This window comes from Ammospiza caudacuta, chromosome 1 (assembly GCF_027887145.1).
Source record: "Ammospiza caudacuta isolate bAmmCau1 chromosome 1, bAmmCau1.pri, whole genome shotgun sequence".
NCBI lineage: Eukaryota > Metazoa > Chordata > Aves > Passeriformes > Passerellidae > Ammospiza > Ammospiza caudacuta.
Genome location: NC_080593.1, coordinates 68,821,852 through 68,875,587, shown reverse-complemented (window position 1 = coordinate 68,875,587; position 53,736 = coordinate 68,821,852). Strand labels below are relative to the sequence as shown.

At 42.5% G+C, this 53,736-nt stretch overlaps 1 protein-coding gene across 3 annotated transcripts; it reads left to right on the top strand.

The window, feature by feature from the left end:
- Positions 1–14,371: 14,371 nt before the first annotated feature.
- On the top strand, positions 14,372–53,510 carry DSP (desmoplakin). Of its 3 annotated transcripts, none has more exons than XM_058820754.1 (24): positions 14,372–14,841; positions 23,757–23,859; positions 25,530–25,678; positions 26,025–26,199; positions 28,812–28,940; positions 30,002–30,052; positions 31,120–31,281; positions 32,222–32,326; positions 33,506–33,601; positions 33,823–33,948; positions 34,729–34,881; positions 35,921–36,075; positions 36,469–36,595; positions 37,104–37,308; positions 37,818–38,035; positions 38,778–38,944; positions 39,289–39,427; positions 41,243–41,436; positions 42,296–42,458; positions 43,064–43,147; positions 44,061–44,168; positions 44,806–44,904; positions 45,749–46,246; positions 49,617–53,510. In XM_058820754.1, exons 1-24 carry the CDS (start codon positions 14,639–14,641, stop codon positions 52,812–52,814), a joined length of 6,807 nt encoding a protein of 2,268 aa, XP_058676737.1. In that variant the 5' UTR covers positions 14,372–14,638; the 3' UTR covers positions 52,815–53,510. The 3 variants fall into 3 exon arrangements, with proteins under 3 accessions (XP_058676737.1, XP_058676722.1, XP_058676730.1); XM_058820739.1 differs by having other exon boundaries at positions 45,749–48,040; XM_058820747.1 differs by having other exon boundaries at positions 14,405–14,841; positions 45,749–46,714.
- The last annotated feature ends 226 nt before the right edge of the window (positions 53,511–53,736 follow it).

Here is a 53,736-nt window from a genome sequence, read left to right as displayed (position 1 = left end):
GCTTATACAAACTGAGTTTATTTGCCAGACACTAAAATTAGTCTGCAGTTCTTTTGGATCTCAGCAGACCTTGGTTCTACTGTGCATAAGTGGAAGAACTAAAAATTCTGCCTGCAATGTGGATGGACGCTTACATTTCTTAGTCAAAGCCAAGAGATTTAGATATAAGAATACCTAGCTGGTGTGAGGCAACACCTGATCTTCTGCTAAGTTCTGCAAGTTTCCATAAGCATGGAGTGCCACTTGACAGGATGAAATTAATTTCCTTTTCTTGTACCCATACTGCTTGTTTTAGTCAGAGCTCCTGGAGGCAAAGGGATCACGCTGTAAGAGGACCAATGTGAGGGCTTCTTGGTTTTGGCCATGCCACTCTTACCCCTGCTCTTTTCAGGAGGTAAGTTTGGCAGGAGCCATTTTTCCATTGTGCCAGGCTTCCCTCGGGATATGCTGCCTGGCAGGGCTGTGAGGGGAGGGGAAAGGCACAGCAGCTCTCTGTTGAGGCAGTGCCACTTGAATGAAGCATGCCTGAAAAATTCCTAACCACAGACCTGCTGTCAGCTGCAGCAAGATAAAAGGCATATTTTATGAAAGTAACACATTCCAGTGTTGCACGTGTGAGTCAGGAGATGAACAGCAAGCACATGAGTGCTTGCTCTGAGTCCATCATTTTGCATCTATAGGATCAAATGTTTGTTAATTTCTGCTTAATAACATATCTTGAGACCATCCCACTTGCTGTGAGCCACACAATGGGGGTGTAATGTGCTTTGTTATTTTACTGTGGTTTTCTCTTTTGTTGAAAGACATTTTTTTGAGTATGCTGTTTTCTGAGGTCAAATGCAAGGTGCAAGATATGGTAGCTGGGACAATTTAAGGGTAAAAGAGAAAAAAGGTTGGTTTCTTTGTTTGACTAAAAATCTTTTGTCAGACCAAGTAATATGGTTGGTAAGATAGACAAGATTTCCACCTCAGTATCCCTTTGTCATGTCTCTTTTTTTCCCACCTAAACTTTCCTAGCTTGTTCCACACAAGCCAATTCTCCCATAACAGGGCAGGACTCAAGTGCTCTTGTGCTATTTCCTAATCCAGGGATAAGGGGAAATGAAGCTGCCAGCTTCATAGACCTGTGATCCAAAACGATCCTTTGAAGACAATTTTTGCCTCTTGAAGCCCTTAACCACCAAACATCCAGTCATCCGAAGTAAAAGTGGAATTGCCTATCTTTCCAAAAGTTATGCTTTAACTCAGCCACAAAATGTAGGTTATGGTAAAAGATTAGATTTACAAGGTGAGATAGCATAGTTTGCCCTATGCCAGGGACCAATTATATTATCAAACCAATTCCTTCTGGTTTAAAAATTTAATCTCTCTGAAAGGTAGCCCACTATTTTAAGCTATGGGTGCATGCAGGATTGAGCATACTTAAAAAATGGTCTCTGTTATATCTCTTTTAGCCATCTCGTGCTGGCATATCCACCTGTTTATTGTGTTTGCTGTTTTCCTGCAAGGTAGTGGTTTGCTGACCTTCTGACGGTGTCTGAGGTCATTCACGGGTGAGAAGAAGGTGTGGAAAAAATAGCCTTTACCTGAAGCAAACTGAGATTCCTGCTGTTGCAGGGCTGGCAGTCCACAGCTGGATGAATTTCCCCTCTCTCTTGTGCTGGAGGAACAAGCTGCATTTTTGCAGGCTGTGGGAGCCATGGGATCCTGGGTCTCTGTAAACTTGCTGGCTTTCAAGCAGCAATAAAGTCCACTTTGAGCCCTGTGCCTACCATGCTTGCATTGCTCCTGAATCTCCACATTGCCTTTCAAGGTTTTGCTGCCGAGGCTCACTCTGTACCACAATTTTACTGAAGTAAATCCTTAATACAGGGCCAAGCTGCCCTCTGCTAAAAAAAAAATATAACATTCATAGAAAACATGTATATTGTATGCAGAAATATGTTGTGTTGCTCTTTTCTGCAAGAAGTGACCAGCCTTCTTCTCGGAGTATTAAAGAGAAAGATAATGTCTACAGGTCTGGAGAGGTAAGACCTGCAATTCATACACAGAAATTTTTTCTTGAATCCCTTAAAAAAATGACAAAATGTATTCTTTCAACAGAAATCATTGGTATTTAAAAGTTGCAGGAAAAAACCAAAATGGTATTTTTGTAAGTCCTTGCTTCACATCATGTATTATCCTGAGTGCATCTATTGCTGAAGTCAACGTACCTTCCTCCCACGCTGCCCCCTCACACCCCCTCTCTCCAGGTTTTCCTGTCTCTCTGCACTGAGTTTGGAGCCTCTTGCTTTCCCAAGCGGTGCCCTTCCTGACCCCTGTCTCTGTATCTGCTCACACATTCCTCCCTTATCTTGCTCTCAGGCTGCTCCAGATTCCCTCCAGACCATAGCCCATACTCGACCACACGTGTTTACAGAGCCCAGCTTGGTGCCTTCTAACAGAACTGGCTTTCATCCTGACACAGAGTCATATGATCTTCCTCTCTTTTTTCCAAAACTATCTGTATATGCATGAACCCTTTAAACGGCAGCATCCGAAATGTTTCTCCATCCACCTCCACATTTGTAAGTCTGCATATATGATCAATGTTTATATTAGGTAGCTGTTATGCTGTTCTGAGTCTGCTCTAGCTGTATTTTACTTAGACTTTGCTGACCTCTGGGCAAAGGCTCTGCAGTATGAATGCTGGAACATTCTGTTTATAAATCATTAAATACGCCATTGGCGCTCAAAAAATAAGAGCATTATTCATCTTTGAAAGGACTTTGAAATTAATTTCATGTTTGAAGCAGCTTAAGAAAAATCTGTGGGGTGAGAATTTAGTCAATAAAGTCAATGGGAATTCTGCCACAGGGTGTTTTTGAGTACACAATAATTGTTGTCCTGTTGCAGGTTTAGGTTATTAGTTTGCTTTGACTTTATTTTTATATAGATAAATATGTCTACATTAAGGTCCCTTTTTCTCTTAAATGTCACAGATTCAAGTGTCTTCTGACTTTGTAAATTTGTAAAGTTGACTACATTTTGCTTGTTAAAATAATGTGACTTCAGTGAAGCATATTTTTTTCCCCAAATGGGTCACATGGGGCAACACCTCCTCTTTTAGGGCGATACCCAGCTCCAGGGACAGAAGGCTCTAACATACACCGAATGCATGTTGCTACAACATGCCTGTGCCTAAACATGTGGTGCTGTTACAAACTTCAGCCCTGTAGAAACCCTATTGTTTGTCATTGTGAGAGGCTCCACCCCAAACAGTAATCAGAGCGAAGCTCCCGTCATAAATCCGCTGGCATCCCAAGTGAAGCCAGTGTTCTCTGGAAACAAAGGTTATCTCCTCCTTTTGCTGCTGGTCCTTTGAACTTCCTGTGGTCAGGGAATCCTCCTGGTTTCAGCTAGAATAACAATGATGAAACTATCCCTGCTCTCCTGGCTGGGGTTCATGTCTCATTAACTTTAACAGGAGTCATAATTTTAAGAGCGATTTCTCAAAAGCATTATAACTCAAGACAATTAAGGCTTGAGAGAGAGCGCGCGAGACAGGGAAGGGAGGAAAACAGAGGCACTCCTTGGGGCAGGGCACTTCATGCGTATTAAAGAGATGTGACTCATTCCTGCCTCTAGTCCCAGCACAAGTAATACCTTCTGAATAAGTTCTGCGTGCTAGATAAAAACTTGTTTGCTGGTGCAAAAATCGTATCACGCGTGTCAGAACAAGCACCCCGATGGGCTATTCCCATCAAAAACAAGGGCACACAGCAGTGGATTTTTCAGTGTGTTGGTGTAAATTTTGCACAGCGTTTTCAGCTGTGGAAACTCATCAAAGTCTGCAGAAAAAAGGGATTAAGGGGAAGGAAATGCAGACCAATGAATGAATGAATGAATAATTGCAGTCGCTCTTCTGGAGCAGGATGTTTTTATTTGTTTTTATTCTTGTTATGTATGACATATGTGGTAGTGTATATAGAATACACCCATCAGTCAATTTGATAGGCAAAACTTGATTTTCTTGAGGACATGTGAAGCTAGAAGGGAGATGATAGCAATGTAGAACATGAAAATTCTTGGAAACCCCTAGGTCTGACTTTTTGTGTGTTTATTTAAAAGTAGCTCTGCATGCAATACTGTATATATAATAGGTATTATCTTAAGCCAGAGCATCCCACAGACCTCTCATAGACCTAGCAGGACAACATCTTCATGCATGAAGGATCCAGCCTTCAGCAAACATACAGGAAATCAGGTTTTGTGACAGAAATCTGAAATGCTTGTTTGAAATCTGAAACGGTTTTAAGGAAAACTCCTGCTGCTACTACAGGGGTGATTCCTCTCATTACTAGTAGCATGAGGATTCTAGATGAAACAGGGTGGTTTTTTACCACAAAATTGGCTCAGAGCAAGTTTAACTGAACAGAGCCAGCGCCAGCATACACAAAACCTGAACTGATGTTCCTGGGGATCTGTTGCTAAACCCACAGTGGACTATTTCACTGAAGGACTGTATCCACAGTTTCCCCTGGAGCAGCCTTCCAGTAGCCCTGCAGAAAGCTGCTCATCTGCTCCAGATGAGGCAACAGAGCAAAATGAGTGTCTCAGTGTGACAAGAGACTGCGAGCGAGCCTACACCACCCGTGGTCTGCTTGGGAAGCAAAGCCTGACAGCCTCGGGAGGAAAAGTCTGACCTAGGCAGTGGAGCATCTTGTGTCCTTGGAGCTGGGATATAGGAATTTTGTGCCCTCTGGGAGGGAGAAAATTGATTTTCTCAGTGTAGAAGCCTGGGGGCAAACCAACATATAAGTGGTGTGGACAATCAGGGGCCCAGGAGTGAAGGAGGGAGCAAACCGCAATGATAGTGGGGATGTCTAAGGATGATGTCTAATGGTTTTACAACATACTGTTGTGAGCAATGAACATTAATCTTCAACTGTAAATCAGCTTGTTTGCCATTTACTCATAAGAATTTTGCATTGTTTTCTGCTTGTTACATTTCTAATGTTAGCATAGCTGTTTTGTTGTCTCATCTCATTAGTTTTTTGGATCATTTGGCATCTCTCAGAGATGCAAAAATACAGGGGAGATTTTGGAAAGTACTTCCTCCCTATTGTTACTGGCAAAATTATGATCAGCTCTAATGCTTTAGCATGCTTGAATGTGAATATCACTAACACTTGGACATATCTATGTCCCTTATTCTACCATTATAACAACAATGCTGACAGTTCCACCTTCTCCTAATTGCTATCATCCAGCAACCAGAAATAAATTTAAAAAAACACGCCCTAGGAAAAGCCTTGTCTTTGTCCACCCAAAAAGCAGAAGTATCAGGGTCTCTACTGAGTTTGTCAGAATTTGTGTGTATGCTACTGAATAATAAAAAAGGTGATTTATGTCCTTTAGAATGAGGACATTCCAGGGTAGGTGTGGTGGGATCATGCAGCTAGCAAACCTTTTTGAGGGACAGTGGTAAATGTAAAAGCTTTGTTATGTGAATGAGAAGGTGTTGATTGGGAATAGTCAACATGGATTTACCAAGGCTGAATCATCAGATCACACAGGCTTTGCAGGACCTCTAGAGGTCTCCCATCCCACCCCTCCACAAAGTAGGTCCAGGTAGAGCAGGTTGCTCAGGGTCTTGCCCAGCTGGATTTTGAGTATCTCCAGGGTGGAGACTCCCTAGCCTCCCTGGGCACCTGCTCCAGTGTTTACCCTCATGGTAAACTTATTTTCCCTAATACTGACTGGGAATTTCCCCTGCTTGACAAAACTGATTGCTCTGTGTGATAAGGGAAGAAGAGTGGTTGTTATCTCCCCTGAGTTTAACTTAGTTAGATATGATTTCCTAGAGCACCTTTCTATCTAGTCAGGAACATTCTGGTTTGAACAGGTGGATTAGTAGGTGGTTGAAAAACTGCCTTGCTTTTTGAGCTTAAAGAGTTCATATTCTACCTGGAGGCTTTTATAAGCAGAATTCCTCTGGGATCCATTTGGGCAATTTAATATTTTTGTCAGTGATGTGAAAGCGGAGACAATGTGCACCCTCATCAGGCCTGCAGCTGTCACCAAACTCACCAAAGGAGAGCGACTGACACGTGTCAGGGCAGAACTGCAGAGCAGCTGGAGGAAGGGACCCACAGGTCTAAATGCCATGACATTTGACAAGGACAGCTCTGAGGTCCTGCAACTGAGGTGAAGCAGCTCCTTGCAGTAGCACAGGCTGCTGCTGAGCTCTGCAGGCAAAACCCCACAGCCAAATACGTCCAATACACATGAGAGTCCTGCCAGGAGACCTCCTCCTGCCCAGCACCTCTGCATAGGAGGTCTCCTTGGGCACAGTGTGTCTCTCATTTCCCATGTGCCACTTCCCATGTGCCCTTTGCCCAGCTCACAGAAAGATGGAGCAAGCCCCAAGTGCTCACACCCCTCTCCCAGAAGAGCCAGATTGTGCTTCCTCTTGTTCTTGTCTGCATCAACAAGGTGCATTAGCTACAAAAGCACAAGAAAGAGCAGTGCTCTACACAGCAGTCCAGTTCATAATCATTATTTTATTGTTTTCTTGAAGACAAGACTTTTTTCAAGGATGCGGCTAGAGTCTGTCCTGGAGGTGAGGCCATTCCAGTCATGCAACCAGCAGGACTGGACTTGTTCTTAATTTAAACTCATACTACACTTAGCAGAGTGGCATGGGCAAGTGAAATTTCTGCTTCTATTGAAGGAAATAATGTAAACAGTACATTACATACATACAACTTTCATATTGAGTGGTTCTACAGTATCTGTTCACAGATGTTTTAAACCCTACTTGAGCACACTTAGGTCACTCAGACCTATGCTCAAGGCATAGGAGACATTTGTACAGTGAGCTGATCTGGATTTCTACAATTCCATTTGGAGGTAATTTTCTAGGAATCCATGCAGAAAAAATAAAACTGTCGATCCCTCATTGCTAGCACAGGAGCTCAGAGCTATGCCAAGAAAGTTAACACAAAGTAATAATTTTTCTTCCTTGCTTCCCATCAAAGTAATTTTGTTTGTAGAGAGTTGACTCTGGCTGGATGCCAGGCACCCACCAAAGCCATTCTATCATTCCCCTCCACAAGTGGACAGGGGAGGGAAAACAGAACAAAGGGTTCTTGAGTTGAGATAAGGAACAGGATGACTCACCAAATACCATCACAGGCAAAACAGACTCAATTTGGGAATATTAATTTAATTTATTACGAATAAAATCAAAGTAGGATAATGAGAAGTAAAATAAATCTTTAAAACACAGGTGGGTCTGTGCATCCTGATTAACTCAGTCTTGGCCAATGATGGGTCTGTCCTGGAGCTGTCTGGCACTGGTTCTGGGGAAACTTCTGGCAGCTTCCCATAGAAGCCACCCTGCAGCCCCTCTGCTACCTCAGACCATGCAAACTCAACATTGACACCAGCCTTGCTGATTCTCATGCTGTTAATCATGCAAAAAATTAGCATTTTTATGGAAACAGCTGATGTTTCCTAAAGGGAGCTAAATCACCCTTGCAGAAAAGTGGATTTAAACAGAAAAAGAAGAAATAAAACAATAACTTTATTTCCTACATATCTTACTCAGACCTACTTACATAGAGAAGATATCGCAGATACCCACACATCCAAATCAGATGGAGAGCTGGGAAGAAAACACTGATGCAAAGTAGCTTCTTTAGCATCTCATCATATTAGGACTTTAATTCTCTGGTCTCTTTATCAGACTTTTGTAATTATATGGAGCAGAGAATGAGAAGGCAGGAAACTAAATGCAATTGATTCTGCTATTTGAACTACAAGGCTCATGTAGGTGTTTGGGGGCAAGAAGCAAAGCACAGCAGCTCCTGAATGCTGAGCAGCAGAACTACAGCAATAAGTGAGGAGGAGGAGAAGGAGGAGAATATTGCAAGTCTGAGAAAAACTTAGGCAGCACTGGAATTTGGTCTAGACTGGAGAACGCTTCCGCATTTACATCGCCACATCTTGAAAGCTGTGGAAATCACAAATGTTTCATGATCCCCAGTGGCTGCCTTGCAGTATTCTGGTCCCTCTGATGAGAAATGCTCAAGGTTTAAATGAGTTCTAGCAATGGTTGTGCTTTTATAATGGAGGAAAGTACAGCTGGAATAAAAGAGCTCCCATTTCAACATGACTCAGCTGGAGGGAGGAGAGAGGCTGACTTAACTTCTCACATCTGAATTTGTCATTAGAGAGTTAAGGGGGGCGTGTGAGAGAGAAGGCTGCCTCTTTTTCCTTTCTTTTCTAATTGTACTGCGAACTTGATAGTAACAAAATCCCCTGTTGAATGATGAGAATAAAAAAGGACTCTTAGGAAACTTTCTGAAGTCAATTTCAGAAGTTATTTATTTGAAAAGGCTTTTTTGCACCCATCAATTCTTAAAGCTACCTTTGCCAAGTAGTGCAAGGTCCCTTTGGTGTGGTGAGCTCTTGTTGGCTGGGTGTACAAGCATGCACAGCTGGAGCACACAACACTCTGATAACATCTGGAATTTGTACAGAAGGTATCTTGGTAAGGAGGTTTCCAATCCTACCAGAAGATAAATTGCCCTCCATAGCCTTAGGGCTTCGGAGAACAAAATATTCCTTTAAGGATGACACCTCCACTCCTCAGCTGTGAGAAGCAGAACTTCTGGCACAGTAAAGAAATGAATCTTTACTTTCCCTGGTTGTTATCAAAGCAGTTGTGGTATGACCCACAAATTCAACATGAAATGACAGGTCTGCTTGCAAAAACTAGTGCAAAGTGAGTTAATTTGCATTCCTTTACATATATTAGATCCAATTCTCCATTATCCTCCACAGTCTTGTATATACCATAAAAGTTCAGCATAGGGGAGATGTGCATGAAAATATTTTTTAAAGTTCTACCCTTTCCTTCTCCATTAAGTTGGTAAAGATGCTTGGAACCTTTATAACTGCTCTGATCTGTCATTCCCTCTTACAAAGTATTTTAAATTATGGTGGTAACATTTTAATAAGGCTATCAGTGCCTCAGGACAATGCCGTAACCCAGTTATTTGAGATGTTGGGATGACAAATATCTGTTACGATGTGCAACCTTGCTGATGGAAGATTTGCTCTAATGAGGGGGAACCCTGGGTGTCTACAAGGCAACTGTAGAGGCTCCCATTTGATCCTTCACTTCCATTTCAAAGAATGCGCAAGCAGAAGAAAGGGATGGGTGTCAATAAAATCATGGTGCTCCTTATCCCCGTGGGCTTGAAGACATCTGGGTGGTAATTAGAGCAGCCCCAATGTAAAGATCCCTTGAGAGCTTGAGAGATGTCCTACTTCTCACCTTGTGCTGTGTGGTTGAACAACTCTGTAGTATCTAACACCAATTATCAAACTGTATGAATAACAAGGGGTAGATGCACCTTGCCAAAAGTTCATATTTTATTAAAATAATTCATTAATGAATGCATTTTGCATGCAAGGGGTGTGGCTTGATCCAAGATTTTTGTCCAAATACTGAAGAATAATTAGTCAGAAATAGCTTTGTACTGCTCTCAGCACTTTTAGGAATCTTGAGATATGTTAACCTCTCAAGCTCTAGCAAATATCACCAGGTGTTGGTGAAAGAAACAGAATGGTGAAGTGAGACTTTAAAGGAACCATAATAATGTAACATTAAATATTTTACGTTGTACAGTCACTGTTTGAATGCTCTACTTGCAGCAGCATGAAATGAGGAGCTGTGTGGAAATACTGTGTGCATGCTCTGTGGGTCACAGTAGGACCATGCTGGGAAAACAATGTCCCTTGCTGGTCTCCTCCACCTGGAGCTGAAGAGGGAGGCATCCTGAAACTTTTTGTCTGAGTAGTCAGTCAGGTTTGGCAAGGCTGACACATCCCTTACCACACCCTCTACTTTTGCATGGTATAGAAAGAATTGTGCAGTCCTAAGCTTCACTCCTCTTGATGAATTCAAAGGCTTTTTTTTTTAAACCCTGCCAGAGACTGGGGTGGGAGGTGGTATTATTCCAGGGATTGTCTGAAAGGAGCACAGTGGCTGTTTAGGAAGCTGGGAATGACAGCTCTTGGCAGGCAGTCCTGGACTGGACTGGACACAGGCTCACAGGGAGCACCTTGTATCAATCGTACCCTGCCCTCCAAAAACTCTCCAAACATCCAGTGGGACATATCTACATTTTAAAGTGCGTTTTGCTGCAGGGCCCTGTAAACCTGCCCATAATTAGAAACCATTTGAGTGCATTTAAGGTATATCTTCCCCATGACAGGGATACAGCTGAATAAGTTGTCTGAGACCTCTCAGTTTGTTATTTATGACATTTTGGACCATGCCTTATGTTGCTCAGGGGTCTTCCTAATTGCACCAGCCTCTTTTCATGTGCATAGAGCAGCTCAGACTCTGGAGTGTTGACTGTGAGTTTTCTGGGGAGAATACTGCCTGAGGAAAGGGAGGAAGTGGAAATGCCCAGGACTGACTCTCACATCATCACAAACATGGACTTTGAGGATGCTGCCACTCAGCCCAAGCTGCCTCTTCCCAGGCAGCCCCTGCACAGCAGGGTGGTGCATATTGAGCACCTGACAAAGGCACATCACCAGATTAGTGGCTTGCACGTGCAAACTTGTCCTTACTGCCCAAAGCTGTAGGAGTTAGGAACACAAGTGTCACACACTGGTTTACCTGGATGATTTGATGTGTTTGGAAGGCCAGAGCTGTTTTTTTTGCAAGCTACCATAATGGAAATCAGTTACCAAGTCAAATTCAGATTTGCACTTTGAATGTCAGATGTCACTGGTTATCAATGTGTTTCAGCTACTTTAAATTTATTTGGTTTCTATCCAGGCAAGGAGGGCATTAAAGAGAGGATGCCATTAAATAAGCTCAGAAGAAGCCACGTGAAATAGGAGAGGCTGGCAACTATTGCCAACAGCAATGAATTAACAAACCATTGAGGGGAATTTCAGTGTGCCCCTGGGAATTCAGTTCTTAAGATAAAATACAGAGGTTTCCCTGGCATAGACAGGGACCAACACAGCATGTTAAGTTCAGTTCAGGTAGTGTCCTGAGTGAAGATCCATTATCAGCAGCCTAAGCCTAAAATAGGGCTTTTGGGTCCACCATTTGGGGTTGGAAAGGAGCCTTTTATTAAAACTAAAGAGATAGGCCTAGTAGTAATATTATGTATAAAGGAGACTCCCTCTGTTTACTGAAGCAGTCATCAGCTGCTGACATTTTGCCTCTTTGGAACTGCTGCCTCCTGATATCCTCACGGTGTCTGCAATTCTAAGGGAGGCACATCAGGAAACAGGGCTGCAGCATGGACCCCAGCTCTAGCTTGGGTTCAGGTGCCTGTGGGGAATGTTGTACCTCCTTTAGACTAACTTGCTGAAAGAGGGGCTCCTAAGATCTGCACAATTTTAACAGATCCTTACCTTAGGAGACAGAACTCTGCTAAGGGAGATGAACTACAAACTCCAAATTACTGCATTTTATCCAGTCCTGCATGTAGTTTTCCCTGGAGGGAAAATCATACAGTCATGGTTTGGTTTGAGTGGGAAGGCACTCTAAAGGTCAGTGACTTCCAATCCTGCTGCCATGGGGAGGGACACCATGAGGGAGGGACACCATGAGACTGCTGTTTGCAGTTAAGTGGCCATTTGCACTCAAAAACTCTCTGATACCAAAGAAAAACAAGGAAGTTAGGATGTGGCCTTAGGTACGTCAGGACTGGGCCTTTCCAGGAGTAGTGGAGCAAGATTTAAGTGGGATCATCCAGATGTTATGCTGATATTTTCATGCATTTAGATGAATTTCAAGCAATATCTATGTGACTTCTTCAAGGTAATTGAGTCCAGCTAGGGTAAACACCCAAGAAACATTGACTACTTCAGCAAATTTATTTGTTTCATTTCTCTCTCTATAAAAACATCTGAGATAGGAGAACTGTGCTGCTTACAGTATCATCTCAGTCTTATCCTCTCATTGTCATTTCAGTGGGGCTAATTGTGCAAGTGGGACCACCAGAACCCAGTCATTATTAATGTATTTAAGGATTTTTCTGCGTGTCCAGGTAGCAGTGACTCATCCAGGCCTCTGGGTGTATCTCACACACGCTACCTCCATCACAGATAATGGTGTGTCTCACTGAGCTGGCACACCAGCCCAAGCTGAAGGGTGGGGCTGATGGGAGGTGGTGCTAAAACTCAGCAAGAACCTCAAGTCAGTATAATACTTTTGGATCCCTAACTGTGCTTAAATATAAATGGACTGCTTTCAAAGGGGCTTGCTGGGAAAAAAAAAAAAAAAGCTTCATGTTTGTATGTCTGAATACAAATGCCTGGCTTGATACACCACCATGCAAAAATTTGACTTTTATGTATATTTGTGGTACTAATTCTGTATTTACGTTTCAAAAAGTTTGGACTGGAGTGTCAAAGCACAAAGTTCAAGTTTCCCTCATTTGGCATTTCCTGCCTATTCCACATCTGTTTTCTACTTTTTTCCTTCCTTCTTTACAGCATTAAGCCTCTATATTTGTTTTTCTTACTCATCCTCATTTTGTATTCTGCTCCCTTACAGCTTTGAAATGTAATGTCAAACCATCCAATCGTGCAGATGTAATCTGTATTCAAAACAGCATCCCAAATCCACATATATACCCAAATATATAAGTATGCCTGTATACATATATATATATATTCACTCATATGCAGTGATTCATGTTACATATAATACAGCATATATATTACAATATAAAAGTCCCTGCATGACTTCACATATAATAAGCCATCTTGCATTCTGCCTCTTCGTAGCGCTCTTTACAGCTCCGGGCGGTGCCACCAGGATGTTCTTCAGGACCAAGCAACCCCACGTTTGCTTGGAGGAGCTCTTATGGCTCCTCTGTGCCACACTTTGCCCATCACCTCCAGCAGCAGGGCAGGTTCTCATGTGCCCTGTGCCATGGTGCTCCCACAGACCTCCAGCAGTTTCAGTGGTGCTCGGGAAAACTGCACAAGTTCAGTTTTCTCTTGAATAGTTTTGGAAATCTTGTCCTTTGATAGGTTTATCTAGTTCTTACTTACTGTCCCATGACCTATCACTTGGGTTTAAAATAGCAGGAAAATGAGGAGTGCAGAAAAGACAGAAACAGGTTCAAGAATTTATGCCTGGTATGGGCTGCTACACAAATTTTAAAATGTTCCAGCAGGTGTGCTGTCACAGAGCATCAGGTGGGTGATATGGCTGGCTCAGGTACTGCACATGGGATGGAAGCCTCAGGAGTACTTCAGAAAAGCCTGGCACAGTTATTCATGAGTGACTGCTGCTTCTTAAAAACTGGCCATCTTCATTTTCCAACACCATGGACAAGTGGCCAGACCAGCTGAGGCAGTGCCACTGAAACTAGATAAGAATTGGTGCTCAGTTGAGACTTGAGACTAATCCGATGGTCACTGCCTGGCAGCAAAGGCCCCTCTGGGCATCTGACAGCAAATGCCTTTGCCAACACCCTGTACCGGCATGGATGTGTTAAAATGACTTTGTCTCCTAAGATACAGCCTATTTGAAAGTTAAACACAACTTTCACAGCACTGGAAGGCAGGAATCAAGAAAATCTGAGGAGAAAAGACAAGTTTAAATGCCTGTTTCTGCATATCTTCTTTCTCAGAACAAATGCAGTCAGAGCATAGCACCAGTCCAACATTTCATGCACTGGGGCACAAATTTCAGCCCATTTTCAGAAATGCTCTGGGCTTGGAGTGTCCAAAGCCCCCTCCTGAATGTGGGACCCTGTGTATTTTGGAATTGATGAAACACACACATCGTTTTCCCGACGTGTATCAACACCCTGCGCTGAGCAGGGCAGAGGGCAGCTGCCAGTGGAGCAGACCCATTCTCGACGGAATGGTGCCGATTTACCCAGCGCTGCCTCGCTCAGGCGCCGGGTTCTTTCCGGAGAGGCACGGAGGTGTTCGGCGTCGAGGGCACTCTGGCCCTGTCCATCCTCCCCGCAGCGCTCCCAGCCCTCGGACCAGCCGCTCCGTGCTCCGCGGCTTCGGAGCCCAGCCCGCAGACACAGGGCAGACACAGGTCGGGAGTTTCCAGCGGACTCCAACCTCGGCTGGCGACTCCTGAGGGCGGCACACGCACCGGGAGAGGTGCTGCGAACACCGGTGCGGCGGTGACAGAGGCCGGGCGGCTACCGGGGAGCGGCAGCGCGGCGGGGCGGGGGCCGGGGCCGCGGCCCAGCCCGGGGCGGCCGCCGAGGAGGCGCGGAGCGCGCAGGCGAGGCGCGGCCCCACGCCCAGGAGCGCCGCTTAAAACCACCACGGAAAGGTGTGGCCTCGCCTTTCCTCCGCCGGCGGGGAGGGGACGGAACGGGACGGGACCTCTGCTCTTGCCGCCGCCGCCAGCAGCCTTCGCCGCCCGCCCGGTTCCGCTCCGCGCTCCTGCCCTGCCTCACCTGCGGCCCCCGCACCGCCGCCTCCCGGCCCTTCCCCGGCGCACCGCGAGGGAGCGGCGGCTCGGCGGCGGGCGCTGCCGGCCGTGAATGCTTTTCGTGCCGTCGGGTGCGGCTCGGTGTCCCCGTCGCTTTGCCGCTCGCCCCGCGCGGCCCCGGGCGGCTCCCCCGCCGCCATGAGCGTCAACGGCGGCTCCCACCCGCGCATCAACACGCTGGGCCGCATGGCCCGGGCCGAGTCGGGCACCGACCTGCGCTACGAGATGAGCTCCCATGTCGGGGGCGGCGGCGGCGGCGGCGGCACCCACACGCACACCTCCCACAAGACCTACTACTACCAGAAGACCTACGGGGGGGACTACGCCTCCGATGGATACGGGTAGGTGCGGGTCCTGCCGGTCCCGCTCCCTCGGGGCCGCCCTGGACAGCTGCCGTGAGCCCGCTCGCGGTGGGATTCCCTAGATGTGCGAGCTCGCAAGTTTCCTTTTGCTGTTCCTCCCTGAGGCGTCTTAACTTCTCTAAAAGGCTTTTAAATGCAAGCGAAGAACTTGTAAAAAAAAAAACACTTCTAGTGGTGACTCTCCTTGAAGAGAGTAGCAGGACTAAAAGCAGCGATGTCTCCCGTTTGCACTGAGGGCTGTAAATGGGTCGGTGCTGGCTCTATTGACCCAACTGGTCTGTGCTGATAAACCCCTGCTTCGCTCAGTGACGCAAAACAAGCTGAACTCAAGTGAATTGCTTTGTACCCCGTACACCCAGGCTCTGCCTTCCCCAACTAGTTGCATAACTAGGGCTATAAAACCATTTTAAGTAGTGGGAAATGTCCTCTTGTTAATTTTTGAGTTTGTTTCTAGCTTGTGCGAGGCCTGGGAGTTTAAGTCATGATCTTTTATGGAGCCATCCCTAACATTTGGTGGCAGAGGGGCAGAGATAAATGACAAGCAACACCGGTCTGCTCTCCTTGCCTCCTACCTTTTTAACCTTCTGCTTGCCCTGGTGCTGTGAGAACAGTCAAGATATTGTAGGCAGGGTGCCAGCTGTGAATCCTGGCTTGGAGAATGCCTGTTCTCATGGATGCAGCAATCTGGGCACATCAAGTCTGACAAGGACTTTCTGCAGAGTGCAGTAATCATGAAGACTTCTCCATTTGTCTCCTTGTCTGGGAGTTCACAGGACTGAAAAGCAGGCAGCAGTTAGAGTCACTGAAGGAAGCAGTGCTGATGTATGGTACAGCACCATCACAAAGCACAGCTGGTGATGACTGATCTGTGCATGTGGAATGGCTGTATTAAGTCTGTTTGTCTCATTATGGATGCCAGTGACTCAGAAATTGATGCAGAAGCCCTGTCATGTATGCTGTATTAGAATTTAAGCCCTAATTTTATGGATAGTACATAATTAGATTGCAAAAGGGTGGGAATTAAACATACATAGTAAATAAACAGCAGATGAGAAAAGGCAGGCTTTTTAAAATTAAGCAGATCCATAAGTGGCCATAGAGAATTAGGGTTATCCTAGAGAGCACAGAGCGTTCAGCTTATGTGAGTCAAACCAGTTGCTAGAGGACCACTGAATGAATGAAATTCTTGCATTCTACGGATTTTTTATTACTTTGCCCAGTTCTTAGTTTTAGTTCTTTGTTTGACTTTCAGTTTGTTGTGTGCATAGGTAAGTTAGTTACAATGAGTTGCAGCTAGAACACATCCAGTTACCAATACAGCAGTATGATTCTATCTATTTATTGCTATAGAATAAGAACAATACAGTACTGTAGCACTGGTGAGTGCACACACTAGGACTCCAAAATGCCATTTCTGCGCTGCCTGTGTGAGGATTTGTTTTGCTGGTCATGCTTCATTGCAAATACCTTTACAAGATTTACCTTTACTTACCTTTACCTATTTACAAGAGACAGCCATGAAAAATGAATGGCAGCGCGTGTTACATCCCAGCAGTTCTCTTTTCCCTCACTTTTCACTGTTGCGACTCTATTTGGATTCAGCAGGGTGATTTCCATATCACTCCCAACTTTCACTAGAGGAGAAGTGCTTTCCTTTAATTTAGCATTCTTTGGTTACAGTTACATATTTTAAGCCTGTCTGTAGTTTGTTAGGCTCTTCTTTCTGTAGCATTCAGTGGTGGTGTAGCAAGGGTGGAAAGGACAGACCTGATTGAGAGGTTAACAACCTTATATCAACATTCTTTAATTTGCTTTTTATAACATAATATTCATATCTCCTTTCTGGGGAGGTATGTCTGGCAAGGAGATTGCAATGAAAGTTCCTGTTCACTTTATTGTGAGATTTCCGAGAGGAACTAAAGACAGTAATTATTGAGATGACAAAAAAAAAAAATTAAAAAAAGCATTTACTTATTGTTTTATGTGCAAAAATCTGACCATCCCGAATACTTCAAATATTTTTTTTGCAACAGAGTATGTGTGTTTGCCACCTTACTGAGTTGCATAGGTTTATTTTTAAGCAGGGCTGATACACGTTAAAATGTATCTCAAAACAAGTGGTTTATTGTCAGTTAATGAAAAAAGCAGTTTTGCCAGATTTTGTACGTGTTTGTGTGCAGAAAATCCACTAAATGCTCTGCATGTTGTGCTATTGGGACCAGGGCCATCATTATTGAACTGGTTTTATTGACTACATTTAGCCTGACATATTCAGTGTCAAAGTTTAGTGACATCTACTGAACTCAGAAAACGAAGGCTTCTTTTTTCCATGGGGAAGATCACTCTACCCTAATTTTTAAATGCAGCAGGATTCAAGTTAGGGTCTAGTCTTGTAAGTTTTGGGGCGTATTCTGCCAAACAAGTCTGTGCTGAGCATTACATTACTCACAGAGCAATATGGGACGCTCCCTACCCTTAGGGCTCAGCAAGGTGCTTTTACAACATTCCCTGTTTCTTCTGGCTTGGGAACTTGGATGAGCTTGGCCCGGAGTACAGATACTCAGCTTGACAGTGACTCACACGCTGCTAAACTGCCAATTCATCAGTCAAATATTTATCAATGTCTTTGCTATGGAGATAGAAAATCTGATAAACCATGAGAGAAAAGAAAAAAATGCAAAGCTGTGCAGTTTTATTTGTCATTGCTGAGATTAGGGGGGAAAAATAGCCTAGGATTCACGGTCACTGAATTTATGAACATAAATTAATTTACACAGTTCTACTTAAGGATTAATGTAACTTCTGTGCTTAGAAAAGGAGTTAGACAATTACCTGCCCTGCCCTGGCATTACTTTGAGGAGCCAAGAAACAAAGTAAACGTGGAGAAAACCGACTCAAAGCCACACTTTTGCCTTTCCCATCAGCCTCGCAAGGATCTGTGGAGTCCTGGCTGAGCTGAGTGGTGGTAGATCTGGCGTGGTAGCTTTCCCTCCGACTGCTCAGACGGCGCGGGAGGGAGGGAGGGAGGGAGGAATGTGTCTGAATATTGCTGCGGAACACCTGCCCTGCCGCGGAGCCTGCGCCGCGCTCAGGCTGGCAGGGAAATGCTGCCTCGCCGTGAGAGGAGACCCAGGCTGAGCCTTTCCCAGGTCTCTGTTTCGCAGGGACGTGCAGGTGTGAGAGCCTCTTGTCAGGAGCAGGGGCTTTGCTGCCTGTGGAGCAGCAGAGGTGTGTTTCCATGGTCCGGGCTGGAGCCGGCGTTTGGCACCTCCCTGTCCCAGCGGCGGAGGTGGGAGAGGCAGCGTGTGAGCAGCCTGCTCCATCGGGCAGGCACGGCCCTTGGGAACCGTTCTGTCGCTCCTGGTGATTCATACCGCTGGGAAAATGCATGAGGACTTGCTGTGAGCAGGTGTGGCACGATCCCTTGTGAAACCCTGCGCGCTGCAAAGGCACTAAGCCTCGGGGGTCCTAACAATTCAATAATTCTCTAGTGACTACTAGATTTTTGCACATTTTAAATGGTATTTAGAACCTGATTGTGCCAGTTGCAGAGGTCTTTTGAGGTTTCCAGCCATCATGGAAGCCCTAGTCTATGTGCATACTTGGCAGATGAGACTAGTTTGGTGAGGCTGTGGTGTGCCAAAACTGGTTCTAGTTAGAGCAGAGACATACGGGGAGAACTCTTGATGATTTGACAGTTTGTATTCACCTCCTTTGAGGCAGGAGGGAGAAAGCTGGACTGCAGCATTTCAACTCCTGGTTATTTTCTGATGGATGTCGTGATTCACCACCTTTGTGCCGTTGTATTTTCCATCACACACACACACCCAGCTGGCAGGTGGTGGCAGATGGGCGGTGGTATGCGCAGCTCTGTGCTGGGAATGCAGATTCCAGGTCAGGTTTTTCTTCTGACTTGCCTACCCTGGGCATACCAGGTAATCCCTTTATGAATCTTTTGCTTGTTCAAACAGGTTTGTGTGGAGGGGGATGGGAAGTGTGAAGAAAAAGAAGCACATTTTTTTTTTGCTCTTGTTGAATTACAGGAACCATTCAATATTCTGGATCTGCTAAAAGACTTTCTTCTAAAGCTTCCTCCATTTTTTGAATGAATAAAAAAAACTAAAAAGCTTTGAATTTTTAAAGGGCTGGAAGTTTTGTGGAGGGCCTGGAAAATTTTACAAAGAGTATTCTAATTAATTTTAAATAGTATCTTCAGGACAAGAGCAACCTTTTTGTGCAACCTCCCAAAGCTTAGGGATTTGTGAAGCTGTGGGAAGGCTCCTCAGAATTGCTGGATGTGTTTCTGTGTCTCCTTTGCCCTGCTTCTGTATCACACTCTGGATAGCCCAGCAGCTCTGGATGTGCAGTAGCAAAGGCAGACACAAGAGCAGCCCCCACAGTGGAGGTGTTTGTGCTGGGCTGTGCAGGTCTTGCAGGAGGCAAATGAGAAAGCAGAAGGTAGCTGGTTTCCTTGCCCCTTGGGTTCTGCAGTGATATCAGCTCCCACAGTGGGCTGTGAGGGTGCAAGCTGAAGGTATTTTAGAGAAGATATTTGGTGTATTCAAAACACATCCCTTAGGATAATTTTTTGACTGCTTGAATAAATTGGTGCCAGCAGTACCCAGCCCTGCTGTGTTCTGGGGAGGTGGGCACTGCTGACATGTCTGTCTCTATGCTCATAACTCATCATATGGCCTTGAACACGTTTCTCAGTCCCTTTTAAAGGAAAAGCAGGAGTAGTTCTTTCTTGTTTCAGTAGAGCTGGGGGTCTTGTAAGGATCACGGGTACTGCTCATCAGTTAAACACAAATCCCAGTTCAGACACTGGGGATTCAACAGTAATGACTGGATTTAGCTCAGTTGGGATATTTTTCAGCAGGGAGGTGTTGGCTGAGCTGCTATCCTGCCCAAATCCCAGTGGCAGCAGGGGTTGGGCTGTCCTCTCATTTCTCAGGGAGAGCAGGAGGGTGGAATAGCAAGGGAGCAATGAGTTCTGCCTTGACATGCACTGAAAAGGGTGGCTCCTGTACACAAGGACGACTGGGAGATGCTATGCCTTTCCTAGGGCTCTCCTGACAGTGGAGAGCAACAGGCCGTTTCAACATCCCAAGTAAAAGCAATTAATCTGTGTTTTGAAGTGTTTTCATAATTTTAAAACAAAGGCACTATCCCCTTTTATTTTCCTTTGTTCCTTTAATAGTTAATGACTATTAAAATTATTTTAATGAAGAGCTCTGCTTAGTAGGACCTTTTTGAAATTCATGAGTTGCCTTCCAAATAAGTGCCATGGTCTAAAGTGAGTTGTAGGGACAAATACGTAGCTAAGGTCAGAAGCAGTCCAGTCTGTTTCCCTCAGCACTGTTCTGCAGGGTTTACAAAACCAAAGCAGCACAGCAAATAGTCAGGCTATTGCAAATGTATATATTTATTAGTGATAGACCCTGCACTCTTGTTATGAGTCCTTCTAAAAGACCAGCTTCCAGTTCTTGCCAGTTCTGCTGGAATGGTTGATAACATATGCTGCATTTGCAGGGGTGCAGTAAAACAAATGAAAAATCTGCCCATATTTTCACTGCATGGTGTGCCCACAGTGTTGGATACAACAGGATTCTATTCATAGGTGTGAGGTTTAGATGCTGCCAGAGTTAAATCGAATTGTCATAGCAGCAGTAGGTGTTAAAATGACCAAACATTACTCTAAACTCATTCAGTTTAATGTAAACAAAATCAAACAAAACAAGAGAGACATTGACAAAATACCATGTAATGTAACCCACTTAATCTGTGTTTTCTGAGGATTGTTGGTATCCTACATTTTTCTAAGGGACATAAATATATTTTTATGTAACATGTAGGTTACATGTTTTTATTTTAAAAATCCAGCTTTGTTCTTGCCTGTCCAGCATGTTCCGGGCTTGCCTCAGTTTCTTTGGTCCAGTATTTTCTGTGCTGGATATGGTTTTACTTTGGCTGTCTGTTTCCTACTGCCTCAAGGTTGGTTGTCTTGTTACTCTGAACTGGAGTTTCTGCTTTGATCTGCTCGTCCCCATTAAAGGCCTGTTGGCTTCATTAAGAGGTAGATTACACTGAAGGACTTTGAAACTTCTAATGGAGTACCTTCCTGTCACAAGGGTGAAAAGTATTGAAGATGTGTCCCTGTGGGACTGTGCTAGTGCCATCTGATGTATCAACATCAGTATATGCCTGTTAAGGTGCTGTCTCACCAAGTATTTTTATTTTTAAAGTTCAGAGATTGATTTATGCCCTTGGGTGTGTTTGTAGAGCTAAATCCCCTTCAGATTTGAAATTCTTGATTTCTGTTGGCTTGGTGGAGCTATGGCATCAAACATCAGCTCCTATGCTTCTGATTACTCCATGTAGCTCTGGTCTTCTGACAGATTTGAAAGCAAATGCCTCTAACAGGCCATGACCTTTTTATCATTATCATGGGATTTACTTCTGTTTTTTCACTGGCAAAACTGGTTAGATTTTTAACAACAAAGAAAGCATTAATAATATAGTGTGCTCTTTTCTGTTTTCAATTTGTATGGCTCCGGCTTCTGCCACTATTTTGGTTATATCTTTATCTGCTGGATTGGAGAGCTGTAAATATGTACTGCTTTCTTCTTGTGAAGGTCCCTATGAACTGTAAACAAGTAACTTGTTGTTACTGTATTTGAAGACCTAGATAGGGTGTACTTAAGCCTCTCATTTCAAGGCTTCTGCTCCTGCCTTTGAAACAGTTTTGTGCGTCTATATTTAGCTATCTTCAGGTTTTCAATTTTTTTAATTATTTGGGCAATAATTACGGATGTGGCATTCAAACATCATTAGAATGAACACAAAATACTTGTATTTCTACTTGTTTGTATTTTAATTTAATAGTTTGATTTATTTGAAAATAGCTTTTTTTTTACAATTTCTTACCCTGTTAACTATAATAGCTGTTGTTTAGACCTCTTGTCATGGTGGAGTAATGTCTTTGAGTTCAGCGAAGTTATCCTGAAGCCAGTGGAGATAGACTGACTGGTTACAGTATAAATCTGGTCACCTTCTATACTTTATTTGACTTCAATGGATATCCAGCATTTGTAGCTGCCAGAACATGATGGAAAAAGTGATTCAAGAAAAAAACTCTTCCAGTGTTCTAAAAAGAGAAAATTGCTTGGAATGTTCCTCTCTCTTTTTTATTATGTTTCATTCATGAGAATAATTGTGGGTGTAATTAAATGTAAATTTCAGATGCAGTCAGATATTTCTATATCTAAATACAGCAGTGATGCCTAAGGAGAAGGAATGATTTAGAAAAGGAAGCTGACACAAAGCCTGGCACAAAATCAGACCCGTACGTTATTTTCCATAATTGTTTTCTTTAAGCAGTTTCCAAGACACGCAGGGGTGCATAGCACAGTGGGGAGCAGAGTTTGTGCAGCCAAGGGGTCACAGCACCAGCTGGGGGCTGCATGTGTACATCTTGTTTCATGTCACTCAGTGACTCTGCAGTTTTGTCTCTGCACCTCTGAGGGTCCGTTCCCTGGTATGGGTGAAGTTGCTGAAAAGTTGCTCAAAACTTTTCTGTTTGTTCCAGATGAGCTGATAGGAGGATGGCAGGCTGCTGGTGCATCAAAAGCTCATGCTGCAGAAGAGCTCTTAAAAATATTAAATGTTTCTCACTACTCCAGTAATTTTGCCTAGGACAGTTCTGCTATTTCATTGTCACAATTCCTTTTGTGAAGGATGGTCAGAGTCTGTTCAAGTCAGTGGAAAGATTTCCATTGAATCCAGATTGCCTGCTGGCTCCGAGTTGGACAGGTTCACACTGGTGCTCTTGTTGGCATTAGTGTTGTAAGGAATGTCTCTTCAGTGATTTGTAATGGAAAGGGTTATCTACTGTGAGCACAGGAGTTAGAAAACCAGGCAAGGCTTAGAAACACCTTAGCTCTCACTGTCTGTTAGTTAGGTTTGTCTTAGTTTCACTGGCAAGTGTTTGGGTTTAGGAGCTGCCTGGGCTTGCTTGGGAGGTCTGATCCCATCACCAAGGAATGGTTCCTCACTTGAACACCTCACCTCCATTTAACTACAGCGGCTCACTTTGATGGCTGAATCCTAAATGCTGGCAAATTCACATTCTGGCAGTATGAATGCAGTAGATTATGTGCAAGACAACAATGAAGACCCCATTACCTGACTTGTTCTTCCCCTCACTAGTGTGTTTAGTTTTGGAGTTTTACTTGGAGACTCCAAACTCACGCTTTATGTATTTGTAAGAAAGCATGTCCTCTGACTCTGGGTTCTACATCTCTTTTTGCAGTGGCTTGTGTATCTTGCAATTAATTCCCAAGACACTGCACTAGCTTTGTGCATTTCTGCTGATAAAAGGGCCCTTCTTACACTTGTATGGACTTGTGTGCTCCCGTGCTTGCCTAGCTGAGGATCCTGCTTTCCTTGTGTGCCCTGACATTTGATGGCTGGTGTGATAACATGAACAATTACATCACACAAAGGCTATGCTCTAATGTATTGACTTTAACAAAGATTGTGAATAATTTATTCTCGCTGTAATGCTGCCAAAGTTTTGTCTATCAAAGCAGCAAATACCTGTGCTGGAAGAAAAACTTTCTCCTTTATGGCATGCCAGTTTCCACATTCTACTCTGTCCTGTGGGAAAGTCAGTCCGTGCCTCCTGTTGCAGGACTATAAAGTGGCTCTGCCATCATGGAACTGTCATTAAAATTTCCCAGTGCAGTTGAAGTGTGTGTGTCTCTGTGAACCTATATGAGGTGGATTATTCCGTGTAACTTCTCTTAAGTGTTCTGAATTTGTGTTTCTTGTATTTCTTCAAAAAGTGCAATTGCTCTGTATTTACTTCATCATCTTCTTCTCCCCCACAACAGTCAGAATGGGACCTGTACCATGTCCAGACGCCAGAACACCATCCAGGAGCTTTTGCAAAACTGTTCGGATTGCCTGACGCGAGCTGAGCTCATAGTACAGCCCGTGAGTGCTTCTTGTTCTCCTTATCCAAACTGATTATGAATATTACATACATATTCTGTGCTGTTATCTGGACTCACAGGCTCTGCTTCTTCATCTCCTTTCTCCCCTGTCAGCTGTTTGTGTGAGGCAACAGGGAGTGGGATGACATACCTCCTTCTGAGGTCACTTTCTTCCCTCTGTACACTGTTCAGTAAAACCAATTGAAATGCATCTGGTTAATGAAAGGGGTCTTCTTAATTAAAAAAAAAAAAAAACAACAAACCAACAAACCCACCCTCAAACAGGTTCTACTGCATCTTATTTTTCAGTTTTAGATCAGGACCGCTGTCAGTGTTCACATCTGTTATTAATGACTACTTACACTCTCTTAGTGTGTTCTGTAGAATATTGCCATTGTTTTCAGGGCCATAATGAACCTGACTCACCTTAGGAAATACCTTCATTACCTTCATTTTATTCTTCCAGATAATTCCCAAAGAAGTAAATTAAACCAGACTAAAGTTTTCCTGGCTGTTTCAGCTCAAATACATACACATAACCTCTGCAGTATGCTACTCTGGTACAAACCCCGAGTGCCTAGAGGCAGGTTACTCACTGATGCTAAATTCACTCCTGGCAAACATGGGGTGTCCTCTATTCCTGCTGAAGCAGAGGAGGTGCAGGGTGGTGAGTGCATCCTGCTGCTGAGGCCACTGAGATGTGAAACACTTCAACAGTCCTGGCAGTAGAAGTGATTTAATGCACACTTTTGGACCCTCTGTGGACAGAAAATTTTTTCAGAAATGAACTCTGTGGTTAGGAGTTCATTTCCTTTTCAGAGATACAGGATGTGTGAGCATGTTTATACAAAAATCAATGCCAGAGTAAATACTGCCTTTTGTTCGGGGTTAATATTATTCCAGTGAAGTTGAAAGAAAGAGATGTTTACTTCCAGCTTGGTGCCACAACATGCGTTGCCTGCTTTGTTTCTTTCTTTTCTTTCTAAGGGACAGAGCAATGAGGTCCATAATATTTTATTTGGAAAATCAGGTCACAGCTGTATTGTGCTTTGCTCAGCATGGCTGTGTCAGTGTGCAGTGAGGTCAAAGAGCCACATCTCCCTGGTTGGAACACCATGGCCATGTTGGTCCAACTGCACTGAGAGGGTGCATGGAGAATTTGCCTAGACTTTGAGTGATAAAGTGGGATGCAAATGTGATGGGGCATGGAGCTGGATGCAGGCAGACTGTCCTGCTTGTGTTTTTGCAGGAGGGGAGGTCTTAGAACCTCAGGGAACCTTGTGGAAAATCAGGAGCAATATCTACTCTCTCCTACTAAGACAGTGTTTCCTTCTCATCTTCTGAACACAAAAGCACGATGTCTTAAGAAGTTAGCACATCATGTGAAGCCTTAGTTCCACTGAAATAAACATCAAGATCTGCTGCTCTTTATGGAAAGTTTTGTTTGATAGCTACATTTTAATAATTTTCTTCCATATTTTATTTTAATAAGCGCTTTTCAGTGACTGTGGATCATCAACCTTCTGCCAGTTAAAACTGGCAGTCAGAGACCTGAAACTTATCATGCTTCCTAAAAAAAACCCCAGTCTTCACAACACCTTTTTTAAGACAAACAAAGGAGGCTTAGATGATGAATATTTAAATTAATCTCCCATCTGCTTTTTTCATTAGGAATTGAAATATGGGGATGGCGTCCCACTTAGAGGGAACAGGGATCTGGAAGAGTGTTTTGCACAGGCAAATGACCAAATGGACATCCTGGATGGGCTGATCAGAGAGATGAGGCAGATGGGCCAGCCCTGTGACATGTATCAGAAAAGGTATTGTCAGGGAAGGGTTGGGGTCGGGAATGTGACTGATAAAAGTTTGTGGTGCCTCAAGTGCTCACCTTCCTTGGTGTTGAGGACGTAATAGAAATCAGTAAGGTGCAACTAAATCTGTTTGGTCACATTAACATGGAGAAGGGTCTTGCAGTAACATATTTCTGATAGAAATTGACCCCTTAGTTGTCTCCATGAAATCTTAATCCGAATATTTTTTCCACAGTCTTTGCTTTCAACACTTTGTTTTGAATAGTTGGTGGTCCAGTAGGAGAGACAAATTGCATTGTTTGTGTGTTTTCTGGGTGTTTTGCTCACAGACACTAAGTGTTTGCTTCCCTTTCAGGCTGCTTCAGCTCCAGGAGCAGATGCGTGCCCTGTACAAAGCCATCAGCGTTCCCCGCGCCAGGAGGGCCAGCTCCAAAGGTGGTGGCTGCTTCTCCTCTCAGAGCGGCTCGGGCTGGGATGAGTACACAAAACGTGTCACAAGTGAATGCTTAAGCTGGATGAGGCAGCAGAAGGTAAATCTGTGCAAAACCCAGGGACAATGCTAAAATTTGGTGTTGTTTATGAATGTTGTCTCATATGTAGTAAAGTTTTGGGTGCCAGTAGAAGAGCAAAGGTCCATGTGAATGCTTGCATGTTATTCCAAGTTCCTTTTTTTACCCTCCCAGTATTATACATATAGTGAATTCTCACTGAAATCCAAACATGGATTGGGGTCTTTTGCAGAAGAAAAGGTGTAGAAGTTAGATTTGAAAGCTAAATAAAACACAGGTATTAACGTAACAAAAACATTGGCATATTTGTGTTAGAGATTATTATGCTCAATATTTCCCTCCTTCCTTGCACAGATTTCCTTTGATTCATATTTATTTTAACTCTTTACACAGACAGGACCATCTTCACAGATTTAACCATTGTCCAGCGTTTTACAGTTGCTCTCCCCCTCTAGTCTGTCTTTATCACAGAGAGGTAGAGCTGATTGCCACGGGACTAGGCTCTCAGAAGCCAGTGCTAAAATGCACACAGAAATGCTGAAGCTACTGTTTGTTGTGTTCTGAGAACGAATTTGCCAATTCACAGCTGTTGCTGATGTAACCTGGAATGGAAAACACGCACTGTTTTTTGTGCTGCTGAAGTGAGAGTTGTGTGTTGAAGTGAAAGTAGTGAGTTTGTGGTTGGACAGCCTTTTCTGAGAGATAGGTAGGGAGGATGGAACAAGGTGGCTGAAGTCGCACGTGCAGACACCTTGTAAATTGAAATTGCATTTTTTTTATCTCTCTTTATTAGGTTGTTGCTTTGCGATTCTGTCATTATTATCTGCGTTTGGCATTTGTCAGGTGGCTCCTATGCAAACCAAATGGGGAGGGTAGAGCTCTGTAGAGTTGCAGTATTTTTAAGTGAGTGCTAGTTACAGTCCAGTCTTTCTGTATGGCATGTTTTAGAGGAGGAAGGGGAAGTGGAGATGCACTCCTTGAATGGTAATGTGTATAAGCATTGTGCCTGGACAGCCACAGCCAACATCATTGCTCTTCACATGCTGTGGGAGAGGAGGCTGATTGTCAGACCTGCCATGGCTTGAGGAATGGTGTTGGACAGACTCTGGGCATGCTTCCAGCAATGAAAGATGGGGAACAGGCTGCACCTCCCAAAGACACCACGTGACGCCCTGCTCAGACACTCCGTGCTCAACACAGGGAGCATAAGCAACTGCTTTATAGCTGTGTTCCCACACTAAACTTCCTGTGAAAGTCAAAGGCACTCTCTCTCTCTTCCCCTTCATCCCTACAGAAAGCTGAGGTGGGGCCAATAAGCACTTACCTCACTGGGACAATTTATTTTGAACTTGCCACGATGCTGCTTCTTTCTATCGTGCCTTGCTGTGCCCCATTACTTGCTCACGTCGAGATTAGGATAATGTTTCTCCTAGTAATGTGGTGAGATGCGGGAAAAAGTTCTGAGCAGCTGATGTTTTTTGCTGTTTTTCTGGTTTTTGTCTGCATGGTTTGCTGGTAGGAGAATCAGATGGTAGGGAGGGTTAGTCAAATTTCCAGTGCAGAGCTGGGGAAACTGCAGGGAAATCCAGACAGCCTTTGTTCGCATGTGGCAGCCAGCCACGGCTGCCACTGTTGCTACAGTCTCTTTGGACTGTTTAAATATAACAAGAAGGGTCAAAGTCCTCTAACTTTCAGATGTCTGAATGAAAAATGGTTTTGTTTCTTGGATCACTTTCAGCACTGCCTTTGAACCCCTACGCTTGAGTTCTGGCTTAATTGTCATCTGTTGACTCATAGAGATTTGACTCCAGGCTGGTAATTACCAAATTCAGTTCCAACCCAAGATTAGGATACCTCTTTCTTTACAGGGCATGTGCATAGACAGGCATTCAGATAGAGCTGCAGTGTGTCTTTGCAGCATAGAAGAGGATTTGGAGTTTAAGGAGCTGAATTTAAAGTTAGGTGGTTTTTAATATTTGGAAAAAAATGAAACAAGGAATGCAGTCAGTTTTTGGGTTAGTAATTAGCAGGTGTATTGCTGTTTTTCAATTCTGTTTCTGGACATTTTCTCTTGTCATCCTACAATAAATGTTGCTAAAATGCAGGACAAACACATTTTCTAATAATTTCAGTTTATATTCTGTCGAGTTTTTTTAGAGTGACCGCATTTAACTGGGGTTGTTGAAGTTTACATGAGCAAAATTAAAATGGAAATCTGGTGTACTGGGCTATAGAACTTAATTGGGCATTTTCACATGAATTGCATGAATAGCATTGTTTGATAAAGTCATGGTTTGTTTTCAGAGTTATAAGAATGTAATTTTACTGTAGAACATAAAATAACAGTTTGGTCCAAAGACAACAGATGAAAATACACTACTGAGTGTGCTTCATCTAGTGTAACTTTAAACAACTGAAATATTTTTCCTAATTTGTTTCTTCTGCTTTGGGAGCCTGTCACATAGTTTAATTGATGGCAATTTAAAGAAACTGTAAAATCCTGTCCTGAACTTCTCTTTATTTCAGTTTTACTCTCTACCACATAGTCAGTTGCCTTCAGTTCAATTCCTTTATGCTCCAGTTTAGGCAGTAATGTTGGAAGTGGAAGTACCAATCCTGTTTCTTGTTCCTAGGTTGAAATGGAGCAAGTGAAGTGGGGGTTTGAAGCAGCATCCATCGAGCAACAAATTTGTGAGCACAGGAGAACCCACAATGCCATCGGAGACTATCGTTGGCACCTGGACAAAGTCAAAACAGATCTGGTAATTGCTGTCCTCCCTTACACTTTGCTTGGTCTAGTTATATAGCATTGGCTACCTGGTGTTCCACTACAAAAAAAGAAATGTTGGAAAGTTCATACTCTCTTCAGAAAGCAATGGTGTCATGGTAGCAAACACTTCCAACTCTTAATTCCTCAATAATTCCTCAGAATTTTAAAATAAAAATTTAGTAGCTGTGATTATTCTCACTTGCTGTCTCAGTATATTGAACAAGAAAGTGAAAGAATAAGGTGGGTGTTCAGATGCAACCTTGAGTCATCAGGTTTTTTCTGTGAAAAATGCCCGAATTCTGGGCTAAGATTAAAGCTTTTCTTATGTGTTGATATTATTTTTCTTTCTTTTTTTCCTCTGAGACTTCTGTTGCCCTCTGAATCTTGTGATTGGAATAAAGAAGTGACTGAAAATACCGTGTTAACTTCCTCTCCTATCAGCTCAGCAGTTAGGTATAGGAGAGAGGAGGCTTATTTAATTTCCATTCATCTTTTCTCTTATTTGGCAAGAGAGAGTTCAATCTAAAGAAAAGGTAGTCTGTTCTGGAGCCCTGATCCCTCAACAAAGCTGAAGAGTGGAAAGGATTTTTCTCCCTTTTCCCTTCTGTTTCAAATAGGAAAGGTGATAGTCTGCCCTGTGGAATACCAGTTCCAGGGCTGGGCAGGTTCCCAGCCATAGAAATGGGGATAAAGAGTGGAGCTGTCTGCTCACATCGTAATTTATACTAGTTTATAATCTCCAAAGCTTGCTCTAGGACGTGCTGGTGTGAGTTTGGTGCAGAAAGAAATCCAGTTTCAAGTGTTGTTTTGGTGTTGCAGATTATGTGCAGGCTTGGATATATATACCAAACATCCATGAGAGCAGTAAGTTTGTCCAAGCCTTGGTTTTGTACTTCCTGAGTCATCCAGCGGAGCAAATCTGCTATTGACAGATGTCTCTTGCAGGCATTTGCCTGTTACCACCTGCAATTATGATATTGACTCTGTAGAGGAAGTACCAGCAAGTAGGCAACTTGTAAAAGGCTCACTAAGTGTTTGCTGTCTCTCTTCCAGCGGGAGAAGGCTGCAGTTCATCAGCTGGAGGAAGAATATGAAGGCCTGCTGGTAAGCAAGGGATGTGGTCCTTTCTGAGACCCTGTTTGCTTTATTAGCACCTATGTGATTGTCATGGGACACTTCAGGTTTTGACAGAGTGACAGATGCACATTTAAATAATTCTATGCAGCAGTAAACTGAAAGTGCTTTGTAGTTTCTGAAAGATTCGTTCTGAGTTATGGACTTGAGATTAATGGACTTCAAGATACAGCATTGCCTGCTGTATAATTGACTTGTTCTCACAAGGAAGTTTCTAGTTTGCACCTGGTGAAGGGAGTTGGTCACCAAGCAGGTGAAGAGTAGACCTCTACCTCCTTAATGGGAGTAAGTGTAACGATAAAATTACACTGTATATGAAGCTTAAGAAGTTATTCAAAGGTGGAACTAGAACCAACCAAATTCTGTGTAGGGCTGTGGATCTTCATGTAAAACACAGTGAGAATCTCGTGCAAATAGTTTATTTAACACTTGGGAGCAGAATCTGATTCCTGGCAACCTGATTTCAAGCAACAGGATGTGTATATGTGTATTATGACGTGAAGACAAAGAATTTTTTCTTGAAGTGTCAACTGTGCAAAAGATGCTGCTATAACATCAAGGATGTACTATGAGCAGCAAATGCAAGCAAAAGGATGTTAAATGCTCAGGCTTTTTTTGTACTTCCCTCATGCCTTTTTGCTTGCCTTCCTACATGTCTGCTACAGGTGTGTTAGAAATGACTTTGGGAAGGTGCTGTCATCAGGTTCCTATTCTGTAAATCCTGACACGTTGTGCACTGTCTATTGCTAACAGGTTTCATGGTTCAATAAACTCAGGCACACCTGCTATCCACTGCCAACAGGTTTTACAGACATGTGGGTTTTATTGTTATTTTACATTAAAAAAACCTCCAAAACAAAAAAACAACCAACCAAACAAAAACCCCAAAAAACAAGAAAAAAAAAAAACCACCAAAACCAATCAAACAAAAAAAAAAAAAAAAAGGCAAAAGCCATGCTGTGCTCTTAGCTTCCCTTTCTCCACACAGCTCAGGCATTTATATGTTTATGGCTTCTCATATCTGTATTTCCTTGCAGAAATATTCCTTTGAGAGAATGGATCAGCTTCGCCAATTTCAGAACCTCATCCAGGCCACCAGCAGAGAGATCATGTGGATCAATGACTGTGAGGAGGAGGAGCTCCTCTATGACTGGAGTGACAGGAACACTGATATTGCCAGGAAGCAGGAATCCTTCTCTGTAAGATAGCTCAACCTCCCTATGCTTTCCATCAGCCCTCTCTTGGAATAGTCAGGGAGAAACAGCCTCTCTCAGGAGAGGCTCATCGCAGGGGGTTTCTTCACTCTTTTGGAGTTCCTGGGGTTTTTTATCAACAGTTTTCATTGAAGTACTATGTAATAACCTTTGGAGTCAGGACAGGACATTTTTTGGAGGATTTTGCTCCCATTCAGGGAGTTCTCATAATTTATTTTGACCTTGGAATGTGGCCTTCTTGGTGCAGTCCAGTACAGACTGGTGATCACCTACTGCTTGTGCACACAGCACAGCACAGCCATTGTGCTGGCATGCCAGACTAAGGGACTTGAATCAAGCAGTTTTAATTCTCCCTGTTGGGACTATGCAGAGGTCAGAGGTCCCTGTATTTGGCCCTGATTATCTGTCACCAGGAAGCAGAGCTGTGCTCTGTTCCTCTGATGGCTCTGCATGCAGCACATTGCATGCAGGGTCAGATGTAGTTTGCCCTGCTCCTTGTTATCTGTGGCTGTGTAGGGAAATTGAGCCTGTGTGTTTGTTTAACCAGTATTGGTGCTGATCACTAAATTGAAAAAAGAATGGAGGTTCACACTATTGTGAAAATGCCTTTTTTTAGTTCAGTTGTTCTGGGTGTTGCAAGATGCAGTAGTTTTTGCTTCCATCATTCTTAAGAAAGACAGAACTTAATGTCCTTTGCTCTCTGAAACAGCAAGCCCAGAGACTAGAATTAAGATGATTGCACCTTCTTTGATTCTACTGTCTTCATAATTAACTTCAGTACACCTAATGGAAACACTTTATAGTGTTAGAGGGAATAATTTTATATTATCACAACTATCTGGGAAATTTTAAGCAGATGAAAACACTGTTCTGGCTGTGCAGTGTACCTTTGGAGTTAGTTTAATGCTGTGTTTTGGTTATTTAGAAACGTATGAGTGAACTGGAGGTTAAAGAAAAAGAACTCAACAAGCTAAAGCAAGAAAGTGACCAGCTAGTGCTCAATCAGCATCCTGCTTCAGACAAAATTGAGGTGAGTTAGACTTTGTGTGATTTCACTTGCTTCTTTAGTTGCTACATGGGAGAAGTTCTCAATGAAAGTTCACATACAAAGTGCTGCATTTGGGCTCAAGAAGGGTTTGGTTGCCCAAAATCATGCCCATTTTACCCAGCTTTATGGACTGCTCTAATAAATGTTACTATCTTCCTCTACAAACCTGGCCATTAACAACTGTATGGTGATAGATGCAAGTAAAAATGAAATCTAAGCTTAGGGCGTTATCTGAGTGTGTTGAAATTGCTGTATCTTGATTGTGCTGACTACAGTGCAGCAGAATTTATGATAGGAAGGCATGTAATTGCTGTTCTGCTCTCTTAGTGGGCATGTTTTGAAAAAAGCCACACCCTTTGTTGAGGATTTATGTTTAATCTAAGTGCAAATATTTTCTGCAGCTGAAATTCATAGTGCCTTTCTATGGCTTAGCCAAGATACTTTTGCTTTCACAGCTTGGTGTGTACTTATTTTTTAATTAAAAAGGCTGCAAAAATTTGGACATTTTATTAGGAGATGCTGTAGTTGTTGCAGTTTCAAGAGTGCATAAGAACTCTGCAACTGAAGAAGCTAAAAGGAAAAAAAAATAATTTCTGCCTTTCAGTATGTTTACTTGATTAACTGTTATCATATGGTGTAAAATCCTATTTCTCCTGTAGTCAGTTTCTCTCTTAAAGGAAAGATTCTTTTAAGCTCCAGCAGTGAAGTGAAAGTTGTGTGTCATTTTTTAAAGAATATACATGGCTGCTTGAGTCTTTTGAATCTAAAAACAACGAGCATAAAATATCATGTTTGGAGGTGTTCCCTGAAAGAATGAGAACATGGCCATTTTCAGCTGAAATACTTTATTTGCACTACTGTTTGCGCATTTCACCCCTTTCTGTTAATGCACCTGGGGCTTTATGTTGATCAAACAAATTCAGGTCACAAACAGATTTCTCTTTGTGTCTCACAAGCAGGTATTTAACTAATTTCATTTAGGTGGATGCTTAGAAGTTGTGAAACCATTTGCACGAATGACGTTGTACTGGTATCCATGAGTTTGTTTTAGCAGATTTTTCATTTGCATTTGTGTGAAGCATAGATAATTTTGCTTGAGTCTAGGTGTGGGAGAGAGATCAGTGTGGTGGCCTGAATTGTGTATATTGCTGTTTTTCTTAGGCCTATATGGATACATTGCAAACTCAGTGGAGCTGGATTCTTCAGATCACCAAATGTATTGATGTTCATCTGAAGGAGAATGCAGCTTACTTTCAGGTGAGTAGTGATATGGAGAGTTCACACAACTTAAAAAAAAGCGTAAATCCCATCAAAGATATATTTATTGTGCACACATATATTTACTATAGCACACTGTTGCAATGTTATAAATGTTACCATTGTGCCAGAGGTGGATTTCTCATTAAAGGAGTCCATCAATTTTTAGCAGACATTTTTAAGAGCTACACACAGCCAAATTCACAACTTTTCTTCCGTAGTTCTTTGAAGAGGCCCAAGCCACGGAGTGCTACCTGAAAAACTTGCAAGACTCTATCAGAAAGAAGTTCATCTGTGATAAGAGCATGTCACTGCAGACTTTGCTGGAGCAGATCAAAGAGCTGGAGGTACTGTCACACTCACCTGACAGGTTATGTTCTGCTTTTCTGGGAAACCAGCTGCCCTCTTTAGATAACAAATGTAAACCCAAGTGTACTGCAATGTTTGAATACAGTACTGTATGAACTTGAGACCACTATATTTTTAAGTCTGGAATGAGTCCAACAAATCCCCAATTTTCTGACATGCTAACAAATGAAAAAAAAAGAAATACTTTTATTCTTATGTGGTAGAATAGATTTTGCCTCAAAGGATAAACACATTTGATAAATGATTAATCATGTCACTATATCACTGTAGTCTCTTTGAAAGGATAGAAGTCAGCTTTTTTAGCTCTTATCACGAGTTAAGCACTACAGTCCCAAATTGGAGAAAAAATGGTCAGTGGTCAATAAAAAATGGTCAATAAAAGGCCAATTGATGAAGTCAGGTTTGAAAGTGTAATTGTTGCCTTTTTTTGTTAGCATTCATTTTGTTAGATTCTTTCAATTTATGCCTGTGTTTCTTAAACACCACTTTAACCACATTGAAGATCTGTATGAAAAACCTGCCATGCAAATTTTGCAAACTTTGCATCTTGCCAGAGCTGTAAAGATGCAGCTTAGACGTTTCTCAGCTCTTTTTAAAACTGCAGGTTTACATTGTAGGCCAAAGGCTCATCCCATTGGAGATAAAGTAAGTTTTGCCTAGTGTAAGTTCCAAATGTATCCCTCTCTTAAATAGGACAGTGGGAATTAGATGTCTTTTATTTTTAGAATAAATTTGTAATGTATGATTAATCTTTGCAGAATGAACGAGAGAGAATTCTTGAATACAAGAGGCAAGTGCAGAGTTTGGTGAATAAATCCAGGAAGATTGTGCAGCTGAAGCCACGTAACCCAGACTATCGGAGTAACAAGCCCATTATCCTCAAGGCTCTGTGTGACTACAAACAGGATCTGGTATTGTATCCCTTTTTGGCTGAGAATGAACATTGTGTAAGCTAGAACATTGCAAATTACTTAGTAAGCAGACCATTGAGCTGATAGGTGTAACCCCTTTATCTGGTTTTAGTCAGCTTGAATTTCTTTGACGGAAGAAGCCCTGCATTTCTTGGCACTATGAATAAACAAGTAGGTTCTTATTGGTTAATAAATCTAGTCAAAATTACTATTATTAATCTAATTAATAGCATTAATCCTCATATTTCAAATTCGAACATAAAAGTCTTATTGCTGATAAGACTGAAATTGTTGTACAGATGCCTCTGTGCATCCACACCTTTTTTTTTGGTGATTGCTCACTTTTCCAGTGCTTCTCTGGATTCTTAGGTGAACAATTCATCTTACAAAAGTGAGGAATATGCAGTTATTCATTAGTATACCCATTTCTTTTCTGGATGGGTTATGAAATTAATTATGGTTTTTCTTCCTCCTCAGTACTGAGGCTGCTTGGGTTTATTTCTGGTTTTTTTTTTTTTTCCTTAATAATAAATTTAGATGTACTTTCTGCTTATGTGCTTCTTTCTGCACCATGGCCACACCTGTGGCTGCCTGGTGTCAGGATTTCTGGCAGTTGGAGCTGGTGAATCTGGCTGTGCCACACTCACTCCCAGTACATTTGCAAATATGGATGTAACACTAAATGTCCTCATGCCTTCAGCTCACTGGCTGAAAGCCATGCATGGTTGCCTAGCTTACCCAGGCCATGTGTCCACATTCAGTTTTTGTCAAGACAAGCCCCAGGTCTGATGATCTGGCAGACTGGGGTTCTCTGGCTCACTCTTGGGCTTTTTTGGGTTTTCTTCATGTGGAAACCAGATTCAGGGGGAAGGGGTTGATCTGTACTGATCTATTGCCCTAATGTGAAGCTGAGATGGACACCCGGACCAGCTGGGAAGCGCTCCTGCTTCTGTGATCTAGGTGCACCTCCCTTGTCTGTCTCTCCTGGAAGACCCACCTTAGTTAGCTAAGGAAGAACCCTGTTCTGTGTCCCTTGCAGAAAACGGTGCGCAAAGGCGATGAGTGCATCCTGAAGGACAACAACGAGCGCAGCAAGTGGCTGGTGACTGGCCCTGGAGGAGTGGACATGCTGGTGCCATCTGTCAGCCTTATCATCCCACCCCCCAACCCATTGGCAGTGGATCTGGCTACCAAGTGAGTTGCTGCCCGAGTTTGGACACTTGCCACTGGGGTTAGAGTTCACTCAAAACAGCAACCAGTCTCAAAATATGTTCTGTGCCTTGCTCAGAGTGCACTGCCCCTGCCCCTAAAGGTGGGGGATTAAGGGCTAGACCCTTGACTTGAGCAAACTCACTTCAGTGAAACTTGCTGGGATCTAGGTTGTGGCCTAGAAATGTTTTAATGTCTACACAATTTTTCTCATCTGTACTAATTAAAATCAGGTATAAATTAATTTCCAAGATTTTTTCAAGTAGAGAACGAGCCTTAACACTCTCCACATCTGGTGGATGTTTCTTGGGATATTTTGTATCTGTGCTACAAGGACAGATGCATTTTCATCATGCTTTTTTTTTTCCTTCATGCCAGAATTGAGCAATACTATGAAGCTATTTTAGCTTTGTGGAACCAGCTGTATATCAACATGAAGAGCCTGGTGTCCTGGCATTACTGCATGATTGACATTGAGAAAATCAGAGCCATGACTATTGCCAAGGTAAGACACCAGCTGGCCTTGCCTGCAGACCAGAGACATCCATGACCTGATGTCTGCTGTCCCAAGCAGACCCTGCAGTATCCTGTGCAGATGCATGTTCTACAAAACCACAGGCCTTCCTTTTGCTGGGTTGCACAAAAACTCACACATATGGGAGTTGTAATTTTATTAAAGGAGAAACAGATAAGCAGGAAGATTAGCTAAGGGAATTTATTACATACTTGCTGTATTAGCTCCCACTGTACAGGGGCACGGATAAACAGAATAAGAGGTAGAATTTCAAACTGCTGTTAAGGTATGAAATGATAGTAACAAGGATAGGTTAACTCAGATGGTACTCTTAGGACATTCTTTTAGAGGCAACCTAGTTAGGACTCATTCTAAAGTGTGATTACTTTGGGTTTTTTATAGGTTTATTAGTTAGTTCCTTAATGATTAACTAGTCATAAAACTTCCCAAATTGCTTTTTTTTCCTTTTATTTCAAAATTCCCTTCTTCCTTATTTCAGCTGAAAACCATGCGCAAGGAAGATTACCAAAAAATAATAACTGACCTGGAGATCCATTATCAAGAATTCCTCAGAAACAGCCAAGGCTCAGAGATGTTTGGTGATGAAGACAAACGAAAGATGCAGACTCAGTTCACTGATGCTCAGAAGCACTACCAAACTTTGATCATACAACTGCCTAATCAAGCACGACCACCACAAACAGGTTTGTTGTCGTCCTGGCTTTTGTAGAGTTTGGATTGCTGGGGTTTCTTTGTTCCAGAGGTGGCCAGTTGTGCATTCTTTTATGTGAAAATGTTATTTTCAGCATATGAATAGGAATATGTTCAAGAACTGTTCTGCTGTCTCCCAACATAACAAAACTGGCCATGCACAGGGGAGTGCATGGCTCTTTCCTTTGATGGGAGTCTGGGAATAGTGCTCTAAAATTCATGGAACCTACTGGGAGAATGAGAGGAATTTAGTCCATCTGATAAATTTTCTATTATTAGAAAGCTAAATCTCACTGCTGCATTTTAGGAAGCAAGTTTATATTTTTGTGAGGGAGAGATTTCATTCTCTGAAACAGCTGCCTAAGGCCCAGATCTTCCACCTGCACTCAGTTCTACAGGTCAGCTCAGTGCTTGGGTCACTTGGGCACTGCCTTGGCTTTACACATGTTCCTGCTCAGCTCTCTGGCAGTTGATGCTTACCCAATTAATTTTACCATTTCAGTGGTCCCAACTGAGTGCTGTCCTGTGGGTTCCTCAAACACCATAATCGTTAATGAGAGAAACCGAGAGTATGAGAAGCAGGAGGCCTGGCTGCTGATGGAACTTCAGAAACTTCGACGTCAGATTGAAGCTGCTGAGATTCAGATGGTTCAAAGAGCTCCTCTTGGAGTGGATCAAGGGGCTATGCACGACTTTTCAGCCAGAATAAAGGACTTAGAGGTAACCATGGATGCTTGTCTTTGAGCATCTCAAGCTCTGTATGACTCTACGCTGCAGTTCTGTTTATGATCAGCTGGGAAAGACACACATCCTGTGAAGAATAACCTCAGTTGGAGGCTAACCATAATGATTTGGATTAGAATTTACCTTCCAAGTAGAAAAAGTTGACTCTTGGATTTTAGAAATCAAATTCTGCCAGGCAAGGAATACAGAAGGACTGATGTCAGGTCACTGTGAGTTCATGTTATGCCTCATCCAGAGTAAAGCACCATTAAAACCCTTTACCAAGGACTTCACATAACCACCTGCCTGTAAGGTGCTGTCTGTGGGATACAGACTGGATACATGAGACTTCCTATCCCTCTCCTAGCTCTGTAGATTTGTAGGAAACCATGGAGGGAAGATTGGTACAAAAATGTAACAGGTTTGGCATATGAGAAATTCCCATGGGGCTATGAGGTTACAAAGGTTTCAAGAGGAGGACATTCTGGTCCTTCTGAGCTGAGTTTTGTGGTGTAGGTGCTCAAAAAGACATATGACCTATTGTGGACAAAAAAGAAACTGCTCAGTAGTACTTGCCTTGAAGGAAGCAAGCTCAGCCACTTTTTCAGTCCTCAGTCAAGCTGGTTATGTATAAAGAGCAGGCTGCTTGGATATAGAGACCAATTCCATATGAATATAGAATAGAATGATCTTTCAGCCAACCAAAAATGTGTAAAACAGGCATTCTCTTTTTCTTTAGGGTGTGCAGAACGACTCTCAAATAATGGCTGAAACCCTCAATAAGCATAAGGACTTGCTGCCTAACTTCAGAGGCTGTGAGAAGTATGTGTACTTGCAATCAGAGATAAATGCCCTCTTTCAAAAACTGGAAAATATTAATGGTGTTTCTGCTGGCTACTTAGACAGGTAAGTAAATTGAGGCTTTTGCAATAAATATTCACTTTTTGCATAATTCATAGTCCAGAAAAAAGTTGCCTTTTGTTACCACCAGTGTAAAATTACACCTTTTTCTCAGCAAATTGTATACATGTTATTAGAAACAGACACATGAATTTCTTCTCTTTTCTGGAACACTTTAAAAAAGAAGGTGAGAAGTATGGATATCACAGAAATTTCTTGTTTACCTTTCTCTTTAGCCAATCATCTACAATTACTTAAAAATATCACTGTTTCTTTCTTAGTCCTTATATATAATGGATTAGTCCTTAGTCCTTCCTTATAATGGATTTGCCTTGTGTCATTTATTTTAGCTTGAATGCACTGAGGTGTCTGCTCCAGGTTATTCTGCAAACAGAAGATGTGATCAGAGTTTTTGAAGTCAGGCTGTCTGAAGAGGAGACTGTTCCTTTGGATCTTGATAAAGTGGAGGCTTATCGGGCTTGTCTGAAGGTGAGGGGCCAAAACCCAAGGACAAAAGCAAAATTTGTAGCTGCTAGCACTGATTTATTGAGCTGGGGGAAACCCTTCCAAAACCACAGGAGATAGAAATGCTGATCCTGTTGTAGTTTATGTATAGACATACAATCTTTTGTAAATCAGGCACATTCTTGCTGGCTGGTCCAGGGAGGGGATTGTCCTGCTCTGGAGCTCTGCACTGGTGCAGCTTTCCCTTGAGTCCTGTGTTCAGTTTTGGGTCCCACAAGATTAAAAAATGTATAAAGTTATTAGATGGTGTCCAAAGGAGGGCTGTGAGAATGGTAAAGGGCTTTGAGGAAGCTGTATGAGGAGTGCCTGAGGTCATTTGGTCTGTTTGGACTGGAAAAGAAAAGACTGAGGGGAGACCTCATTGCAGTCTACAGCTCCTTCAAAAGGGGAAGAGGAGAGGCAGACTTTGATCTCTTCTCTATGATGATCAGTGGCAGGACCCAAGGAAACAGGAAGGAGCTGTGTCAGGGGAGGTTTAAGGGAAGTTTAGAAAAGGTTCTTCATCCAGAAGTGGGCTGGGCACTGGAACAGGCTCCCCAGGTAAGTGGTCACAGCACCAAGCCTGACAGAGTTCAAGAAGCATTTGGACAGTGCTCTCAGGCATGTAGTGTGACTCTTGGGATGTCCTGTGCAAGGTCAGGAGTTGGATTCAGTGATCCTTGTGGGTCATTTCCGACTCAGGAAACTGTGATTCTTTGAAATTACTGGAAGTAACATACAGGTTATTACTTCTTCCACCCCCTGATTGTTGCTGCCCACAGAGCAAGGGCAGCTGCTTGGAAGGTTTCTGTAGCTCTCATTTGACATGACAAAAAGGTAACTGGGTTGTGTTCCATTTGAACCACCTACACACTTTTTTTCCCTACTAAAGGTAAGAACAGAAAATAATGAAAGAGTTCTTATTCTCCCAAATGCATTCAGTGCACTAAAGGACCAGCAGATAAAGGCAGATAAAAGACTGGATCTGCAAGACAACTTTGTGCTCAGCAAAGTAGTTATTTCCCTTTTCCCCTTGTACAAGCTGAATACTTTTCACTATAAGATTTGACATAGAGACTCTGTAGCAAAACCAGGACACTCAATAACACTCAAATTTACTTGCTACACCTAGAGGACAACAAGGGCAATTAACAAGCCTATATGCAAGAAAGGAGATACTGCCTTCAAATCTACATTCACTAGCGATAAACACAAACAATAGTGTACAGAAATGGGTTACAGCGACCTTCCATGCAGCTGGGAGTTGTTCTTAGCTGGAGTAAATTTGAGCTACACACAAAATAAAAAACCAACCAAAAATAAATAAAATAAAATAAAACAACAACAAAAAATCTGTGTGGATTTTTAGGTGTTTAAAAACTGGATGTGTCACTCCTGAGGCTTGATTCCACAGCTGTTGCAAGTGCAGGAATCTTTTATACTTCAGTGAAATTTTCTAGTCAGTTGTTTCTAGGAACAAGCAAGGCTCTTGTTCTACTCTGGTAACTGCTCTGCAGAGTTATGAGAAACTGAAATGTTGGATTCAGAATATAATAGCAGACGGCTTTGGTTTAACAAATTATTTAGTCTAACTTTAAACACATTTATAAGCTGAGCTGTTTACCAAAATAGGTGTTTCACTTTAAATAGTTTAAGTCCAGCTGACATCACTAAACATAACTTACTGAGTTAAAAACAACATCTTTAGATCCCAACATACTGTGCATGCTGTTAAATTGGTTAAGTATCAGTATCTTCTCAAGAATAAATTAAATGACAACATTTTTGTTTTTTCTCCAGAAAATGAAAGCAGACCTAAATATAAAGAAGTCATTACTGAACACCTTGGAAAATGAGCTGCAGAGAACACTTCAGATTCACTCACAGTCTTGCCAGTCATACACCCTGTATGACATGGACATTGGAAAGTACTGTGACAAAGTTACCCAGCTAATAGACCGCTGGCAGAGGGCTGAGAAGCAGATAGATAACAGGTTTGCTCATGTTTTCAGAGCGTTTTCCTTATTGCTGTTGCTACCAAGATCATCTTAGCAGTGAATTCTAAAAGACCTGATGTGCACCAATCTTTGCTTCCAAAGGACAAATGGTGACTTCAGGGCAATGAGTCTTGAGCTATTGTGAATAGGTTGAACATACTTCAAAAGGAATTGTGTAAGACCAAGCAGAAAAATGTAGTTAGCCATGCAAATGTCTAACCTATATGCTAAAGAGTTGTTCCAAATTTTTTTTTTAATTCTTGCTAATGTTCTTGGATTAAGTGCTTCCAGTCAACATTTTCCCCCCTCAAAAAAGCAACGATGCTTATTCCTCAACAACTTATACTTTAGGGTTAAAAAAGTAACACTAAGAATTAAGTAACAAAATCGAACCTTGAATCTGAATCATGAACAGAGGGCATATTGTGGTTGTTTGAGGGGGAGAGGTGGAAGTTGAGGTATGGCTTGTTTGATTTTGTTTTATTTTGTTTTTATCTGAGGACAAAATGTAGTCCGAACTGGTTGCTGGTTCTTCAGTGAAAATTGAGAACAAGAGTACTGAAGTTCAGCAAACTTGATTTTTATCACTGCTAGTTTTATTTATTCCTCACTTTGACAGGAAGGCCTAGAGTTTTGAGTAACTCTGTCTATTACAGAGTTACTCAAAAGTGAGGTATTTAAACCCCATATCGGGTGACTAATAACAAGTACAATTCTCATTTATTTAAAATTTTTGTTCAGAATCTCCTTTTCAGAGCTTCCCATAGTTTTACATAAGTTTATTTGAAAACTGTGTAAAGAGAGAGAAAGAGAATGCATTTTCCATTTTGACAAGTTTTTCCCTTTTTCCCCCTAGGTCATGGGATTTAGAAAGGCAGATCAAACAGCTGAAAACCTACCGAGATCTCTATCAGGCTCTTAGCAAGTGGATCTGTGATGCCAAGCGCCGGCAGGATGCTATTGAGTCCATGAAGCTGTGTGATTCCAACACTATCATGAGATACCTGCATGATCAGAAGGTATGCAGCACCTGAATGAGTTGTCTTCAGCTATTTGGATTTAAATTGTTTTGCTATGCAGAAAGTATCAGTATCAACGCAGTCTGCACTACAGCGGCCTGTTTTGAATTATAAAGTATGCAAGCTACCAAAAAACACCACATATGTAGAAGGCAGGAGGGAGGAAATATTATTGTCCTCATTACTTTCTGTCAGCACTGCAACAGATTATGAACAAGACTGTGTTTGGCTCCTACACATTCACTGACACTTTTGCGCATCAGCTTTGAATTAATTCAAGGGACTGTAAGATAGTGCAACTTATGGGAAAAATTACAACACAAAAATAAAAATCAAGTAGATGCATCTAAGCTAAAGTCAAGGAACTCTGCCTTCCCAGTGCTGGAGGTTTTTCAGTTGCTGAGTGTTCTCTCTAAGAAAAACCTTCTCATGGCCAAAGAGCTTGCTGTTGTAAAATCTGCCCAGGTACAGGTCACTTCAGGCCTCAGCCTCAGGGGCTGCAGTAGTCTCCTGCTGCAGGTGCTTTCTGATGGAGGCAGCGTGGACAGGAGGAAATACTGGTAAATCTTGCAGGAGTGTTTCATGGCTCACCTTTCTCTTGGCAGAACTTGCACAGTGAAATCTGTGGGAAGCGAGACAAAGTCGAGGAGCTTCTCAAGCATGCAGATCAGTGCTCAGCTGCAATTAAGGTACTTGGATCTCAGCATTTTTGTGGGGTGTGGTTTGTCATGGTCAGGCACATCCCATTGTCTATGCTCTGCTGACGGGTGGAAAGTCAGCTCCCTGATGCGTGTGTACAGAAATTGCTGGGGTGAAATACTTCTGAGTACAAAACACAATGAAAGCAATTTGTGTACTTGTCACCTGATGACTATGGGATCATGCAGCAGATACCAGTGAGAGCTTCTCTTCAGGTGAATCAAAGCCTCCTTCTAGCCAGACCAAATTTTCCAGTTCATGTGTTAAAAAACATAAGGAAGTCAAGAACAGATTGGTGCTTAACAAATTAGGTCTGATTAGGATCTGATCTAGGAGGCAAGACAAATGCAGATTAGTAGGACGAATGGTGTGCAATAGCCATGAAAATCAGTAACATACAGAGGGAATGGTTTTGTGGTCCTTGAATTTTTATGTCACCTTTCTGTTCATGCTTTCTCCAGTTCAATCTTACTCTGTGACAAAGATTTTGATATATATGTAACATGGCATATGTGATACAAAAGAGCTGCAGAGACTGTTATTTCTGATGAAGTTTTGGTGGATAACAGTACTTAGACCAGTTACTTCCATGAAACTGAATCTTTTTCATCTCCATGTAGCCCTCAACTTACAGAAACAGTTGTCCTCTTGTTTTTGTAAAATGTTTTTCCTCTTTTTCCCTTGTCATTCTCCTCCATGAATCTCCACACTTGAACTGATGAGCTTCTGTTTATGACAGAGGATAATCTCTACATGGTCAGAAATATAAAAAAGGGGAAAATGTAGCTTTTCATTAAGGAAACATGGCCAAATAACCCCAAAAACTTGCACTTTCTGGAATAGTTTCACAGAGAATTCTTTGGCAGCTTCTAAATGGGTCTTGCTTTTTGTCTTATTTTTCAGGATTATGAACTACAGGTTGCTTCCTACAGTTCGGGATTAGAAACATTGCTCAACATACCTATCAAGAAGAGCGTGGTTCAGTCTCCTGCAGTCTTAATCCTACAGGAGGTACCTTTCTTTCCTCTCTTTAAATCTTCTGACTGCATTTGTTTGTCTGTGTGAGCCCTTGTGAGTCATACCCAGCTGTGTTCTAACACTTAGCACTGTCACTGGTAATGTGTGCTAAGCACGTAAGCAAAAAGAATTAGTGCAGAATAGTCATTGTGCTGTAAAATCAGACCTGGGCTTGTTCAGACATTAGATTAGCCCTCAGGAATTTATCTCATTCCTATGCACTGTCCACTGCATACATACTGTGAGAAAGGTAGATTCTTGCCCCAAGTGGTTTAGTCACTTTCAGCCAGGGAATTAACTGCTATTAAAAATTTATCTTGGATTATTTGTGACTGTCAGACAGGAAGAGCGGGATGAACAAGGGGATGAAGGCTTGAATTTAATATCACATCAGCAGTGGGGGGCAAACTATCCCGAAAAACCAAAAAATATGTGGATTTTTCGTAAGGAAGAATTCACACTTTTGGGGTCCTCAGAATGTCATGTGAATTTGTGAGGAGGAGAATCTGCTTTTTACTTTGTCTAGTGATGTGTTTGCTCATGTAGATTGGAATTCTTTAAGTGGTCTGGACATAGGTGTGTTCATGTCTAACTCTAGTACAAGCTGCTAACAATTCTGTTTCTTTTCAAGGCTAATGAGGCTCAGTCCCGCTATATAGAGCTTCTTACAAGATCAGGAGATTATTACAGATTCTTGAGTGAAATGTTAAAGAGCATGGAGGATCTGAAGGTATTCTAAATGTTTTATTTTCTGTAGCTTTCAATTTTATCACACATTAGAAAACTATCACTGATCAGAGGCAGAAAGTACAGTATAAAATAGCTCACAAAACTGTATTCAGAACTCAGAGGTGCCTCCTACAAAGGAGGCATATCAGCAGAGTCATGCATCTTTTGTGAAAGAGTGGTGTTTTACAAAGTGATCTCCGAGGTGATGTGTGAAGTGAGGTAGAGAACTGGTGTTCCTTGGTAAATAAGGAGGGCACATGAGCGATCCTTCCCTGCCCATCCCAGCCTTGATCTCAGTGACAGTGCAGATACCTCAGTGCTGAAAACTTGCTCCTCATGGTTGAGGGCACTTCATTTTAAACCATATTCTAAAGTGTTTTGAAAGAAGCAACTTCTGATTTGAGGCAGCTCAGTGAAACAGAGACGCCCATTAAAGAAGTTGCATATATAGAATGTGAATTTTCACCTGTTTGAAAACTGGGGAGGTTCTAAAGGTGACTGTTCCATACTTCCCCAGTGAACTTCTGCTAGACCACATTTTACTATCAGTAATGCACCTCCCTCCCCCCATCAAGTATCTTTGCCCCTCTGAAAGTCATTATATGCTGATTTCTGAATAAGGTTTCTGAATAAATAAAGATTACAGAATCTGTCTTGATGACATTAAATAAGAAAAGGGGGTTTAGATCTCATTGAAGCAGCAAAAAAGATTTCATTTTTAAGTGTGTGTTACAATGTTTAAGTTAGTGTTACAATGTATATTTTATTGCATTTGATGATTTTGAAACAGTTGTCAAAATATTTACGGGAGTTTTTCTGATTGTTTTTCTGCTATCATGTTGCAGATGAAAAACACCAAAATTGAACTCCTGGAAGAGGAACTCAGACTTGCTAGGGATTCAAATTCAGAGACAAGCAACAAACATAAATTCCTGGAGCAAAATCTGCAGAAGTACCAGATGGACATTTCTCAGCTCAAGGCAAAGTTGATGAGTTTGGAGGAAATGAAAAGACAAGCTGAAATGGATGGAAACTCTGCTAAGCAAAACCTAGACAAATGCTATGCCCAAATAAAGGATCTAAATGACAGAATAACCAGGCTGACTTATGAGACTGAAGATGAGAAAAGGAAAAGGAAGTTGCTGGAGGATAGATATGAACAGCAGAAGAATGACTATGACCAACTGCAAAAAACAAGGCAAAATGAGAAAGACAGCCTTGGTTGGCAGAAGTTAGAGTCTGAGAAGGTCATCAAGGAGAAGGAGTACGAGATAGAAAGATTAAGGGTTCTTCTTCAGGACGAAGGCACACGGAAGAGGGAGTATGAAAATGAGCTGGCTAAGGTAAGAAACCAGTTTAGCGAGGAGATGAGTAATTTAAAGAACAAGTATGAAACAGAAATTAATATTAAGAAGACAACCATCCAGCAGATAGCTGCACAAAAAGATGATGATGCAAAAGGCCTCAGAGCCCAGGTTGACAGACTGACAAGAGAGAACAGAGACCTTAAGGATGAGATCGTGAGGCTGAACGATGCCATTCTGCAAACAACAGACCAGCGGCGGAGGGCAGAGGAAGATGCTCTCCAACAGAAGGCTTGCAGTTCTGAGGTGTCACAGCAGAAGCACCAGCTAGAGCTGGAGCTGAAACAGATCATTCAGCTTCGTGGGGAAGACAACTCAAGATACAAGCAGGCTCTTGAGGAGGCTGCCTCAACTATTCAGGATAAAACTAAGGAGCTGGAAAGGCTAAAGCTTCAGCTTCAGGAAGAGGCTAAAAGCCGATGGGAACTTGAAAATGAATTGGCTAAGGTAAGAAACAGTTATGATGAGGAAATTATTAGTTTAAAGAACAAATATGAAACTGAGATTAATATCACAAAGAACACAATTCACCAGGTCACCATGCAAAAGGAAGAGGAGACAAATAATTATAGAACACAGCTTGATAATGCCATGAGAGAAAATAGGAATTTGTGTGAGGAAATTAGGAGACTGAAGAATACGATAACTCAGACAACAGATAATCTACGGAAAATAGAAGAGAATGCTCAGCAGCAGAAGGCAGCTGGCTCAGAGCTTTCTCAAAAGAAACAGCAGCTGGAGATTGAGCTAAAACAAGTTATTCAGAGACACTCCGATGAAAGCATGCGGTACAAACAGTCACTTGATGATGCTTCTAAAACCATTAAGGAAAGAAACAAAGAGATTGAAAGGCTGAGAAAGTTGTTGGATGTAGAAATAAGTCAGAGGAAAGAAGTGGAGGATGAGAACAATCAGTTGAAAAGAGTCCAGTTCGACCTGCAGAAAGCAAACACGAGTGCGACTGAGACAATTAACAAGCTGAGGATCCAAGAGCAGGAACTGGCCAGACTGAAAATTGACTATGAAAGAGTTTCACAAGAGAAAAAAGGCAGGGATCAAGAAAGTGCAAAGTTCCAGAGCACTGTAAAAGACTTGCAGATCCAGAAACATAAGCTGGAGGAGGAGCTTTGCAGACAGAACAAAAATTTAATGGAGGAAACGTCCAGGAGGAAAAAACTGGAGGAAGAAATAGAAGGCATGAGGAGATCTCTGAGAGACCAATCAGTTAAAATAACTAATCTCACACAGCAGATAGAGGAAGTATCTATTGTCAAGAAGAGGAATGAAGATGACCTTAGACACCAAAGAGAAGTATTAGATGGTCATGTGAGAGAGAAGCAAAGATACATGGAGGAGTTAAGAAAATACACGTCTGATATCGAGACTTTACGTCGTCAGTTGGTCCAAGAACAGGAGCAATTAAAGCAGGCTCACCTACGATATGAGCACTTACAGAAATCCTCTGAGGAAAAAAGCAAAGCCTTGAATGAGTGCAAAATAGAGATCGAAAGGCTTCAGTCTCTCACAGAGAACCTTACCAAGGAACACTTGTTACTGGAGGAGGAGCTGCGAAATGTTAGATTGGAGTATGATGACCTCAGAATGGTCAGAAATGAAGTTGATGAGAAAAATACCACCATTGCTGAACTAAAGAATCAGCTTCAGATGAGCAGCAAGCAAACCCTGGAACTTCAGGGGTTGCTTAATGATTTACAGAAAGAAAGGGAAAAATTGAGACAGGAAATTGAAAAATTCCAAAAGCAAGCTCTAGAGGTATTCACACATATTTTGATCCCAGCTTTATTGTTTCTCAAATATGTAGTTAATTGCAGTGTCAATTTGAACAAATTAATTCACTCTTTGCTCTTTGAAGTCACTATACTTGTGACTAACATCCCCTTTATGACCCTTCCTCATGGTTAAGATTTAAAGAAAAATGGCAGGATTTGGCCACTTCCTTAACCTCTTTACTCCCCGGGAACTGTTCTAGGGAGCCATAAGCTTTCATCACCTGGGAGAGCTTTGTTCTCCGGCCTTGTCCCAGAAGAAATCTGTGTTCTGTGCCAGTGTCCAGCAAACTATCCTAGGGAAAAATGGGAGCATGGGGAGTACCAATGTTCTTTAACAGTTCCCTGCTGGCTGTGTGAGCTTCCCAGGCTGTTTCAGCCAGGATGGGTTAAAGCCGTCCTTTGAGGCTGACCTGAGTGCTGTCAAAAACTAAACTGGCTAAAAAGCCCAGAACCAGCAGGCTGTCAAGGTGCTGATTAGCTGGGTAAGATGTTGACTCCAAGTGAGGATTAAGAGTCATGTTGTCAGCTGTGCCTAAGGTACTAAAAGCCTATCTTTCTTGGACTGTTTTGGGGACTTATGTTCCTAAGTCATTAAAGGCATTTGCAAATTTTACTATTGGCCCTTACTTCTTAAACTTTTGGTGACAACATAAACAAGTTAAAGAAAACATTTTTAAATATTTTGTTATTCTGCCTAGTTTCTTGTACAAAGAGCTAGTCTTTAAATATATATAAGTGAGCACTTGTGAAAATGTATTTTTTCCTAGACTTGTCCCTTATATTTCTTTTCTCATATCCTTTATTCAGTTTTTCTTTCCTTTATTCTAAAAATCCTAATACTGATATTAAAAAAATACTAACATTTAGGAATATATAACACCCATGCATATATATGTGTGTGTGTGTGTATACATACACATATGTATGCACATATTTATGCATGTATTACAGATAGGTAAACTTGTATTCAGTTTAATATGCATATAAACATGCATGCTTGTGGGTGTTTGTGCATATGAACACATGCATGAAGACACTGCATGAATTAAAATGGAAGGCAACACAGGTAAAATTGTGTGGAGTGACACGTGAAACTAAGGAAAGCAAAAATTGAGTCATATGTTTCCTTTTATCTGTGTATGACCAGTCCTTAGCTGATGCAAATTCCCCTGGATTAGTAGGACTGCCAGGACATCTGCTGAGCATCAGGCTATTTATGAGTCTCAAATGCTCTGTGTATTTGTCAGTGTACTGTGAGAAGTATCAAAAAGTTACAGAGAACTAAATCAGCTGAAGGTTGAGGCTGTGGGTAACAGAATGAAGTCTCTTGAGTCTCTGGCAGTACTGAAGACACTGTAAATGAAGGGACGATGTGCCTTCTCTGGTTTATGTGTGTCCATAATCTTGGGTAAGGCGCTGCTGTGACTAGAATGTTTTCCAGTGGGAGTTTGCTGCAGGTTAAATGACAGGCTGGAGAGCATTGTAGGCAGAGGGCATAACTCTGACCAGCGCAAACTCTAACCATCCTTTCTTGCTTTATTTCTCCTCCACAATTGTAGGCATCCAGTAGGATCCAAGAATCCAAAAATCAGTATAGTCAGATTATGCAAGAAAGAGAAACCCTGCTGATTAAAATGAGTGCTTTGGAGCAAGACAAAGCCAGACTGCAGAGATTAGAAGAGGAGCTGAACCGCTTGAAAGTTACCCTGGAGTCAGAATCACGTTTGAAGCAACGCCTGGAAAGTGAGAAGCAACAAATTCTGAATGATCTCAATCAGTGGAAGAGCCAGCACTCCCGAACAGAGGAATCCATAAGGAAGATCCAGTGTGAGAGGGAGAAGAGTGAGAGGGAGAAGAACAGCCTGAGGAGTGAGATTGAAAGGCTGCAGATGGAAATCAAACGGATTGAAGAGAGATACCGGTGCAGACTGGAAGAGACCGCTGTCAAAAACCAGTCAGAGCTGGAGTCGGAGCGTCTCAGGCTGCAAAGAGAGATCGAGAAGCTCAAGCAGCGCCCATATGGGGCTCACAGATCTACACAGACCGAGGAAGACTTCTGCATCGATGCCTCCAAGCTGGTGTTCAGTGGTCTGCGGAAGAAGATCACAGCCATGCAGCTGTACGAGTGTCAGCTGATAGACAAACTCACACTGGATAAACTGCTGAAGGGGCAGAGGTCAGTGGAAGAGGTTGCGGCTGACATTGAGCCCTACCTCAAAGGGGCAGGTGCTATTGCAGGGGTGTCCCTTTCACCCAGACAGAAGTACTCTTTTGTTGAGGCCAAACGGAACCAGCTGCTAACAGCAGAAAACGCAGTCCTGCTCCTAGAAGCCCAGGCAGCAACAGGAGGTGTGATAGACCCACACCGAAATGAGATATTAACAGTGGACAGTGCTATCGCCAGGGATCTGATTGACTTCGATGACAGAGAGCAGATCTATACAGCAGAAAAGGCTATTACAGGATTTAAGGATCCTTTCTCAGGCAAAACTGTGCCAGTATCTGAAGCCATCAAGAAAAATCTGGTTGACAGAGAAACCGGAATTCGTCTGCTTGAAGCCCAGCTGGCTGTAGGAGGGATAGTTGATCCTGTCAACAGTGTTTTCCTACCCAAAGAAATAGCTTTATCTCGTGGGTTGATTGACAAAGACCTGTACAGGATGCTAAACAACTGTCAGGGCAGTACAAAGAACTTCATTGATCCCACCACCAAAAAGGCAGTCACTTACATGCAGCTGAAGGAAAAATGCAGGATTGAACCACACACTGGTCTGCTGCTCCTTCCAGTGCAGAAGAGGAGCATGTCATTCCAAGGGATCAGGCAGCCTGTCTCAGCGGATGCACTGCTTGAGGCTGGAATCATTAAGGAATCAACAAGGAATGACTTGGAAAGAGGCGCAATTACAGTGGAAGAAGTGAGTGAGAGAATTATCGATTTCCTTCAAGGCTCTAGCTGTATTGCTGGTATCTACAATGAGGCTACTAAAGAGAAACTTGGCATTTACCAGGCTATGAAAATAGGTTTGGTTAGGCCAGGAACAGCCCTTGAACTCCTAGAAGCCCAGGCAGCCACAGGCTTCATAGTGGATCCTGTCAGCAACGTGAGGCTGCCTGTTGAGGAAGCCTACAAAAGAGGCCTTGTTGGAATTGAATTTAAAGAGAAACTTCTCTCTGCTGAAAGAGCTGTCACTGGGTACAAAGACCCAGAAACTGGAAACATCATTTCTCTGTTCCAAGCAATGAACAAAGAGCTCATAGAGAGAGGCCACGGCATTCGTCTGCTGGAGGCGCAGATCGCTACTGGAGGGATCATCGACCCCAAGGAGAGCTACCGCTTGCCAGTAGAGACGGCCTACAAGCGTGGCTACTTCAATGAGGAGCTCAACCAGATCCTCAGTGATCCAAGTGATGACACCAAAGGGTTCTTTGATCCCAACACTGAGGAAAACTTGACCTACCTGCAGCTGAAAGAAAGATGCATAAAGGATGATGCAACGGGGCTCTGCCTTCTGCCCCTGAGAGAGAAGAAGAAGGTGGTGCACACCTCACAGAAGAACACCCTTAGGAAGCGCAGGGTGGTCATTGTAGATCCAGAAACAAACCGGGAGATGTCCGTTCAGGAGGCGTACAGCAAAGGCCTCATAGATTATGACACCTACACAGAGCTAGCTGAACAGGAGTGTGAGTGGGAAGAAATAACTATCACAGGATCGGATGGCAGCAGTAGAGTTGTCCTTGTGGACAGAAAAACAGGTAGCCAGTACGACATCCAAGATGCCATTGATAAAGGCCTGGTGGAGAGGAAGTTTTTTGACCAGTACCGTTCTGGCAGCTTGAGCCTGACCCAGTTTGCAGACATGATTTCCTGCCGTAATGGCACCGACGAGGTGTTCCGTCACGAGTCAGTGACTCGGTCTCCCACCGTGCTGAGTGTCAGGAGCTCTTCTTCAGTGATCAGGAGTGGTTCTTTCTCAGAGACCCCAGATGAGTGCAGTCCTATTGCAGCCATTTTTGACACAGAAAACTTGGAGAAAATCTCCATTTCAGAAGCCATACAGCGGGGCATCGTGGATAGCATCACTGGGCAGCGGTTACTTGAAGCCCAGGCCTGCACTGGTGGCATAATCTGCCCTACCACTGGCCAGAGGCTTTCCCTCCAGGAAGCCACTAGCCAAGGCATCATTGATCAGGATATGGCCACACGTCTGAAGCCAGCCCAGAAGGCCTTCATAGGGTTCGAAGGCATAAAGGGTGGACGCAAGAGGATGTCAGCAGCTGAAGCAGTGAAGGAGAAGTGGCTGCCTTATGAGGCTGGGCAGCGATTCCTCGAATTCCAGTACCTCACTGGAGGTCTCGTGGACCCAGAAGTGCGTGGAAGAATAACTACTGAAGAAGCCATTAGGAATGGATTGATTGATGGCCGCGCTTCCCAGAAATTACAAGACACCAACAGCTATCCCAAAATTCTGACCTGCCCCAAGACCAAGCTGAAAATATCCTACAAAGATGCAATGAACCGGTCAATGGTGGAAGACATCACCGGGCTTAAACTGTTGGAAGCAGCCTCTGTTTCCTCTAAAGGCATATCCAGTCCCTACAATGTCTCCTCGGCACCTGGCTCTCGCTCTGGCTCTCGCTCTGGCTCGCGTTCAGGCTCACGCAGTGGGTCTAGGAGAGGAAGCTTTGATGCCTCAGCAAGCTCTTCATATTCTTACTCATACTCAGCCTTCAGCAGTGGGTCTATTGGGCGCTCATAACAAGTGAGGGAATGTGTCTGCATTTTATTATCATTTAGATTATCCTATATTGCATTTACTAAAAGAAAAAAAAAACCAAAACAACAAAGTAACTCAAAGCAAAGCCTTGAAGTCTTTTCTGGATGTGTTACACTTTTCTTCTGAAAAAGCTGTAAAATGTTTGGATGCAAACTTATAGAATATAGATTAGGGAATGCAAAAGTACTATTTGTGAATTTTGAGTTTCAGTTCCCATTTCCTCTTAGTCATAGGATTTTAATAGGTCTCTGTATATTTTAAATACTGTGTCATGTGCCTTCTCTCGTTATCCGTTACTATCAACCTATAAGGTGATAACTGAGGTTTGAAAGTCTTGCAGTAGTTAACTTTTTATCCACATAGACCTTTTTCAATTTGCTATTATGAAAAAAAGATATTAACAATATGGACAGAAAATGCCCTTAGTACTGGTTTAGAATCTATACCGTAAATATGAAACTGTCTTTCAGATGCTCTACTTCTTTATGTTTGGCTAGTCATTTTCTGAAGTATAACTTGGTGGATGTAAAGGGCTATTGTTAAGCTGGGCTTTTGTTTTACTGTTAACCCATATACAATTTTCTACTGTTTTGCTTTATTTCCCTGTAACAAAGAAAAAAGAATCTAACTGTACCATGTCAGCTATTCTGGACAATAAACTTCTGAAGTTTTAAAGTGTTTGGTGTGTACTTAATAATTTTATCTGTGGACATTCTTGGAAGTGCAAGTGAGAGAAAGAACCATTTTTAAAAGAAGCAGATAGTAGCTTTGTTGTAAAAAGTGCACAGGCAAGTTACATTTCATGATGCTGAGCCATCACTTTTATGAATGAGGACTTCTGAATCTGATTTTTCAGTAAGAAAATTAAGGTAGCACCAATAATGGAAGCTATGCTCCAGTAGCA

Excerpts from the sequence above, each read along its gene's own strand:
- DSP (XM_058820739.1), top strand. The coding sequence starts at position 14,639 with ATGAGCGTCAACGGCGGCTCCCACCCGCGCATCAACACGCTGGGCCGC. Across the intron at positions 30,053-31,119 it reads AAGAATATGAAGGCCTGCTG|AAATATTCCTTTGAGAGAAT; the intron begins GTAAGCAAGGGA and ends ATTTCCTTGCAG. Across the intron at positions 37,309-37,817 it reads AGCACGACCACCACAAACAG|TGGTCCCAACTGAGTGCTGT; the intron begins GTTTGTTGTCGT and ends TTACCATTTCAG.